This window comes from Rosa chinensis, chromosome 5, assembly GCF_002994745.2.
Source record: "Rosa chinensis cultivar Old Blush chromosome 5, RchiOBHm-V2, whole genome shotgun sequence".
NCBI lineage: Eukaryota > Viridiplantae > Streptophyta > Magnoliopsida > Rosales > Rosaceae > Rosa > Rosa chinensis.
Genome location: NC_037092.1, coordinates 14056406 through 14117353, shown reverse-complemented (window position 1 = coordinate 14117353; position 60948 = coordinate 14056406). Strand labels below are relative to the sequence as shown.

The following is a 60948-nucleotide window of genomic DNA, read 5'->3' as shown; positions in this document are numbered from 1 at the left end:
TGATATGGTCGTAAACATGATTGCTGAAAATGAAGAGAATGCAGACATTGGAAAGAAAAAGGAGGAAAAAGGTGCCCCAGGCAAGCAAAAAGAGAAGAAAAACATGGAGATCATTTCTATAGAGAAAAATGTCAAGACATACAAGCGGGGTGCGAAGAAAGCCAAAGAAGATGATTGGGAGTACGACACACCCGAAGAAGCAAAGATGAGGAAGAGAGCCCCACCTAAGAGAGCTAGGATCGTACCGCCGATCAAAAAAATGGAGAACAAGATCAAAATCAAGGGTGTCAACTGCGATAAACCTACTTGGAGGACACTGGACTCGGCAATCGGAAAGCACTTTCAAGAATTCTTCAATGCTACTGCAAAAGACACGTAAGTACACAACCTGTTTTCATTTAGTTTATGTATTTCATATGGTTTACAAACCAATAAGAATTGATTGTTTCTGTTTGTACAGTACCGACTACTGGGTCAGCAGCGACCTTTTAAGCCGTATAACCAAGCATGACCTCAGAGTGATCATCCAAGAGGGTGATGTCGAAACTGATGTAAGTTTGGTCGATTCAACATGTCTACTGGGGGCCAATAATGTGATTATTGCCACCCATTAAAATGGCAATTCTGATGGTGAGTAATATGTCACAATTGCAGGTGGTCAGCGTTTATATTGACTTGTTGAAGTCTGACGCGGGAAAGCTAAAAGCTAAAGTGGGATTTCTCCGTGTAGACGCAGCGGTAAGTAATCGAAACCTAGCAGTCGGAATTATTTGTTTATTTAATGTTAGTAGACTGTGAATTACTGAAATGTAGTCTTTGTTTGGTGGTTTACTGGGGGCCAATAGACACATTATTGCCCCCAGATAATGTTTTGATAGTGGTTTAGTAATCGTTTATTTCATGTCTCTGCAAAAGGTCTATGTTGAATGCAGCTTATTGATTGTAAATGGAGTGTTTGGTGATGGTCTATTGGGGGGTAGTAGACATATTATTGCCCCCAAACAGGGTTTATCAACCGTACATTTTCCGAAAGTAAAATTGTATTAACTTGGTTATGTTGTGTACACAGTACTATGCGATAAATCATGAGCTGAAGAAGGAAGCAGGTGAAGACACCGGACCGTTTGAGTGTGGTGTCGAAACAATTTTGATTGAACCACTTTGGTCGATCTTCCGTTTCCCAATTGTGCTAGTACCCATTCACCACAGCACAAGCATGCACTACACTTTGCTGGTAATCGACAATGAAAGAAGGTGCTTCACTCACATGAATTCATTGAGGCCACCAATCAATGAATTCACAAATGAGGAGAAGTACCACCTAAATGCATCAAGAGTGGTATGTGACAAATTCTACTGACATGTTTGTTTCCATACTGTTGAGGATGAATTTTAATAACTAATCCTTTATATCTGCCAAAAAAAGGTGAGGCACATCAAGAAGTTCATACATGTTGTGATCTTGACAAAGATCAGGTTCCCTGGTGACAGCCAAGACCTAGAGGTCATGCGAGAAAAATGCAAAGGAGAAGATGAGGGTCAAAACCTAATTATCGTTGAAGAGGAAATGACCGAGGAGGAAAAAGAAACCAGGAATTGGATCTTGCAGAACAACATTGTGGAGACAGACTATGAACTCTATGAAGACTTCGAGTGCCCGCAGCAGAACACAACATCGTAAGTACCTGTTTATTGCAACCCAATAAATCCTGAATTTATTTACTTCAATACAGTGCTGATTGCGGACCGTTTATGCTCCATTTCATGGAGAGCATAGTGAATGGCGAAGACCTAAGCAAGGAAGGCGGGGACAACATGAGAAAAAGAATACTAGAGAGAATCATGCACCTACAATTCGGAAGAAAGTGAAGACTGGAAACCGGGATAGCCTATGTAGAAATTTAACATTAGGATTTCAAAAGCAGGATAGCCTATGTAGAAATTTAACATTAGGATTTCAAAACCGGGATAGCCTATGTAAATACTTGGGCAGTTAAACTTATTTTGGAATTATGGTTAAATAACATGCAGTATTGGATGATGTAATATACCTTTGTTTCTTTCAATTTATAACAGGACCTTTCAACGAGCTTCTAGTAGAATCATGCACTAAAATAGACAGGTTTATTGCCCCCCCGATAATCTTCAAAATTTTGGTCAGAAGGTGACGGTTTTGCTTTAGGTTAGTTTATGTAGGTAAATATCTTCGAATCCAATACGTGATGAAATCAAAGTCCAACAAAAATCAGGTTTACTGGGGTGTCATAAGATAATTATTGGAACCCAATAATAGTTAGGAAGATGGTCACATGTATATTTTTTGGGTGTTAAATTAGGTTGCAAAAGTATAGTTTAGGTTTCCAATTACAAGCTGTTCTAAAGTTCTCATAATCATGCATTACTGGGGGGCAATAATCTGTCTATTGGCCACTAGTAAACCTTCTACAACCAACAACATCAACTCAAACCTGTTAATAATTTCATTTTATTTCTCTTCAAGGAATCGAAAATTAAAAAAAAGTTAAAATATGTAATTCTGAAAAGAATAATGGAACAGTGATCCTAAATATAAACAATTACTGGCCCCCAATAAACCAATTACTTCCCCCCAATAGAAAAGTGTAAAACCTATCAACCCTTTACAGAATCATGTACTACTACTGAACGAGAGGTTCTGTGCAGCTCTTCTTGTTATGAGTGCCCATTTTTCCGCAACGGCCGCAACGAATCAGCTTCTTTTCGACCTCTCCAATAGACTTGAACAGCTTCAACCTGGGCCTCCCGGGTGGCCTCTTCGCAAGGGGAGGTAATATAAAGTCAGTAGCAGATTCAGAAGAAGACATATCAACATTGGTTATTGGCCGGATAGGAGAACTGTAGCTCTTCTTGAACATATCAACACGAAAGTACTTATCAATATAATCATAGACATTTTCAGAAGCAGCTTGTATTGCAGCAAGGCCGTGAGGACAAGGAAAACAATTGATCTGCCATTTCACACATGAACATGAATGCTCAGAAATGTTAACTACGTACGAAAAGTCAGATCGAACCTCATAAACACCAGGGATAGAGTAATGGACACTGAAACGACAAGATTTCTCCATCTGCACCTTCAGCCTTTCCTCCATTTTGGGAGTCAGTTCTGTTGTCCAACGTTGTGCCTCATCCCTCCTCTTATCCATTTGCTCCATTTGCTTAATTCTAGTCTGATCCAACATACAATATACCGGCATCAAACGCTCAAGTGAAATCCAGGAGTTAAATGATTCTGCAATCCCATTGGCCATTATTCCATATCGGCCGCCTGTATAAAATGCACGGCACCAATGTTGAATTGGAATTTCAGCAAGAAATGGGTCAATAATCTCAGCCCCACCCTCTTGCCTAAGCAACCGCAAATTGAAACGGTATTCCTTCTCGATAGAGGAATATGCAACCTTAAAAAACTTCTTCTTAACTTCTTCTATCATCACAGAATTGCCTTTACCCCTATATTTACCGGCAATGTTTGCCACCAAATGCTTGTAACAAAACAGGTGAGGATGTCCAGCAAATACCTTATCGAAAGCACTCAACAGTCCGGTACTCCGATCACTAATAAATGTGATTACTCTTCCTTGAGGTTCAAGTAAACTCTTCAAATGCTTGAAAAAGAATGTCTAATTTGTTTCCGTCTCAGAATCACAAAAACATATGGCTAGAGGGTAAAAACCTGCACAAAACCAGAACACAAAAACGTCAGTCTACTGGTACCCAATAAACAAATTATTGGGGGGCAATAAACTATGAAGTTACCTTGATTTCCATTCCTGCCAGTTGTAGAAAGAATCTGACCCTTGTAAATGCTTTAACCAAACGTTCCATCAACATACAACACCGGCAAACAGAATTGGAAGCCTTCAATACAACCTCCATAAGCTACGAAAAGCCTATGAAAATGATTAGTGGATGGGTCAACTTCCAGCACAAAATAAGAGCCCGGATTACTCTCCAAAACAGTTTCCTTATACCAAGATAACTTGCTGAATGAATCTGCATCGGAACCATAAATCGCTTCCTTAGCACTTTGCTTCGCTTTCAAGGCAACCTTGTAGGAAATATCAAAACCATATGTTGACTTGAATTTACTCATAATTTCCCTTGGCTTCTGTGAAAGATTATAGCTAACATCGGCAGCAATGCAAGTCTTCACAACCTTGGATCCCAGAAGCTTGTGATTTTGAGTCTTAACTACACCCTTACAAGTGTGAATATTATTCAACTCCGTTATATAAAGGCAACCATTGGCAGATGATGAAAGCGCGCGAAGATGCCAATCACAGCCTTCAGTTCCAACATTTGAACAAACTGCATGAATACAGTCCAAATCGTTTCTAAAAAAAAACGAACTCGAAACCAACTGCAATTGCATACTTCCTAAGTTTCTCACGGAGCTCAGCTGCACCATGAAACTTCTCCCCAACGTGATGAATATAGGAACTCCACTCATCAGACAAATACAACTTGTGAACTTCAATCCTAAATGCCTCCCCCAAATAATCGTCCTCATCAACAACTTCCGAACGACTATCCACTGAACACGTGTTGCTGCAACTTCCACCAATCTTTAAAACAGAAATATCAACACATTCTAACTTATGTATTCTAGCACCGCCAAACAGCATCTGGAAATCATGTTCGGAACGAAGAAAACATGCTTCACAACCCGGTACTGAATACTGAAGCTCAATAACATCACTAGGTAAAAACTGGAACGTACGGAAAACGTCTTCATACAAGTCAGAAAAGCTCATACATTGATTCAAAGGAATCATATAACATTTTCCAGAATAAATGCACCTCGTAACCAGGGGGTCAGGCATAATCCTGAAAGAAAGTAAAAGAACAAAACTATTATTGCCCCCCAATAAAGACATTATTGCACCCCAATGATTTAAACAGAACTACCAAAAAACAACAGAAAAAGTTCCAAATTACTCTTAAACTAAACAAAAGTATCACTAGACAACAAATTGAGAGACTTCATAACAGTTAAAACACATTACTGCCCCCCACTACGCATATTACTGGGCCCCAATAATGTAATAAAAACTACCGAAACGCTTCAGAAAATGTAACAAATAGCTCTGCACAAAAATGAAAAGATCATTAACCAACAAATTTAGGATCTGAGTAACAACTAGAACACATTATTGGCACCCAGTAGAAAAATTATTGAACCCCAATAATATAGTCTAAAGTATAAAAACACCTCAGAGCCAATCTCAAAACAAACACGAAACTCAGATCAGCCGAAAACAACACGAAGATAACACCAAAATACAATGCACACAAAAAAGGCCTAGAAATTCAAATCATAACTGCAATAAAACTTCACAACCAGTTCAACCTTAACACGAAGCTCAGGTTCAGGAAAATTAGTTAGTAGTTAACAAAGCAAATCATACACAGAAAAGACCTAGAAATTCAAAACGTGCTGAATATAAAACAATTACAGATAGAAGAAGAAGCTAACCTCAATGGAGGAACCGAAAGAGGAGCTCCATCTCGCTCCATGTGATAATCGCAACAGATCTTCTCGCTCTACGAATAGCAGGTCTTCCCTCAAAAGAAATCGAAGAGCTTCTCACTCTAGAAAATGCACGGCTCCATTCTCTCTCTGAAATTTGAGAGCTTCAATCCTTGAAAACAGGCGAGCTCATCTCTCTGGAAATTAGCCGATCCTCACTCTGGGAATAAAGCCGATCCTCTCTCTCTCCAAAATCGGAGATCTTCTCTCCCTAAATCTCGTTACTATTACGAATTTGAAAGAATTCAGTTATAAAAGGGCAAAATGGTCAGAAAATTTGGGGGAAAGCAGGGCCGTTTTGAAAAGATGGGTAAATGGGGTTAAAAAGTGTAACTTATTGTTTAAGTAGTCAATCTCTTAGAGTGTTTGGGTAATTGAAGTTAATTGACCCCAAAATTGGGTAAATGATCATTTCCCCTATTAAGAAATATACATAAAAGTTTTCATAATAGTATGAACATTACTCAATATACTACATTAATTAATAGAACATGTATTTTGAGTAACCTAGTCCAAGATGGTTAAATAACCTAGTTTTATTGAAAATGGCTAAAATTTGATGTCATATATACAAAAGAAAGCTATGATTAGTAGATGAATACGAAGTTTACGGTTATAAAATTGAAAAGCGTAATTTTGTTCATTCTAATTTATATTACAAAAAATTAATTGTTCTAAAGTTGGTAATACCGAAAACCGAAATACCGAATTTGCTAGATATGATTAAAAACCAAAAATTTTGGTTGGTAATTGGTAGCTCAATTTTGAAACTGAAAGCATTGGTTTTGAAGTTGGTAATACCTATAACCGATTCGAACCGACCGAGTGACAGCCCTAGTTATTTTTCAAGAGTGAATGAACTAAGAGGATGATCGAAGAAGTAAAAGCTGAGCAACCATTTGCATATTTTTCTAAAAGTTTAACCTATACTAGACACATCAGCATACAAACAAAATAGTGTGAGGGAACATAGACCAAAACGCACATGATGAAACTAATTAATACATCAAATGGGAGAAAACAGTACATCGAGACATTTTATAATTGGGCAATAATCATAGATCAATGATCATGACCATAAGTATAAATATTTAGTTTTGTGGGACTTTAATTTCATTTTCTTTTTCTTTTTTTCTTGTCGAGTACATATAATAATAATGTATCCTCTCGGAGTTCGATCTGTCGAACTAGCTAAGCTTCTTATCAAAATACCGTCTCACTGGGGTAGAGACTAGGGAGAGAGAAACAGATATTGTTTCCGAGATCTGAGACAGAGATATGGATATGGAGGCAATTCATGATGAAGCTTCCTCTTGAATTTTCTAGTGAGTTTTTAGTCTCAAAGCAAGGGAGTGAGGAATGGAAAGCTATGAGGAACAAAGTGAGAGAGGCATGTCAGAGTTATGGTTGCTTTCTGCTGTTGGTGCGGGAAGAGACAATCCCCATCAACTTACGTGAAGAAATGGTGATGACCATGAAGGGTTTGTTCGATCTCCTTGAACAGACCAAGCAGAAGCACAAAAGTACGAACTCTTTCCGTGCCTACCAAGGCAAATCCCCCAACTTTCCATTGAGCGAAAGCTTTGGAATTGATAGTTCAGACCAGATTGATGCAGCTCAAGCCTTCACCAACCTCATGTGGCCTTAGGGCTGCCACTTGGTTTGGTAATTACCAAACCGACCGAATACCAACTAATATTTTAGGTTTGGTAAACCGACTTTTTGGTAACTGAGACCGATAAAACCGAAATCGAAAATTACCGAAAAAGTTGGTTTGGTTTTGGTAAATACCGAATCTACCAATTATCTAAATATTAGCTCTATATACTATGGCTTTCAATACACATACATGTATATTCATAAATAAACATAAAAGTTTTCATAATAGTATGAGCATTACTCAATATACTACATAATTAATAGTACATGTATTTTGAGTAACCAAGTCCAAGATGGTTAAATAACCTAGTTTTATTGAAAATAGATAAAATTTGATGTCATATATACAAAAGAAAGCTATGATTAGTAGATGAATACGAAGTTTACGGTATAAAATTGAAAAACCTAATTTTGTTCATTCTAATTTATATTACAAAGAATTAGTTGTTCTAAAGTTGGTGATACTGAAACCGAAATCCCGAATTTGGTAGATATGATTAAAAACCGAAATTTTTGGTTGGTAATTGGTAGCTCAATTTTGAAACCGAAAGCTTTGGTTTTTGATCGGTTATTTTTATGCCAACAATTTTCCTACTACCGATTTGAATGTCAATTGTAGAATAAGGAAGTAGGGTCTCCCGCAGAGGACTTATGGAACTAATTGTAAGACTTTCCGAGTTTAGGAGTTGATTGTGAAATTTGTAAAGACAATTGAAAGTAAATAACAAATAATGAAGTTGCTTAAGATTGAGAATCAATAGAGAAGCAGAAGTCAGGGAATGTATCCACCACCAAACAATCAAGTATGCAAACCATGTTTAACCTAGACTTATTTACCTAAGGATGAAGATGCTTAAGTTAACCCAACGCCTGAATCAACCTATTATTTTTCCTTACTTGTATGCTAGGTGAGAGACGCTCTACACCTAACCTATTTCCTAAAATGCAACCTAGGTTGACGCAACTCTAGATTTAACACATAGAAATCATTAAGATTAAGAAAAACGAGACATCACAAGACATCATGAGTACGACGCGTCTCAATTAATCTAGGAACCTAATCACTCGCCTTATAGACGATTTACTACTCTAGAACTTTCAACGGAACCTTCTTAAAAGGAACAGGCAATGATCATTCATAGCAATAGAATCCTAAAGATGCAATCTAAGTTGGCCACCAAAGAAAGCACATAAAGAAATCATCGATGTAAAAATAGTGATTAAGTTCTCATCCATTGAATAAACAAAAACTAATTAAATGTCATAGCATGGCATACAATCATGATTGGGGCTTCAACATGCCCTAACTACTTAGAATATAGTTGCACATGGTCTGAATTGGAAGCACAAAAGAATCCATAAGCAAAGTAAAACATAAAAACCCTGAAAATCAAGTTGGAAAAGTCGTCTGCCGACTGGTCGGTGGATGGCTGATATGCTTTCTTCTGCTCGGGTTTCTTGCTTGATTCTCGCGCGTAAGAATCTTTTTGTTAGCTTTTCTAGCCTTTTTATAGTGCTCTTGAGTCCTCCTTCATTCCTTTTTGGTTTGAGACTCCTTAAAGTGTAGAGAAAATCAACTTCTTAATTCTCTGATTGAATTAGGATTTCTCCACATCACTTTGTCCAATGAGAATTCGACATGTCATCATCAATATCTCTGCGAATATCTCCATAATTTGCTGCAATATCTCCATGGATTGGGCTTCTCGTTCCGTCAAGGTCTTCTGCTTGGGCTAGGATTTCAAGCTTTTCCTTATTTGCGCATCTTTCCTCAATATTATCTTCTTTTTGTCTATTTGCTCCGAAAAACCTAATAAACACAAAAGTAAATAAATAAAGAGAAAATAGAATAAACTAACAAAGATTAATATAGGGATTAACCATATACACGTCGCATAAAATGCTCCTATCAGTTTTGAAGTTGGTAATACCTATAACCGATTCGAACCGACCGAGTGACAGCCCTATGTGGCCTCAAGGGAACCCTGTGTTTTGGTAAATACATATTTTCTCTTGATTTAATTATTATTAGGGTCCTTGACCCAAAGCACCAAAATAACAAAAAATTATCCCACTTACCCCAGCAACAGATTTTTATTCCCACTAACCAAATTTACAGTAAAATGACTATTCTGCCCTCAACCTAATTAAATAACTACTATCCTGCCATTCTCTCTCTCACTCATCCCTCCAAGCTGCTCTCTCTCTTTCATTCTACGATTCTCCGATCTGCAATCTCTCTCTCTCTCTCTCCCCGCCATGGAAGCTCCGGAACCGGAAGACGAATTTGATCGCCTCGCCTCGTCACGCCCGACCCGGCCCTTCACCTCCCAGTATGCCAGCTCGTACCAGATCGAGCTATTCTCTCTCTCTGCCATGGCTCCTACCAGATCGAGCTACGTATGCCAGCTCGTACCTGATTGAGCTACTCAACGGAGCCCCACATGGCTTCTCCTGAACTTGGAAGAGGTCCAGAGGAGTGGGGTATGGAGTTTCCGACTTTGGAAGCATCTGACTGTAAGTTTGAACGGGGTAACATACCAGTTTTCTAATAAACTAGTGGTGGGCCCAAATGTGTCCTTTGCTTTCAGATCGACCGAATTCTTGATATAATGTCTTCAAGGTTTTAATTATACTATTATTGATGGTCTGCAACTATTTTTGGAAGTATGCATTAAAAAAATAAATTGGAAATATAAACTTGATCATCATCCTTAGACTTGGTAATATGTTACTATTGGTACTTGATAAATTATGCAAGCAAAAAGTTTTATAGGGGAGAGAATAAAGGTCTATTGGGGGGGGGGGGGCAATAGACGTTTTAAATTGACGTAATTTTCTCATTTTTTTTCTTTAATCAAATTTATTTGTCTAAATTTAGGGAGATTAGTTTTCATTTCGGTGATCGAAACGTCTATTAGGGGGCAATAGACGTTTTAAATTGACGTAATCTTTTTTTTTTTCTTTAATCAAAATTTATTTGTCTAAATTTAGAGAGATTAGTTCTCATTTCGGTAATCGAAACGTCTATTGGGGGGCACTAGACATCTACTGCCCCTTTATTGGGGGCAATTGAGGTTTTTCAAAAAAATCAGGTGGGTGGCGGCCGATGACAGGAATCCGGCGACTGGAATCAGGCGAAAGTTGGCCGGAATCCGGTGACCAGTGACGGGGCTCCGGCGAAGTCTCCTATGGTTCTCTCTCTCTTCCATTTTCTCTCTCTCTCTAAGTAACACATGGGTGAGGGTAAAATGGTATTAAAAAAAAAAAAAAACTTTATGGGGTATTAGGGAAGACTCCCTTAGAGTGTTTTGGGTAAGAGGGAATTAAAAAAACTTAATGGGGTAAGTAGGAAAAAAATCTCTAGAAATGGGGTAAATGGACAAAAACCCTTATTATTATATTCATGCCTGTAATCTATTTGGTTTTAGACTTGAGATCATTTGCATCTTAGTAAGTGGAGAGCGTATATTTACTTTGAGGCCACGTTTGATTCGCGGAAAGTAAGTTTCAAGAAAGGAAACTTGTTCATTTCTTGCGTTTGGGATGCAAAAGGAAAAGAAATCATTTCCTAAAGGAATGGAAAATAAGGGGGAAAGTTGTTTCTTCCAAACTTCAAAGGAATCACTTTCTCTCCTTCTTTCTTTGCATTTATTACTCACACTATATTATTTTATTACATTATTTACAAATTTTTTAGCAACTTTCCTAATAACTTTCCTTACATTACCAAACAACGGAATTGAAAGTTCTTGGGAAATTTCATTTCCCTTCCAATGGGAAAGACCAAGAAATTACTTTCATTTTTGTGAATCAAACGATGCCTGAGATATTAAATTAAATGAAACAAGATTTGCACATAGATCAAGGATGTAGATTGATAATAGCTTCTGTAATATAAGATGGTTTTGTTGTATATGTACATATTTTTCGAAAGGGGTTTCTAGCTAGAGACCCTTACGATTTATATGATGAATGTGTATTTTCTTTTGATAATATGCGCTAGTGAGATAATGAAATTAATGAGCTCAAAGCTGATGGATTTGAACTACTTCACCATTGTCAAAATGATTTTTGAGAGCTTTGGCATTGAGAAGCACTACAAGTAGCACGAGGAGAGCACCACTTGACTTTTGCGTTTGATGAAGTACTACAAAGTCCCCACTAGTACCCAATCTGACGACAAAAACACAGCATCATCGGCTGTCGTCGGTCAGTCGCCTCACACAGACAATCGTTTCATAACAGTTCTTGACCAGATTAACCAAGTGCAAGGTCTAGAGATTCTCACCAAACAAGGCAATTGGGTTCAAGTTACTATCCCAAAAGGAGCTGTTGTGGTCTCTGTTGGCGACGCATTCAAGGTTTGGAGCAATGGTAGACTTCATGCTTCAAGACACAGAGTGATCATGAGCAGTAGTAGTACTGTAGACAACAAATTAGAAGACAGGTACTCTTGTGCTTTGTTTGGATTGCCAGAGGAGGAGTCGATAATCCAACCGCAAAATGAGCTTGCAGACATGGAGCATCCTCTGCTGTATCGGCCATTCATACTCGCCGGATTCTTTAAGTACATTACCACCAATATTTATGCTCTTTCTGATAATCCGCTGAGAAATTATGCTGGAATTGAACTAGTACTGCAGAATTGATATGTGTTTCACTTTGCTTTTTTGTTTTTTTTGTTTTTAATAAAATAGATGAGTAGCTAGAAGCATATGGCTAAATTTTCATTTATAGTTTATTAAATAACAAAAGAAAAGTAATACAACCAATGAGGAGAGAACATAAGACCTAACTCTTCGAGAAATAAACAAGAATAGCTATACCGATCCAAATAAGCGAAATAAATGACAAACATGTAAGCCAGACTAACGAAAGTGAAAATTAGGAAGCTCCAAATAATCCCTACGCCAAGTAGATTGAATAGACTCATAGAGAACATTCCACCAAGTCAAACCATCTGTAGAACATATACAATGACAACTGACAACTATTATGAAGAACATATCCAATGAGTAATAGGAATCCAACAATAATTTGCATAGCCTTCCAACAATACTATAAATGGGGTTTAAGCGTTTCTCGCTCTAGTAAATCTAGTTTATGGTCCTAGAGAAATTAGTGCCTGTTGTTTTTTCGAGTTTCATAATCGATCAATGTGACTATTAAGGTCCCTTGTATTAGTATATTACCAAGAAGGGAAGCACCTACTCTCTCTCTCTCCTTTTTTTTTATTTTATTTTTTTGTAAAAGGAGGATGTCAAGCCAGTAATAACCAAAAGTAGGTAATTACAATTTATGACCTGCCCACAAGGGCCATGTCAATAATATCAAGGCATGCTAGGCTACCATACAACAACCTAAATGCAATTACCCTACGAATAACCGCTAGTAGTCAAAATAACCAAGACAATGTTAAGGGTATAGAAGAAGCTCGTCCTAACATATTCAAAAAGTTTTCAGGACCACCCTGCGCAAAGGTATAACAAAAATGGATCACACTCCCCCACCTAAATGTCTTAAATCATGAGAGGTTCAGCGACTTCCATCCAAAGATTGAGAAAAGTAGCTTAAGCAATAAAGGAAAAACAAAGCCTAATTCACACCTTTTAGTTTGCGAGGTCGTTACCCGACAAGAAATAGTACACAAAATGTGCATTTAATTTTTTTAATTTTTGTGGTACACAATATTTCATATTTGATGAGCATTTCTTTTGAATTACCTTTTTTTTTTTCTTTTTTTTTTTCCTCAGTTAGTTTTATACCATTTTATCTTGTTAAGGAGTCTTCGTTCATGCCGCCTCCTCCTCACTATTGTTATTTTTCCTTTAATATATTAACTGAGATGATTCGTCGGAATTTTATTTGTCATGCCCCCTAGGGAAGTTTCTCTCCAGCGGCGCTCCTCTTCGTGCTCACCCTGACGCTGCTCTCCTGTGGCGGCGACTAGTACAGCGGCTCTGACCACTTTGAAACTTCAGAACATGTCCGTCAGGTCTTACCAAGGAGTGGTGGAGACAATGATGACCCAGGCGAGTTGCGTTTGGACTTTGGGGATGCGACGCCAAATCTGCAGTACGGATCTCGGTGATTTCAGAGAAAAGGATACAGGCGTTGTCGCCTCTGCACTGGCCCGACATGGCCGTAGTACCCAATATCAATTGGCTCATCGATGGTGACGGGGTACTACCCATCATGGCCTCAGCCTCGAAATCGATTCAAACATCGGAGGTCTTCAGAGTGCTTTACGGGGAGGCGATCCACCTCTGATGGCACCGTCGGAGCTCGTTTCTGGCGTGGCTCGGTCACCATGGACGGAGAAGGTAGCAGCTATGCGCTTCATCGACTCTTTTTTCTACGGGTTTCGGATTTGGATACTTGGAGGTTGGGATGCTCTGGTGTTGCAGAGCAAAGACGGATTTCCAGTTCGGCGGCGGCTAGAGAGTCAATCTTGTTGGCATAACCGACGTGCAGTCGGTGCTGGAGATGCAGAAGCGACGGCTGCTAGTCGCGCAAGACGCTGGCGCCTCACCCAAATGGGTTTGGTGTCCAGATCAGATCTGGCCAAGGTATTGGGTTTACTGGAGGACAAATCAGAAACATTTGGTTCTGTTGGTTGATTCTACTTCCTACATGGGGCTGGATAGCTGGAAATTGGGCTCAACTGGTAAAGGAATTCTTGGAATTTTATGCGCCACAGAAGAAACACGAACGACCTTGGTCCTTGGAGTTCCCAAAACCATAATCCACGAACCATGACTACGGCTGATATTGTGTTTAAATCTCCTAGCCCTTTTGAGGGGAAAAGAAAGATGTAGTTTTTCTTTACATTTGCCTATAACTATGTTCTAGTTGTATCGTGGTTTATAGGTTTGCTTGAATAAGTGAGCACGGGTTGTATAATGAATGGTCTAGTCCCTATATACCATGCGGTACCCCCACAACCTCTTGTCTATCTTTAAATGGTAGCGGAGGAGTATGTAATGACCGTTTTAGCTTGAGATCATTAATGACAATCATTGATGGATTGATTAAAAAAAAAAAAAATGATTTGTCGAGATTTTCAATAAACTTAAAATAAATAAAAAATATTTTAAAAAAAGCCTTCGTACAAACAACAAGAGGGTGAATATCATGTCAAATTTGATGTTTAATGATATAAGTGTTAAGAAATATATTTCTGGATATAGACAGAGGAATTGGTCAAAACGCAATAATTCAGTTTTAACTTTATACCGGCATAACTAGATAATTAGTGTTGGCCTAATACAGTGTGCATGTTTCATATGCGAGTTTCTAAAATCCAGGCCACATACTAGACAAAGAAACAAGATCGAAATGCCCTCACTTGGATTCCCTTTCTTTCTGATTTCATTGTCAGAGAAGTACGTATTCTGGCTAGCTAGTTGATATGTTCTTGTTTTATTGTTTGTTTTGTGTTTGTAGTTCCTTTTAGCGAAAATTCTACTATGGATCATGGTCCAAGGTTATATTTGGCGCGTGCTGTTCACGCGCAGTTTACTGGTGAGTGGAATATGAATATGAGGTAATGGGTCCCATTGTTTCTGTTAATGCGCAGGATTTGGGTGACTTTTGTACTCTTTATCGATTTTTGACCACCTGCAGAAACATATCTGTTCAAATTCCCCCAAATTCGATTTCCGACCAGATATAGTTCCTAGCTTCTTTCTACTGCAGCGACTGCATGAGCCGGACGATTGGTTGGTCGAGTCCATGACGGCAGTGAGCGATGTGGCAACGGCGGCGGGGTGTCCTAGTTGTTGGCTCGAGAGGCCCGAGAGTTAGTGGAGATTGGTGAGGGGTTAATAGAAGAAGATAGCGAAGAGGAGGAGAGACGAGAGTGCTTAGGGGAATGAGTGGTGCGACCAGACAAAGTTGATGATGAAGTGGTCGATGAGGTGGCCTCCGCCGCTTCCGGCTCCAAGTTTCCATACAAGAACCCCAACCCTCTCAATTTGATTCCTAACTAATTAACACGTGATTTACGTGTGTTTCTAGCTCTAATTACCTTGAAATTAGCGAATACTCAAACATTATTTTGTAGTATTACTTTGTTTTCTTCATTTGTAGTAAATTATGGTCAAGAGAAGAAAAAGGCAAAAGAAGTAGCGAATTCAAGCAAAAAGTCAATTTCTAACTAAAGGACGAAAGGTCAACTGGTTGACCATTGGGTCAACCAAGTCAACTTGGCCCAATAGCAAGAAGTCCAAAAGCACACGACCTAGTTTTTCTACACCTAGGCCTTTTGGCCGAATTTGGGAGATCTCTCCCTTCTCACCTCTTCTTCTCTTCTTCATCCCCTATTCTTCACATGTAAGCTTGCATAAGGAGGAGGCACGCACATCTTTGGTATCTAAGCCACCATCTCTATACCATGGCTTCGTAAGGGTAGCAAGAGAAGCCATGAAGTTATGGCAATAGCTAGTGACATGCTTTACCTTGACTTTCATGGATTTCTCCTCTCTTTTCCTCTTCTCTCTCTCTCTCTCTATCTTATTTCTTGCTTATGGTGTAGTTTGATGTTTATTGATATATACTTGTGTGTGACCTCTCATGGTTTTAGGGTTTTGAAACCCTAGTTTAGTTTTGTATGGTCTGTTGAGGAATTAATAAAATTGATGTTTATTCGTATGATTTGTATACTCTTACTTTAATTTCTTCACTCTAGATGTGTGGTTTAGGTTTCCCCTCCTTAATTTATTTTTGGTGTGTTGGAATTGGAATACTGAATTGAGGAATTTATATTTCAATTTAAATTATAGCATAAGTATGGTGGAATTTGTCCATTGCATATCTCTATTTCCATTTGGATTTCTTTAGATTGTGGTTCTCCAATCACCCAATTTTAAATATTATTATCCTTGATTGTCAGAATAGTATTCAGAATTATTGGGTAAGATAAATTGTTATCACAAATACTATTTTCGACCTTATTATTTGTGGTAATGGTTGCTAGAGTGTGTTACAATCGATTGTCGAAATCTAAAGCATTTAGTTTTGAGCACTTATGGCCCTAACAAGGCATAAGGATTAAGACCAATATAGGGTAGCCAAAACCTTAAGTATTCTTTCTTCTTCTTCTTTTTGCTTAGGGTTTGACTAATTTAGCTTTCTTTTCGATCTTTTAATACTAAATGGAAATCCGACAAAACATTTGAAGCATCTTTTGAATTAATCATCATCATTCCATATGATTTTGGATTTGGGTGGAGGACCTTGAATTCCATGGCGACCCTTGATGCGCTGCACCTCATCCTTCTATCTATCTTATTTTCATGTCGTAGTTAATTAGTTAGTTTATTTTTCAAATAATGAAAATCCAAAAACATTGTGACTTTCCAACTACCATTCATTTGTAAATCCATGTGGGCGTGAGCATTACAAACACTTTTGTGTGTTTCACGGCCCTATCTAGGCCTTGCACTATGTGACTTTGTGTGATGCAAAGTCATGCTTGAATGAGGCTCGGTGCCTTGTTTAGCATTTTTTCTATTTTTATTTGTTTGTGCAAGTGATTTTCGGTGACCTAGAACCATAAGATTCTTAGCTAGCTCCTAATGCCCGAGGTACGATAAAATGGGACGTAAATACTTCCCATCTTTGATGACCGTGTTGATTGTTATGAGATAGGCAAATGAAAAACGCTCAAATCACTAGCTCTCCACCACGAGCGGCGATCATTATTCAATTATCTCCTGCATCACAGAAATCCAAACCCTAGAATCGATATAGATCCCAACTCCACCTGAAATTAACCAAAAACCCCCAATCTGAAACCCTAGATTCTTCTTCCACTCTTGTCAATTTCAAACCCTACAAACCCCAATTGAACGCAAACCTAGACCTACAAAGCTATTGAATACAAAATTGAAGAGATTATAGAGTGAATTAAAGTTCAAGTTCCGTTTCGATTGGAAAGACTGAGTGAGAGAAGGAGAACAATGAAAGAGGGAGAAGGAGAACGATCGATCTGAGATAAGCTTTGTTCTATATATATGCATAACCAGCCGTGGTTAAGTAACAGCGCGTGCCAATCACACGCCGAATTTCGGCTTGGTGTTGGTAGACCTTGGTCCACAGAAGACTCTTCATCCTTTTAGTTCATGAAGTTTTAAAGAGAAACTGTGCTAGATGTCAAGTGAACTCTTTCATCGGAGCTTCTTTGACTCACCTAAGTGGAAAGTTGGAAGCTCTTGGGCTTGGGCCATTTATAGGCCCAAAATAAGACTTACATAGACGGTCCAGATGAAGAGTTGCTAAGATCAATGATCTACATCGCACTGTTTCAAATTTTCTTGTTAGTAAACTAATTTAAATTGATACCATTGACGAAATGTCGGTGTCATGTGCCTTACATTCGTTGACGAACTTGCCCTTTGAAGTGTGTAGCTAATAAAAATAGGGTTGTAAAGTCTTATTCAGTTAACTAAGGAGATTGAAGTCAAAATATGAATGAAATTGCTAAATTTTTTACAAGAAGCCTAAAATAATGTAATTCTCACATCCAATGGTTGGTGTCTCAAACCTTACATTCGTTGATGGACTTGCCCTTTGAAGTGTGTAGTTAATAAAAAAATAGTTATAAAGTCTTATTCGGTTGACCAAGAAGATCGAAGTTGGAACATGGATGAAATTGGCTTAATTTTTTTTTACAAGAAGCTTAAAATAATGTAATTCTCACATCCAATGGTTGATGTGTCAAACGTTACATTTGTTGACGGACTTGCCCTTTGAAGTGTGTAGTTAATAAAAATAGGGTTATAATGCCTTATTCGGTTAGATGTGATAATTACATTATTTTAGACTTCCGTCCAAAGTTGATCAATAAAAAATTAGAAAAATTAATAAAACACTAGCCAATTTCGTCATTGTTTCGACTTTGATCTACTTAGTCAAATCGAAGTTGGTTTCGTAACCAATAGGTTGACCGATGTTGTATCCACAAACTATCATGCCAATAATTTCACACAATGTGTAACTACTCGGTGAATAAATATAAAGGGCAATCAAAATTTATCAATTTCGATTTGGTTAGTAGTAAGAAATACCAATTTGCCTAGAAGTGTTGTATAACCTGTTCATTGCATATAGGAGATGCCGACTGTTGGATGAGTGGATTACATTGTTTTATAAATGTGATAAAAAAAATTTGACAAATTTAACCATAATTTCGACTACGATCCACTTCGTAGTATGACTAAACTAAACCAAATGTCCCGTTCACATACATATCGCAATAACCTCACTAAAAACATACAAATACAACTTTTGAATAAAGAGAAGATTGAAATGTTTTATCGTTGTTGCAAAAAATTAAGTCAATTTCGTCTTCGTTTCGATTTCGGTCAACTTGATAAATCACAGTTACCTTTATAACCCTATGTGTATCTTTATGGTTGTATAACTTGGACATTGCATATAAACTGATATGGATCTTAACGCAGTGAAAAATAAATTTGAAGAAATCGACCGTTGGATATGATTATTGAAATATTTTATAGTTATTATAAAGGGATAATGACCATTTATACAATTTTGGTCTAAAATTTGCCCACTTACTCCACTAAGAGATTATTGTGCCCACTTACTCCATTTAAAAGTAAAAAGACTATTTTAGACAAACTTTCATTATAAAATTAAAATCATGCCATTCTCTCTCTTCTCTTTCACGAATTCACGCTGACGACGACCTCTGTCTCTCTCTCTTGCCTCTGCTTCCCGAGCCCGTCACCGGAGGCTTGCATACTCGCCACCGACGCTGGTCCTCCTCATCGTCCCAGTCAGCGACGACTCTCCTCCTCCGCTGCAGTCCACGGCTCGGATTCCCTAATCACGTGATCTCCTCGTGGTTCGATTGCAGTGGCTCTTGATGATCACGGAGCCGAAATTGCCGCCGTTGTCATCCTCGTCTTTGAAGTAGTTGAGGAAGGCGCCGCCGCCGAAGTCCTTGGGAGGCGTTTAAGGAGCGGAGGGAGGGAGGAGTTGTCGTCGTAGACGAAGGTGGAGTACGGGTCGGGTTCTTGGTTCGTGGAGCTCTGAAATTGCCGCGTCGCTGCTGTTTCTGGTCTTGGTGGAATTCAGAGTTAGAATCATCGTCATTGTGGACGACTACAGTGGAGTAGGGGTCGGGTTTCTGCGGGATACTTAAGGTCCGACAAGGAGTGCCTGTCAGATCCATTTCTGAGAAGAAAACACAGTGGGCCATTGAGTCATCATCGTGAGAAAGGCTTCTTGGAAATTCACAGAGAAGAAAACCCAGTGGGCCTTTGGTTTAGTAATTTTTGAAGTGCTGACTGGGACAGTGATCGGTCAAAAGAGTTGTTATATGAATACTTGTTATATGCTTCTCACTATATGAATACTTGTTATATGCTTGGTTTGGTAATTTTTTGACTTGCCCAGCAAATTTTTTCAAAATTGACTTGGCAATAATAACATTATTGAGGGGCAATAATGTTTCTACTGGGGGCAATAATCATATTACTGGGAGGCAATAATATGTTTATTGGGAGACAATAATATGATTGTTGGGTATTGTTTTGGGGAAATAAAATCATAAGCCGGAATCCGGATTCGGGATTCCGGTGATTATTGGGAGGCAATAATATGATTATTGGGGGGCAATAATATGGTTACTGGGTATTATTAGGAGGCAATAAATTCAAACGCTGGAAATCTGGTCACTAGTTCGGTAGCCTGATTTGGGATTCCGGTGACTGGTTGCCGGATTTCGATCACCAGTCGCCGGAGTTCCGTCACCGGTCACCGGAGTCCCTGGCCGGCCACTGGTCACCGGAGTCCGGCAATGTCTCCAATGACTTCTCTCACTAAGTGACAAAGAAGGAGAGGACAAAATTATCTTAAAAATAAATAAAAATGAATAAAAAAAAACTTAACTGGGTATTAGGGAAATAATCTCTTAGAGTATTTGGATAAGTGGGCAATTTTTATCCTAAAATTGTGTAAATGGTCATTATCCCTATTATAAAAACTTCAACCAATTTCATAATTATTTCGACTTCAATCCACTTGGTCAACTATAGTTAACTTTATAACGCTAAATTTATACATTAGATTCCTCAAAGAACAACCTTATCGAGATATAAAAAATTTGAGAGAAACCGACCGTTGAATATGATCATCGAAACATTTTATAGTTATTGTACAAAATTTTACCAATTCCGTCATTGTTTTTGACTTTGATCCATTTAGTTAACTAAAATTACCTATACAACCAAAAATCATCACGGTTCCATTGTTCTTATGGAACTTTTAAACAAGTACATAGAAACAACGAACGTGGCTGCTCGAACTTGAGTGGCCTATGTCAATTATATGGTCCTCCACCACTGCACCAAAAGTTACCAGTGTTTGTTGTTTCCTTCACCTCTTTTATAATGGGAAACCGATTTCCCCTGAACACCCAGATAGACATCACTCATTCTTCGACGTCCTCCAAGGGGGAAATGATTCAGAATCTTACGTTCAAACCTGATGGGATCTAACAAAGTAGTGTAAAACCAGTCTTGTTAACATCTATCCAATAAATAAACTCGGCAATCCGATCAAATCTTTAATTCAATTATCTCCCAATCGTAGCAACAAATTTTTGATTCAATTGAGTCGCTACGAAGATACAGAATAGAAGTGACTAATTTTATTAATATAATGGCACTGCCATGCAAATTAAGAATTAATATATGCGAGAATCAATTTCCGCTTATGATCCCTGACTTTCACGTTTGGATATGTAATAGCTCATAGTGGCTTAATGATGTACTATCTATAGAGGGTTAATTCCCCAAATAATAAATTATTCAGTTTCAACAACAACAAAAAAAAGCTCCGGTAAGATAATTAACCATCCTAATTATTTGGTAACTCATAAATCATAATTCATGGTGCTGCAACCTCCGATTTCAAAATTCATGAGCCTATCTGAATCCCAAAACGTCGAAAAGTCATCACTTTGGAGGAATTCAGATATGTCGAGTTGGCCTCCATTCAGATCCATTATCGAATCTTTCCAGGTTATAGCGTTATAATTGAGATCATCCCCTGTTGGTTGAATATCTTGGTTTGCCCCTCCTCCGATTTCGACTCCCACTCCGGGACTCAGTGTAGTAGTATCGGTACTAGTACGGCCAAGACAACGATGCCGGTGATCTTCTTCTACATTAACATCACTGGCAAAACAATCCAATCCTCCTCCTCCTCCAAGAACTTCATCGCATTTGGTCAAATGTGGATGACCATCGTCCTCAGCGAGGGATGGCAAGTTCTCCTTGATTATCTCGTTTCTCGACACTTCTGATTCTCTCTCTTTTTCTTCTCCCACGTTCTTCCTTAGAATGGAATTCCAGTAGTTCTTTATTTCATTGTCAGTTCGGCCCGGAATCCTTCCGGCTATCAATGACCACCTGCAAAGTACATATACCCAATAGTTAATAAGTATTTATTAGGTTTACTTTGTATTAATCTCTGAAAAGAAGTAATTAGATTTTCATTGAATTCTTGAATTTCTTTATTATAAAAAAGCCCTAATATTGATAAAATGTTCATACGTATAATTACGAATATTAAGCCTAAATTTGAAAATGTGCTCTGCAGGATATGCATGTTAACAGCTCTAGAAATTAATTAAATTGGGACCTGTTGCCTAAGAGTTTGTGCATCCTGATGATAAGGTCTTTTTCATCTTCTGTAATCTTGCCTCTCTTGATACCGGGCCTCAGGTAATTCAACCACCTCAGTCTCACACTCTTCCCACATCTCTTCAAACCTGCACATGCAGTTAAGCAGTAATTAAGCAACCAATCAATCCATTTGCCACTGGTGTAATTCTGGCTTGCAATGCATGCCTGAAATTGTCAGATCGAATTAAACGTTAGTACAACTACAGACCGTCGTTGTTAATTAACTGAAATAATTGATTAGTTCAGAAAAAGTGGCGATTACAACAATTAATTAAGCACATTGCTGATGTCGAAAGTAAAAATGAAGAAAATTATGAACTTGCCGGTCTCCCTTGATACTTTTCCCCATTTGCCTGGACCGTGCTTTTTGACGTAATCCTTGAGAACCTGGTCTTCGCAAGCAGACCACGTACCTTTCTTCAATCCCCCCTTTTCGAAACCAGCGTATCTTCCCATTTCGACGGATTACTTTCTCTTTCTCACTGTCTCTATGATCGCTATCTCTCTGCTCCGTCACTCCTGCTCTCTCTTTGAGAGTTATATATAGTAGTGCCCGAGTATATAGGAGGGTAGGAGCTGGTTCATTATTTACTAAATTTTGTAATATTATGTGGGAGGGAGTGTATTCCATGCACTGACAGTGCATGGGTATTTGCAATATGAATGGATATAATTTTGTTGATATTAAAATATATAAAGGAGTGGATTAAATGAGTGGCTGTTATTTTTTTAGAGATTAAAATAACCGTTAGTGCACTTGCACTGTCGGTGCATACAATGTGGATGATATAATGAAGAGTCCTTTTCTTTTCTTTTGTCCGAGGGATAATGCACAGTAATATATGTGTGTGGCGAGTTAATCGAGTATCTGCATCCAATAATTATTATCATATGATTTACTATTTTATGCGTCAAAGTATTTTATCATTATTATCCAAATTAAGTATGTGTCAAAAAAAAACATACGAATCATGAATCTAATATCAGATTAATATATATATGTATATATATATATATATATATATATATTTTTTTTTTTTGTCACGAACAACATCAACTTCTTCTTCTTCTTCTTCTTTTGTTGAGAAAGACACTAACAAGATCATTATTTGACAACAATAATTCCATGTGGTTGGCATGCAAACAGTTCGAACAAGGGGAAAGTTTCTAACGGTAAGTAACTTTTACATTTACTGTTTTTTGAAACCATCATATTTCTTTTATTATGAAACTTACATTTTAAGACTTAATTTGCCAGATGCAAAAAGCTTCTATGGTTATGAATATTTTTCTCTCTCCCTTTGAGAGAAAACCCTAACTCGGCGGCTCCCCAGTGCTAACCTCTCTTCTGGTGGCGGCCCGGGCAGCTCGGCTGGCCTTGGCCTCGCCGATGTCATGTGGTTTTGCTGCCGGACGGGGAATGAATGGGTTGTTCATGTAGTCCTTGGATTGGGTTGCTCAAGTTTTGGCAGGTGCAGTTTGGTTTTTGTGTTTCCGACAGGTAATCTCTGGGAGGCGGCAGATCTTGTGTCGGTAGAGTCTTGGATCGATGGTGCGATTCGAATTAAATGGCGGCGTCGATCGGGGACGGTGAAATCGAGACTGGTTCGTGGGGATGTAGCTTGTGGCGGCCTAGTCTCATCGTGTTTTCGTGTTGCGGTGGGGTTAGTCGGGTTTTGGTCGTGGCAGACTGTGGCGGACTGGGGGGCGGAGGGGGCATGATGGAGCAAGCACCGGGGAGGAGCTGCGCTGGAAGTTTGGTGGTCTGGAGGTGATGGCTGGAGCCGCGCCAAGCCAAGCCTGTTGGGCCTTGGGTGGGCCTTCTTCTTGGGCTACTTGGACTACAGTATTTTGGGCTAGGGTTTTTGCCCTAGGCTGATCTTTAAGTTTTTAGTTAGTCTAATTACAATAATTCATTGTTTTAGGAAGCTAAGCGTTTGTGCGCACTCTATGTTTATCTAGCGCCTCTAGAGTAGTACTAAAGGAGGATATCCGCTATATCTAAGTTCATGAATGTCTAATGGGTAGGTCTATTTCTATGTACCACTGTGGGTACTACCACTACCTTCTTGTCTGTCTGTAGATGGCAGCGGAATGATATGTAATGGCTTATTCTGGCTTTAGATGAATATATTGCCACCCGCCCTTTGGGTTTGGGTTTGATTAAAAAAAAAAAGACTTAATTTGCCAGTAAGTTTCACCCAAGTCTTACAACCTGACTGTAATTTTGGATGATGTCTTACTTTTTGAAGTAATTATGGGCCATTCTATAATTCTATAACAATTATTTTATATAAGGACATATAGGTAATTTAATAATTAAAAAATAAGAGAGGTCTAGTAAGTAGATTAGGAGGTCCCAGTAGAAATTTTCATTCGTATAACAGCAATCACAAGCATAAGTCTTCTGCAATCATCTCTAAGTTTGAGCATACTATAAATTAGGCAAGAACGATAGAGATTGCAAGGACTTATGTACGTATCCTTATATATAAACTAGGTTAAGCCATAAACTCATCCCATAGAACTTCAATATCACTCAACTTCATTTCCAAGAATCTTCAAAGGTATCACATCCTTCTTTATTATCTCATCACTAACCAATTAAAATGGATTTCTCTATCCCTAAAAATTGAGTTATATTTTCATATTCGTATTATTTATTTATTTTTCAATCGTTACTTACTTAGTAATAAACATGTGATAAGTTCACATTGTTGTTTTATAAATTCTAAATATATATTGGGCTAAGTAAATGTGTCACGCCACTACATTATGATAAGTTTGTCTTTTAACGTATGAGTATGTTAAATTCTTTTAGCATGCATTTACTAATATATAGAGTGTGAGGTTATTTATTAAATTTTTTGTTTACTAGTAGTGAAAATACAACGGACAAAAATTTAATCACACGTTCACTTTTGTAAGCAAGCTAGTGTTTTGTACTTCCAAATGAGTAGCTCATCGATTTTGATTGGACTGAAAAAAGAATCTTTAGGGAAAACAAATGGATGGGATTGATAATTGCCCCATAGGGGTTGAATGTAAGTGGTCCCACTGCTTCTTTTAACTATTTTCTGTTTGGACAAAGGCCAACAGGGATCACCAAATCCTCCTCCCCTGCAAGCGCATTAGGGTTTACTGGTTCGGATTTGAGAGGATGTGGAGTCTCCTATGTTAAAAACTGAGATATTGCAAAAGAGCCCGTCGTTGAATTTGTTGAGGGTGTGCTGCTCCGATTACTATATTATGGTGGTAAAGGCCACATATGTTGTATGTAATTCAAGACAAACATATATGATGGATCCAGTTCATTCGAATTTGTTTATAAGCCTAGGTTTACCATGCGAAGAGATATTTCCAAGTAAAATTCAACCCTTGGAATCCAATAAAAAATACTCAAACACAATGTTGCAACAAAAGAAAATGATGAGAGTCCCCAAAATGACTAAAAATATTTACAAAAAGTGCCTAAAACAATTCTATTGATTTTAAAACACTTTGAAATATGAGATACATCACAAGTGATACATCCGAATAATGTTGATATTAATTATCAGCAAATATAGCTCATAATTAAAGTAGGGTGTTGCTATTCACACACCCTTTTTCTCTATTCACACACCCCTTCTAATTTTTTATTACTTTAATTTAATCATTTTTATAAATTACCCTAACTACCCTCCCTTGTAAATTTTTTTCTTTTTTCTATTTGGCAATTCAATCATGAATCAAACATCATTATACAATAATTCAATTTTTTTTACCTATAAATGAAGGAAGAATAATACGTTTATTAAGTAGAAAGACCTGTATTATTAGATAAAGAATATGCTTCCTTGGTAATCACCTTCACCCAACTAAATCCAAATTGTAAAGTTTGTTCTCATACTTTGCAAAGTACTAAACTCAATGCTTGTTTGTTTATGACTCTTAATCTAGGTGCATCATCCTCAAATCGAAAAAAATATATATATATGGAATCAGCGTTTTATCCACTTCAGCCACAAGTTTCCACATTGCAGCTGATAATGTACACAAAATTTGGAGATGCTCTACATAATATTGAATGCAATGAGTTGCAATCTTCGTGTCAGGAAAAAATTATGTTCTACTAGCATAATATAGTAAAACAAATCATATTTACAATCATAAGGCCATCATTATTAGGCTATTGTAAAGTTCTATAGTTGCTCAATGGATTCGAATACACCAAATAATTTAAGTTAGAATCTTACCAGGAATAATGGATTCAAAGGGGCTCGAATGATCACTGAACTCATTTTTTTTTTCCATGACTCCATTGCAAATCAAATGTAAAATTTTTCTCAAAAGATGGGTCTAAAGTTTCTTGTTTAAACTTCAAAATATCATAATAGAGAGATAGAATGACTATATTAGAGAAGTTTTTGATGAAAAAGAAAAAAGGGAATCGAAAAGAGTTTTAATGTCCTCTGTGTTTGCGGGAAAATAAGGGTTTAAGATTTGAGAATAATTGACTTGCCAAATAGAAAAAAGAAAAAGAAACATAATTATAAGGAAGGGTAGTTAGGGTAATTTTTAAAAGAAAATTGAATTAAAGTAATAGAAAAATAAAGATGGTGTGTGAATAGAGAAAAAATGTGTGTGAATAGCACCACCTTTAGGCTATGTTTGGTTGGTGGAAAGGAAAGGAATCAATTTCCTTTCCCATGGGAAAGTGAATCCGGAGGGGGGGGGGGGGGGGGGGGGGGGGAGGGAATGAATTTCCTCCACTTTTTCCCTTCATTTGGGAAACACTTTCCCTTCCAATGGCTGTCCCAAACACAGGAAAGGAAAGTGTTTCCTTTCCCAATGCCAATTTTCCGGGAAACAAACATGGCCTTAAAGTAATATATCGCATTTGTTATTGCTTTTAACAGCTATAGTTTTGATGAATAAAATTAGTACGTATATGGTTCGAATTTTTGATTCATTTTGCCCTAACAAGGACCACTTGTTATTCTTTAACAAAGCCCCCATGTGAAGGACAATGTCATGGAGGTTGAATTATTGTTCGTACAATTTGTCTGTATTTTCTCCTAACTTAGAGGAGGGAAGGATCTCGATCCGCTGTGCAATTCAACCATGCGCTTCAAATACAAATATCTCTCGTTATTTTCTCTATCGATTTTAACAAACTTTTCGAGATCTAGCTAGCTAACTCTTTAGATTCTCTAAAACTTGAAAGTCTGTTGGGACACTTTTTGTCTATCTAGCTGCTAGCTCTATAAACGGTGCGGTTCTCTTTCAAATTGCATAGTGCGCTGCCAATAATTTAATTAGTACCAAGTCAAAATCCAATTAATTTCGGGTCGAAATCCAATCGATTTAGAACTGACCTCTTCGACAACAGTTTAAATTTGGAATTCATTTTGACTTTCAAGGATTAAGTTTGAAGTACAGTTCGAATCCAAGAATTTGGAGGGTATGTTTAACCGAAACTTAACTGGAATGAATTGGCCCGCTCTCGTACCGACAGTCCGACATCATCTTCAATTTAACCAGTACTTCTACTTGCTGTGGAGTTCTATCCAAAAAACATCTACATTATAGCCTACAAAGTAGCTAGTGAGAATAAAGAAAAAGTAGAAAAAAAACTAATGAATACGACGACGATGACAATGACCTCTCCGTACGTTAACATCTCCCTCTTCAACATGCTAAAAACGCAATGGATAAACGATCTCTTTAGAAATTCTAGTGCCAAAGAGCCAGAGTACAGATAACAAGTTGCTGCCACGTCTAGCATAAAAGGAAAGTAAGGTCTACATTAGAAATATAAGTTCTTATACTCGGTAGTTGATCGACGAGAAACTCGGGCTCTTTCAAGGCTTCACTCATTTTTAATGAAATTAAAAAAAAAAAAAAAAAGTATTTTATTCACGTGCTATGACTTTTATTTTAATTTTATTTTTTTGGTTACAAAAATTTTAGAGAGAGGAATGATATCTTATACCTCCGTTCTAGGACAGACATACACCTCCACAGTCCATTCCGTAGTAGATTTACTGATTGCATGACCCAAAACAGGACTGCTAAGTGCTAACAGTGGAAATCGAACTTCAATTGAGGTTGAACCACAAACACGTCCATACAAACTTAATCAACATGTGTTGGTTCCCGCGCTACGACTTTTAGATGCACAAATTAGAAAAAAAAATAGTTGAATTTCACAAATTCTTTTTGTGTGGAAGTTCAAGTAGTGAAGTGTCCAACATTGAGGTGATGAGATCAGTGGCGGATCCAGGATTGGAACCTTGGACGGGCTGGATTTCTTAAAAAATATATATATATATATATATATATTATGGAGAATCTCGACGGTGCGAGAGAATTTTATTAATTTTAAAAAAATGTACACCTAGTCGGGGGGGGGGGGGGGGGGGGGACGTAGTGAGCCTTACCCCTCAAATGCATATCTATACAAAACTAAAAAACAAAATCAACAACAAAATAAACGTGCAATGCAATACAAAAGCCTAAACTAACTAAATCTAACCCTACGAGTTCCACAAGCTTCAAAGTCTTTGATCACCGATTCATTGTCAATAGATTCAGCATATTCCTTCTCAATGTGAAGGACCATACAATCACCAAGAAACTCATCTTCCATCTTATTTCTAAGTTTATTCTTAATGATGTTTATAGCTGAAAATGCTCTTTCAGTGGTCGCCGTAGAAACAGGAATAGTCAAAACCAGACAAATCAATCTATAAAGCATAGGGAAAAATTCTGATTTCCTTGTTTGAACCAACATTCTACACAAATCAAAAATGGATTCCAAATTCTGGAACTTTGGATCACTACGCATATCTTTCTCATAATATGCACACTCTAATTCTAGAGCAAACATTTCACTATCAACAAAATCTTCAGGATAAAACTTCTTTGCAAGATTTGACATTTTACTCTAAGTCTCTAACACCTATAAATTAAGAAATTAACTTTGAATTAACTACTTTTCATAATAACTAATTTAACAAAAACAAAAGCCACAATATAAGCCACAATTTTATATGCACAATGAAAAGAAAAGAAAAAAGTACCTTGGAAAGCATTAGATTGTAGCTACTCTAATAATGGAGTCCAGAAGTACTTCCATCCTACACAAGATCATACATAGATGCACACATGAACAAGAAATTAAAACAAAGAAACCCTAAGAAAGCAGCGAATCTTGAAGTAGAAAAGGTGCAAATCTTCAAGTCACCGAATCAACCCACAAATCTAACTCAAATTCCAAGAAATTGAAACCGAAGACGAATCACAAGACGAATCATCCTGCCTACAGCCTACCTGATTTCCAGTCTGCAACCTTCATTCTTCAATCCACAAAAGCTTCAATCCAAAATTCCAAATATCCAATACAACCTACGAAATTAAATTTCACATCAATCCTTAACCCTATAAATTGCCCCAAATTGGATTGATTTAATTAAACAAAATTGAACTTACAAAATTGAACTTGATCAATTCATCAGTTGATCTCTGACTCTCTGAGAGAAGTGGAGAAGGGAGAACTGGCTGAGCCACAGGCGACGAGAGGAGGAGGAAGTGGGAGAGAGTGAGACTGTGAGAGACGATTGCCGTAGACCCGTAGTCGATGAGTGGACTAGTGGAGTCGGGAGAGCCGGCTGAGCGGCAGGCGACGAGAGGAGAGGAAGTGGGAGAGAGTGACTGAGTGAGACTGTGAAGTGGGAGAGAGTGACGAGAGGAGGAGGAAGTGGGAGAGAGTGACTGAGTGAGACTGTGACTCTGTGAGAGACGATAGACGATTTACTGGAGAATTGGAGATGACCCGTAGTCGACGAGTGGATTGGGGAGTTAGTTCGGGTCAGCTACTGCGGGCTTCTATTGTCTGGACAAACCCCAATTAAAAAAAAAATGCATACATCTAATTTTTTTTTGGGCTTCAAAATCTCGGACCGGCTCTAGCCCGTCCTAGTCTGTGAGTGGATCCGCCAGTGGATGAGATGGCATTGGAACGTTGCATGTGAAAAGACCGATGCATGAAAATGATGAACGCTGCTCATTCAAAACGTGCAGTTTATAATTGTGGGCTTTACAAACAAACCTACCCTAACCCCTTCTTTCAGGACAGTACCCTTTGCGTCAATAGCTGGCTCATCCGTAAGGGGTCTTTCTCGATCACTTGATCATATATATATATATATATATATATATATATATATATAGGGTTAATTACAGTTTACCCCCCTGAGGTTTGGGGGTGTCATCATTTCACCCCCTCTACTTTTAATTTTGACTTTTTACCCCCTAAATTTTCCAATTTCTCCTATTCCGTCCAAATTGGACGTTAAGTCTGACCCTTGAGGGCTAAAATGGTCATTGCAACATAAAAAAATAATTTTTTTTTCTTTTATGTTTTTTAGTTTTTTTTTTTTTTGGTCTTCAATCTATACACCACAAGTTATAATAAGTTTATAAAAACAAAAAAAAATACTCTAGGTGGTTGAAAGCCGCTCGCTGGTCTACGATATTTGTAATATATCTCTGATAAAGTGAAGAACTTAGGATATATCCCTAATAAAGTGAAGAAATATCTGTAAAAAATAATTTTACACTTTATCTGTAAATAAATATCTATAAAAAATGATTTTACACAGATATTTCTTCACTTTATTGGGGATGTACAAATATTTCTTCACTTTGTTAGGGATATATCCTAAAAGTCTTCAATTTATTGGAGATATATCACAAATATGTAGACCAAAAATGATTTTACACAGATATTTCTTCACTTTATTGAGGATATACAGATATTTATTTACAGATAAAGTGTAAAATTATTTTTTACAAATATTTCTTCACTTTATTGGGGATATATCCTAAAATTTCTTCACTTTATCGGAGATATATCACAAATATCGTAGACCAGCGAGCGGCTTTCAATCACCTAGAGTATTTTTTTGTTTTTATAAACCTATTATAACTTGTGGTGTATATGTTGAAGACCAAAAAAAAAAAAAACTCTGTAAAAAAAAAAAAGAAGAAACAGAAGAAAAAAAAAAAAAACTAAAAAACTAAAAAATAGAAAGAAAAAAAATTTAATTTTTTTAATTTTTATTTTATTTTTTTATTTATGTTGAAATGACCATTTTAGCCCTCAAGGGTCAGACTTAACATCCAATTTGGACCAAATAGGAGAAATTGGACACGGCTGATTGAAATTGGAAAGTTTAGGGGGGTAAAAAGTCAAAATTAAAAGTAGAGGGGGTGAAATGATGACACCCCTAAACCCCAGGGGGGTAAACTGTAATTAACCCATATATATATATATATATAGAGGCCCGATCAGGAGCGGACGTCCGCACTTTCGCTAAAGTGCGGACGTCGATGCAGCAGCGGCTTCCAGGCGGCGGCGGCGGCACAGGGATGGCCGGAGGGAGGCCGGAGGCGTCCCAGACCTCTTCTGGGCGGCGTTCAAGGTCGGAGGAGGTCGGGCTTGCCGGTTTCTGGGCAGCCACCTCACCTGCAGTTGCAGGTTTTGTGCAGCACCGCAGAACCGTCGCCGGCGACTCCACCGGACCGCAGACCCCTCCGCACGACCCCCAGCGTCCCTCCGGCAAGCCGCGCCGCGCCGTCGCCGCTCGATTGAGGCCGGAGGAGCGACGTCCGCACTTTTTCTGAGTTGCGGACGTCCGCTCTCGAACGGCTTTCTATATATATATATATATATATATATATATATATATATATATATATATATATATATATATATATATATATATACAGATCCTATCCAAAGCGAGGCCTCGCTTTGAAATTTCAGAGCGAGGCCTCTCTTTGAAATTTCAGAGCGAGGTTAGGGTATAGGGTCACTTTTCGGTCGCATATCCACATCTTAACTGTTCAGTTTCTAGGTACTAATGTATAGATCATCTCTGCAAAATTTCAGCCAAATTGATGATCGTTAAATCATTGATAACTGCCTTAAAGCTAGTACGGTTCAGGTTGAACAAATTTAGTTCGTCAATTGGTTTAAGCGAGTTAGATACTTGCTCTAGTGGTAATAGGGTTAAATTAGAAGGATCTAGATTCCTATTCAATGTACGATTACTTTCCTTGTATGATTGAGATTCTATGCATTGTAATCCTCTATATAAAGAGGCCCTTATTATCAATGAGAATAAATAGCAAATTCCTCTCAATTTCAGTTTCTCTACAACATATATCTGTTTATCCAATTATCTGTTTAAGGAGCATAAATACTTACAAATACAGAACATCAAAATAACGAGCAAAAAAACAAAAACAAAACAATCTTGAGCAAAACATATCAGAGCACAAAGCAACCAGCTGTTTCAGGGTTTGGAAAAGTGAATGGGTTGGTATGGTAGTTGAGGACGCAAGGAGGCATGAATTGGAGTGTGAAACATCTTCCTTGCCCTTGTCCACCTTGGTCATATCAACTTCAAATTGAAATGGTATGGCAACTCCCCATGTCTTATGAGTTCCAGGCTTATACTGTCGGTCTTGATTGGGTAAACCCTATTGGGTTACAACAAGGCAGGCTTTCTGACCTCCTATGTGGACGAATGTTGCGTTTTGCGTACCCCAACTCAAGAGGCAACGGTGGCAGCCTCACATTACCAACTCGTGTGATGGATTCCGCATTTTCTACCAATGACATAAGATAAACTCCTAGCCGCTAATAACGATCATGACTATAGGCAAACATTATCTTCTTCTTGTCATCCAGCAGGTCAAGGACTAAAGATCTGTCAACAAAAGGAAAAGGGCCGCCTAGGCACATAGTAGGGACTGGTCTCCATTCTCTGTGTGGGTGTGCTACATCGAAGCAGAAGACGGGACATTTGTCATGGGAGACAAACATCTTGGTGCTAGCAAGTGCATAAGAGAAGCTAGCAAAACGATGATAAGGAGAGAAACGTATGAAAAATGGAGGTTGGGGCAGAGCCGCCCAACTCCCCACTTTGAGATCAAACACCTCAAAGGCGGGAGGGATCGGCAACCATCTTATAAGAGAGAGCATATAGCTTCCCTTACACCTACACAATGTAAGGGCTAAATTTGGCTTGCAGTAGACTAAAATTAGCATCCATCTTCCTGATTAAATTGTCCTCGTCCTCTGGCTGCTGCTGCTGCTGTGTTTCGAAGCAATAAACATCCGTGTGCCAAACAATTGGGCCTAATCTGGATGCCCCTATGCCGTAAGGGACGCTGGGTTTCAAGCCGCCGACGAAAACAATTTGGGAGCCCCAAACACCACACCCCACAGAACCGGGGAGATCCGAGCCTGTCTTGTAAGCCACTTGCTGTAATTGCAACGGATGATCGAAAGAGGAGGACGACGATAACAAATCGGACAACTTAATGGCGCAGACATCATAAGACATCTGTTGTCCGACGTTGAAATCGTGGGAACATATGTACATGGACTTGTTAGCCTCCTCCTCCTCCAACTTCATCCCAACCGTCTTCCTCTTCTTCATCTTCTTCTCCATTCTATTAGGCCTCTACCGCTTATGACCCTCATGCCACCGATGATGCCTTTCTTCTTCGCCGTCAATGGTGGCTAGGTTACTTCGAGATATTTTGGGGGACATTTTTCTGGGTTCGGAAGAAGAGATGACTCGTTCGGTGTTCTGTGTATCTTAAAGCAAAGAAGATAACTGGCCCAGTTAGTACTTGGCTAAAAAAATTTTGGTTCATCTTCCTTCACCACATGAATTTCATGGCATGTCAAAGTTATCCGTTAAGCACTCAAGCCCATCTATTGGAATAGAAGATATAAGATTGATGATAATCAATTGTTGGTTTAAAATTTAAAAGATTATTGATCATCAAAACTTGGTTTAGAAGACAATATATTGCTCATATAACATTTGAATTCATTTTCTAATATACAATCGAGATTGTGGTTGTTGCTCTCATGATACAAACAAAGTTAATGTGAGACACGATAAAATGTAGAGAAAAGTCATTAATATATTAAAAACATTACTACACAATAAAAAAAAGTTCAATTGAATTCGAATTGAATTTGAAATTTGATGAGGCAAAAATGGAGAGAGGGAGAGAGTACGAACGACATCAGCTCTAAGGAAGAAGTGCTTGTCTGAGGAGGAGAAGAGTTCGGATTGGAGGGCGGTGAGCTTATTCTGAGAATGGCAGTAGCCGATTACGATGTGGCCCCTTTTGGGCATCTCTACGGCGAGCGCTCGGCCTAGCTCTTTGCTCACCCCCATTATCAAAACGGTTCGACTGCCATTGGCTCCTTCGCTTGCCACCCTGTTCATCCCTTCAAACCACACGTCTCACTATTGCCCACTCTCTTCTCTTCTTTCTAGGCTAGCCTAGGCTTACTCTCCTCTCTTCTCTCTTCTCAAATATACCAAGTGGAGGACGACACTTCTAGAGTTTAGACAGACAGGGACGCCAAGTTTTTATATACCGAGAAAAATGAAGAATATAGGTCATTCGGTAAAAAAATATGGAAACGGTGGTCTATCACGTGAGGGCTTAAGCCCCAAGTTTGTTAGTAACATCTTCTCATAAGAAAAAAAAAAAAAATTTCTTGAGAAGAAAAGAACTTTGTCAATAACTTAATACAAGTGAATATTTTTTTTAAGAGTGCAGATAACAATTCTCATTAAAAACTCGACTATCCATATATCTAACTTGCAAGTTGGTTAAGAGTATCTTTAGCAGACTCTATTTTGGCTCTTTAGCTATTTTAGAGAGCATGTTTAGCTTATTGTCTATTTTAGCAGATGCACCAGACTCCCAAGTGACTCTCCATTATAACTTTCAGCTATCTCGCTCCTAAATATAGACAGCGAGATGAGGCTATCTATAATTAAAAAAATTTCTTTTGAGTTATTTTATGTAATTTATAAATACATTTAAACTATTTAATCTTCATTTAAAAAAATTATATAAATTTAAAATTAGTTAAAATATAGAGCACTGATACAGACGTATTTCTAAAGTGGCTAGCCAAAATAACTTTTTAGTTACTTTGGCTAAAATTTGACTCTGCTAGAGCATTGCTAAAAATGCTCTAACTAGTGTAAAATGACATGTTTGTTCAAGTATATCTTGATTATGTGTCTGGCCCAAACTCTAACTGACTTATCCAAGTCAGTTTCCTTGTAAGACTTATATTCTCTGCTTGTAATCTTCTATATAAAGAGGCCCCTATTATCAATGAAAGCACATCTTATTCTCTCCCAATTTCTGATATCCTAAAATACATTATCAGCACAAAGCCCTAACCTTGAAACCCTACGTTATACCATGAACCAAAATCTTTAACTTATAACTAGTTACAGTTAGTAAAAGACGATTTTCACTTCGTGGTTTCTGCTTGACCAATTAGGGGACAAAGAGTTGACTCTTTTTTTGACCCGATAATTTAGAAAAAATTCTTGTGGAAGTCGTAGAATACATTAAACCAAGTTCGTGGACACATAGTTTGCCTAAATCGAAGTTCGTATGGAAGACAGCCTACTGAGGTCGTGCGTTCAAGAATCCGAGGCTTAAGAGCCACCACTTCCGTTTTGATTGTAAGTTATTACTTAACCTACCTATGTAAGACATCGGCTTAATTTTCGTAGAATTGCTTTGATAACCAAAACTTAAGCTAGAGGAGCGTCTAACATTTGGGAATTTGGATAGTATGGCTGTGCTAAGATGAATTTCTATCCAGAGTGTAAAATATACCTGGAATGTAGATATTTGGAATGTATAATTGGTTGTGATGTTAGTTTAAGCTTCATGTCCAGGTTTTGTTAAATTTGGGTAGTCCATTTTTAGGGGAAGTTCTGTCAAATTTTTGACAAACTTTACCTAAGGTGGGCAGGCCCTGTTCGGGTTCAGGGTGAAATCCGGTTCAGGTTCTGTTACCCCAAAATCGTAACCTCCGCCGCACACCTTAAAGCCCTCGATCCTAGGAGTCCAGAACCGGCGGTGAAACTACCAGAACCGGCCACATGAAGCTCCGAACCGGTCTGGTTAGCCTCGCTTCAGCTTCCTGGCGACACCTGTGCGCTCTCCCACTCTTATTAGCCTCCCCAGCACAAGTAGATAGCCTCGCTTGCCTTAGGTGTGCCTTGCCTCGCCCAGACGTCGTTAGCTTCTCTTCACTTGATAGCAGATAGCCTCGCTTCGACAAATTGGTAGCCTTGCCTTGACAACGCAGCATGCACAAGCCTCATCCAAAGCACGCACAGCTTCATAGCCTCGCCTGCACGTGGTTAGCCTCGCTACCAGCAAAGCTCCACCCAATTTTTCCGGCCAAATTTTGGCCACTTTTCCTGCGAACCCTATTTCGATGTATTTTTTACTAAAAGTTCCCATTTTTGAGTTTTTTCAATTTCTCGGGGACTTGCAACCTCCTTTCTCCTACCCTCCACTTCTTCTTTTGTGGGGGAGACCTAAGCCTAACTGTGGGGGTTCGTGCTATCTCCAAGCTTGGAGCTTGTTGAGATCTCCAAACTTAGAGTTTGTTGAGAATATACGATCGACCACAAGCACATCATTGTTTCGATCTAATCCAATACCTCTTGAAATTGAATTTATTGGGAGCGATTACGCTCAGAAATTTCTTTTGTTTTCGTGGTAGCTTTTTGCTCTGAAACTAACCATTTTTCTTGTTTTTTTTTTTCAGGATGAGTAACCTAAACAAATTGGAATTTGCTCCATTGGGAACAACTGGACCTGGATATCATAAGTGGGTTCACGATGTCCGCCAGCATCTCAAGGCCCAAGGAATCCTAGAAACGATTCTTGCGCCTAGCCAGGTCGTGCTAATTGTTGAGCAAGCTCAAGCTTTGGAATCAAATAGAGCAGCCTTAGAGGCAAATAAGGCAAAAGTTGTCATCCTAATGACTCGCCATATAGATGATTCACTCCACTACGAGTATCTGAATAAAGAAGACCCCAGAAAGCTGTGAGTCTCACTCGAAGAACTCTTTGACAAAGTTCGTGACTCATTGCTTCTTGACTTAAAAGTGAGATGGCACAATCTCTGCTTCTGTGACTTCAAGACAGTTCTTGACTACAACTCGAAAGCACTTCGCATTAAATCCTTCATGGAATTCTGTGGAAAAAAAATCACAGATGAGATGTTGATTGAGATGACTCTCTCTACTTGTAGATACCTCTCACTATACATGGATAGTTTGCTACCTCACCAAGCATAAACAACACCCTCATGGGATCCAACCGCTACTTGCATCTTGTAGCCCTATATTCAAGCTACGCTACGGTATCCGGAAGCGGCAAATATGTCGCCGGGAAGCCACCTTCCCGACCTTGCCAAGTTGCCCTCACAACATAGCTTTTCTATACTAGAATAGTGGTATTTGAGTCCCAAATTGGAAACCATGTAAAGGAGATGGCTTCCTTCACCTATAAAAGGAATGCCTCCTCCCACTTAAGCATCACTCCATTACACACTTTGTAATCCCCTTTCGGCCGCAAGGCCCAAAACACACATAGTACAATATTCAAGTGGACATAGTCTCCCGCTAAGGCGGAGATGAACCACTATATTTCTCGTGTGTGTGTGTGTGTCTCTCTCTCTCTAAAGCTAACTAGAGACCCATCGGATCTCTAACGTTAACACTACCTTCCCCGTCTTTGCTTTGATGGTTGCTAAGAACTATCGAAACAATGTTACTGCAGGAAGGATGAAAAGGTTTCATGAGCTCACTGGAGCCATGAATATTGCTAAAAAACATGACAACATCCTCGTGAAGAATTATGATTCGAGACCCGTGGGAACAGAGCTTATTCCGGAGTCCAATTATAGTCACGCCGCTAAGGGAGTTGATTATACTCATTTATATGTGTGTAATTATATCTACAACACTATAAATAAGCTAATTCTCAAGTCAATTATAATGTAATTAATCCCTTTTTATTTATTTTGTAGTAAATAAGCGGAGTTGTGGATTATGGAAGAAATTATGCGAAATTTGAGCAAAATGGAATTTCCGACAAAAGGACGAAATTGTCGACACGGTAAACCGTAGTCAATGCCATCATGAGAGCGGGATCTAATTGCCTCCGATAATACATGCGGAAGTGCATGGAGAAGAGTGAGAAGAAACAGAAAGAATTGAGAAGTTTACTAAAGAATTGCATCTTAATTAATTAAGTGATTAATTGCTTAATTAATCACTTGATTAATTAAGCCTAATCAACCAAAGAAGGGAAGCAGCCATGCAACGTGATTTGTTTGATTGGTTAGAAACCAATCAGGTTTTGACACGTGGCAGAGCACATTTCTTTTCTTTCTTTCAAGCTCCCACGTGCATTCTTCTTTTCTCTTTGCTGACAGCCACACACACAGAGGTTAATTAACCTAGGCCATATATATATACCCCTTTCTCTTTTCAACGAGAAGAAAAGAGAACAACAGTAGCCGCAAGCTGAAAAAAAAATCCCATCAGACATAACCTACCTCTCACAGCGCCGCACCCATCCCCTTTCTCTCTCTCACCGAACCACCCACCTCCAACCATTTCTCTATATTTTCTTCACTATTCCACCACAAGACTTCATCAATTCCACAAGATTCACAGAGGAGCCCAAACATCAAGAGCTTCATAAACATCAAATTTGGGTAAAAGTGGGAGCCATAAATCAAGGCTAGCCATAATTGCTCTATAGCAATTTGTGGCTTGTTCTTGTTACTCTCTACTTCTCTTCACTTTTTTCTCTTTCAATTATGTATTTTGATGTTAGTTTGGTGATGGGTAGTGAGTAGTTTTGTTGTTGGGGGCTAGGGTTGTGTGCCCTAGTCCAAATTTTATGTAAAGAATGCCTATTTTAATGTCATGATGCAATTTAATTTGTTGGATGCTTATGTCAATTTTTGTTGGGTTAAAATGCATGTCTAGGAGCCTAGTCAACTCTAGGGTGTGTATTTTGAGCATGTCTAGGATGGAGTTAGAGGCTTGACCCCCTCTAATTCTTAAGCTAGAAACCTTCAATTTCGTATTCGAGGGGTTATAAGCATGGTGATTTACACCCGTTGCGTGAATGCACGGGCGAGTCGCTTAGTAGTCTAATTCCTCAATCTTTAGGCCTCTTGATGTGAATTAAAGACCCTTGAACCGGCTCTAATTCATACCAAGTGAGTTCCTACGACCCTTGAACCGGAGTAGGAATACCATGAAAGGGAATTTCGGTCCTTGAGCCTTGAACCGCCTTGGATACGACTACCGCCAAAGTAGGAAATTTGCATCTACATTAGATTAGCTTCCGACACATGAGATTTGGGTGAAGGAACCTCCCTAGCACCCGACATTCCCATTATATTGTTCACACCTTTCTAGTTTAATTTCCTTGCATTTTTATTAATCGCTTTACATTTTATTACTTTTTGTTAAGTTCAAATCCACTCTAAAACATTAAATCCATCGACTCATTTGTGTATACCCATCTTGAGGCTACAAGTTAGTGGCTTTGAATAGGCTTGGTGTGAGCTAAGCCGAGCATTGCCAAGGCTTGGTGCCTTGATTGTTTATCGTCTTATTTTACTTTTTATTTTTCTTGTGTGCTTTTAGTATCCTACCGCCAATTATCTTGGTTAGGTCCAACACCTAATCCCCGAGGTACGATAAACTAAGGTCCAATTACTTCCCTTACTTGACAACGATTCGTACGCTTGCGAAGAGTTTATGAACCAAGTCAGGAGTGAACCGAATAAGTCAATGTAGAAAAAGATAGGGAGGCAAAACCTCTGGCTATTTTGGTGGCGCCACCAACACTAAGTATCATCCTAATGACGCTTTCAAAGCACCTCAATCATGGAGTCTGATCATAAAAATGTATGTTCTCGATGTGGAGCATCCAGTCATTGGGCACACATTTGTAGAGCTCGTGAAAATATCGTCACCGCCTACAAAGCATATTGTGAAGCAAGAGAATGTCACTATGTGGAACAAGAAGATCAAGAAGGTGATCTCGAACTAAGGGTTGAAGACTTTAGATAAGGTCAAGATCAAGAGACTGGCGATTTTATTTAAGTCTCTATTTTTCCAAGAGATGTAATATGGCAATTGCCACAGTATTATTAGGCTCATCCAAAATGAGTATGATATCTAAGAAGGCTTTGAGATGAGTGGTACTTAAGCGAGTTTTGCTCCACCTACATCTCTCTACTCACCTGATCATATTTATTTTGGAGTTACTGAAAGAAGTTAAACGACTACCTTTGTTTTATATTAGCTAGTATTTGGATTATATTTTCTTTTGGTCAAAGAAACAATAAGGTACACCGTTGGCTGATGAATAAAATTTCAAGTTCTTTTCATTATGACTCCATTTGAAATTCCGAGCATATTACTTTGTGACTACGATGGTTAGGCCATTAGGATTAGTTCAAGGACATGGAATAGCTCAAATTCCTCTTGCCAAATGGCACCTTAATTACTGTCACATAAACTCTCTACTCCTAGGCAAATCAAACTCTATTGAGCTATTCGAGCCAATAGATTCCATGCGGGAACGTATACTGAGAACAGAAAAGAGTTCCTTTGTATTATCTCTAATGATTAAGAACAAAGGCGCATCTTAGAGAAACTTATGTGTCTCTCTAGTGGATTTTATGTTACCACTATTCTAGCTATTAAATCCAATAAAGTTGTAGGAGAAGATCTTTTGGATTTAGACACATATTGGTTCTGTCACGACAAGATAGTTCATCCTAGTCATGATATCATGATCCATCAATTAAAGGCTTCACACAGACATCTATTCTTTCGAGCGAAACGAAACAAGAATCAAAGGTTGATTTCTGAACTAAGTATGACCGTCATTGCCGCCGTCCACCACCAGCCCATATCCATGATGCCATGGATGGCGTCCATCATGGTGATGGCACCTCAGGTGATGTTACAATCACCAACTTTGCTTCCAATAGCGTTTCAGACGCTCAGACCCAACTAAAATCCTCATTAGTTGTTTCTAAAGCCTCTCGCTCGTTCGACAAAACATGTTCCTTATGAAAATTAGGACTGAGACCTTCCTACACAAAGGATACAAAAATACTCATTCTATTCCTGTGGACCGATTCAACCAACTTGCGGACGTTTAAATATTTCATGATATTGGTTTACATGCAAACACGCTGGTCATGTGTTGTGCCATTGTCCACTTGTAATGCTGCTTATACTACACTCTTAGCATATATTATATGGTGACGGGCTCACTCCCCAGATCATTTGATTCAGTTAATTGGACTTGACAATGCTAAAGAGTTTACATCGCAGACTTTCGATGATTATTTCACATCGCTGGTCACGTGTTGTGCCATTGTCCGCTTGTAATGCTGCTTATACTACACTCCTAGCACATATTATATGGTGATGGGCTCACTCCCCGGATCATCCCATTCAGTCAATTGGACTTGACAATGCTAGAGAGTTTACATCTCAGACTTTCGATGATTATTTCATATCACTGGGACTGATGTTGGACACCATATTCCCAAATACACACCTAAATGGTCTCGCCGAAACGAGTACGATGGTAACCAGACATTGGTAATGCGCATCAATCTCCCTATATCCATTTGGGGTGATGCAATATCGCATGCAGCTATGCTAATTTGTCTACGACTCACTGCCACTCAAACAATCTTTGCATTACAGCTAGTGACTGGGTATAAGTATCTCGTAATTACGCATATTTGAGTGTGCCTATTGCGCCTCCACAATGCACTAATATGGGTTCTCACATCCGAATGGGCAAATACGTTGGATATGGGACTCTATAAATCGTCTGCCACTACTATCCTTGCTAGGCGATCTCTTTACCCCATCCTTTGCAGATTGTCACTTTGATAAGATAGTCTTTCCGTCGTTAGGGGGAGATAAGAACACGGAAGTTCAACAGAAATGACATGAATTGTCGTGGTCTGTCCCTACTATGTCTCATCTCAATCCCCTAAAGTGACGAGATCACACATATCTGCTGCAAACATGTATGCAAGGATGGACGTTCCTATGAGAGGATGTAGCGCCACCCTACACCGAGATAGGCATAGTATCAACGCCATAGAGAGTGACACTCTAGCGTCACAAGCCATGGCCTCAACTAGGATGCGTGAAAGGCTCATGGGTTCAAAGGATACTTTGGCACTACCCAATCCTTTGATCATCGACACTCAAAATCTATCTCATGAGAATGTTTCGAATTATGGTTATCATTGAGGGACGCCTCAACGTGAGAACCTACTCCTGAGAATATAGAGTTCTCTGAAAATTACACTAGTGTACATGAGACGTGGGACAAAAACTCCATCATGATTGATGATGTATTTGCGCATTTCATTGCACATGAGTTCGTTGAGTCTGATAATATCAAACCACGCTTCGTTGATGAATAAATGTCAATGTAGAGAAAATTGGCCTAAATGGAAAGATACGATCCAGGTTAAGTTGGATTCTCTAATTGAGAGGAAGGTTTTTCGAGCCAGTGATGCTAACTCCTCCTAACATAAAACCTGTTATCTAATGGGTCTTCGTTAGAAAGCGTGATGAGAAAAAGATATGGTAATCTTGCCTTAAGGAGAAAGGATTCTCACAAAATACCTTGGAATCAACTACAATGAGACATATTATCCCGTAATGGATGTCATTGCACTCCACTACCTTGTCAGTTTGGTAGTTCCCTAATAACTGAACATGCAGCTTACAAATGTGATCACTACGTATCTCTATGGGGATCTAGATAGGAATATATATGAAGGTTCCTGATTGACTTCATTTACCTGAGTCAATTGGTTTTAGACCACGGAGCGCATTTGCAATGTGGTTGAAACGCTCACTAAGTGAACACTTGATTGGGAAGAGATATGCCCGCGTGTCTCCATGACAAGTTCCAAATTTTATCGCGGTTTATGTTGGTGACATGCTCTTTATTGGAAGCCCTTAAAGAGTTAAAGGAAACCGCTAAACACTTGAAATCTGAGTTTGAGATAAATGATCTTGGGAGAACACTATTATGTCTTAGTTTAGAACTTGAGCATTGTGTTGATGGATGCTTAGATGTTTTGACAAGGTCAAGCCTTTAAGCACGCCTATGATCGTCCGTAGTCTTGATCCTAAAAAGAGTCCTCTTCATCCGAAAGATGATGATGATGAAGATGTGCTAGAGGCAGAAGTACCCTACTTGAGACCAATAGGCGCATTATTGTACTTAGCTCAATGCACAAGATCGAACATCTATTTACAGTGAACTAGTTAGCTAAAAATAGCTCTGCACCAACGCGACGTCATTGGACTGGTGTAAAAGATATCTTTCGATACTTGAGATGTACGATTGATATGGGCTTGTTCTATCCCTACATAGATGATGGATTCGAACCCATCGCACACTAGGAACGTCGTCAACACTTACATGAGTCTTCTATCCCCTTCCCAAAACAACCTTAGTGTTTTGGAAGGTTTTGATGATGCTGGGTACCTCTATGACCCACACAAATGTCATTCCCAAACTGGTTATGTAATCGTCATGGGTAAGACCACGATATCTTGGTGGTCTACAAAACAGACCCTAGTCGCTATATCTTCGAACCATGTAGAGATTATTTCTCTTCACGGCGATTGGATCCATAATTACGCATGTTTGAAACAATTGTGGTTTGAAGTCTATCACAGATGAGCCTACGAGCATTTATGTGGATAATGTTGCTTGCTTTAAACAAATAAAGCAAGGCTACGTCAAAAGCGACAACACCAAGCATAATCAGCAACAACAGACTCTCTTCAAGATCAAAGTGAACTAGGTTCAATCTGAGGACAATGTGGCAGACTTATTCTTTAAGTCATTACCTGAATCCACTTTCGAGAAACATGTTGGTAGCATCATTTGCGGAAGTTATCCGATCACCCATGACCGTAGTCATCTGGGGGAGATATCTACATGTATGGTCTCAAAACGTGAAGGGTGTGTTGTAATCTTTTTCTCCTTCGACCGAGGTTATTTTTATCCTACTGAGTTTTTGTTACTCGGCAATGTTTTTGACGAGGCAACGAGAGGAACACCACGTTTGGGCAACACAAGGGAGATGTTCAAGTATATATGGATTATGTGTCTGGCCCAAACTCTAAGTGACTTGTCCAAGTTGTAATAGGGTTAGTCTTACAATTATCTTTGAATATGTCATGTCCTGTATCTCAATTTACCTGTTTACTAGTTCTTTGGATGGTATACGACAATTAATTTTCATTTTTACTTTGTTTTGATACTTTTAGTAGACCAAAAAGTAGACTTTTTGGTTGGGTCAGTTTTTGAGAAAATTTTTCTTCATGAAAGTTGTAAAGGATGTTAAACCGAGTCAGTGCATATATGGTACGCTTAAATCAGAGTTCGTAATCGAAAGTTATGATAAAAAAAACTAAAGTTACTGTTCATGGTAATTTTATTTAAATAGGGAAAGTTACTGTGGTAGGTTTCCATTTCCGGAAACCCACCCCAGTAAAATTTCTCTCTCTCTATCTCTCTATCTCTCTCTCTCTCTCTCTCTCTCTCTCTCTCTCTCTCTCTCTCTCTCTCTCTCTCTCCCCTCTCCCCCGCGCGCTCTCTCACTCTCTCTTCGACCTTCTCGGTTTTTCTAGCAAAACTCTGTAGTCCGACCATCTGACGGCGCACCACCGGTCCGGTTGGGACCACCTCCTCCTCCTCTTGAAGTCTGTGGCGGTAGCTCACGGCGATTTGGCCGGAAAAAAGAAGATCGAAGCAAAAACCGGTACTGTAGTAGTTTGGAATTCCCATCGATTCCTTCAGACTCCGACTACCATCTTCGACGAAACCGGTCATTTTGGAAAGCCCATTCTTCGCTGATAAATCCCTCCAAGTCTCTTGCAGCAATTCAAAGTGTGGAGGACGGATCGAAGATTTGAAAATTTTATGTTCAAATCAGCCCTTCTCATTTCAAGCTCGATTTCCGGCCAACCAAGGTATTTTTGGGTTTTGTTGTAATTGAGAAAGTTGTTTGGATTGTTGAGTTGATCGTGTGGATGAAATTTGGTGTCCCGGATCGGAGTTGGACGGCGGCGCGTGGGCCCAAGTTCTGCCACTATAGGCGGCGGGTAGGAGAGGTTTTGGTTTTATGTTTTTAGTTAGATAATTTACTTGTGAGTCGTAGAACTTGTAAATATGATTTTTGTGGAAATTCAATAAGTTTAATATCGATTGTGAATTTCCGAAGTTTGGAGTTTCGGATGTCGATTTATGAGAATCCGACCTTCGGATTTCCCTTGTTTCCACTATGGAATATTTAAATCGACGGATTGATATTAGTGGTGAAGTTTGCTGAGAATAAATGGAGATGTTGGTTTATAAGGGGTTTTCGAGTTTTGTTTTAAAATCGTACTTAACTTTCGACTCGTTGTTTACAAATTATAATTTTGTACAGGACGAGGTACCGACCCATCACTCGACGAGGATCCTTACGTTTGGGTTCCACATTAGCCGTATACTGTGAGTGGACTTTTGTTTTAAGTAATGATGCATGCGTTTATTTCTCGAATCAATGCTTTACTTTTATCATAATGTTTGTATACTAATTTGGTTTCGGATATGAGTTTGTTATGCTCGGATTTGGATTTATGATTTATGTTGATTTTCGACGAATTATTTTCTGAGGTGATTTCCAGAATTAAACATTATATTTTTATTCGTCAGTTTTGAGATTTTTGAAAGGTTTTTAAAAATGGGATTTTCAAGGAAATTATATTCATCTATTAATTCTCGCTTATCTATTAGTGGTTTTGAGAATATTCTTTTGGCATATGGGGCACTCGTTGATTTATTTGATTATCATGAGATTTACCGAGTACGGTTGGGAACTGTACTCGTGCTTTTATTTGCGAGATATTTGGGAAGTCTTATTGTTTTTCGGTTTTCATATGATTTTACTCCACTATACCTGGGTAGTTTTATTTTATTGCTAGCTAGCATATTAGTACTCCTCCTTGCTTACTATGTGTTTGTGGGTAAGTTGATCAAAGAGCATGAGATGCTCAAGAGCGTAGGAGGCTCTGACCCGAGCCTGGGAGGTTCCCTTATACGGATGGTGATAACTTCTTCCCCATACTTTACTGTTACTTGACTAGCGGGGCTAGTCCGATATCTCTTTAACCAGCGGGGCTGATATGTTTTCATGAGTTTTCGAGCTTAAAGAAATGTGTTTTATAATCATTGCATGCATCGAGTTTTTAAAGGAATAAACGTGGGAAAGTATAAAATCTCTTTTCTTTATAATTACTTATTTTTGTCCACTCACGCTAATGTTTTTATATGCTTTTCTCCTAGGCCCTTTGGTTTCAAATACCCAATCTATGGAGTAGCTGATTTGGCATAGTAGGATTCGAGGCATAACATCTGCTGTTGTTGTATTCCTTATTGTAGGTTATTTATTGAACCTACTTGTATCTTGTTTTCTTTTTCGTCTTTTAGATTGCTCTGATAACTTGTGGGACTATCGTTTTAAAGTTTGGAAATTACATTCGTGTATTTGGAACATGTTGTATTTCGGATTTCAGTTTCTTATTGTGATTTGGGGAGCAGGGTGGCTCCAGGAGAATAAGGATGATTTATTAGAAGTGTGAATTTGTTTATATAGGTTTTAGGTAGTCTATTTTTAGAGGTAACTCTGCTGAATTTTTGGTAGAGTTATTCCTAAGGTGGGCTCCACAGGGCCACCTCAGATTTCAGGGTGGAATTCGGAGCAAGTCCTGTCAGGAGATATCCTAATCATTGTACGATTCAGTTTCCTTGTAAGACTTATATTCTCTGCTTGTAATCTTCTATATAAAGATGCCCATATTATCAATGAAAGCACAGCTTATTCTCTCCTAATTTCTGATTTTTTAAAACAATGTTATCATTATCTCGGCTACCGCTCCAAAAGTCCAAATCAAGCTCAATACCATTTAGTCTAATGATATAAGTCTCTCCTTTATAAGTGAAAGATCGTGAATTTGACTCACAGTAAACTAGTTGTTGTATATAAGTTGTTTATTTGATAAAATTAAAAAAATAATAATAAAAAAATCCAAATCAAATTTCCAAAAGCAAGCTTCCTTTCTAATCCGAACTGAAAAAAGCAACTAGATTTGATGAATTACTATAAATTGATGCGGTTGGGTAACACAAAACCAGCTTCTATTCAGTTCCTCTGAAAATCTTCGAAGAGCTATAAAGCAATAGTACGCCACAAAGGGCCCAAACAAGCTAAACTAATTAAAAGAAATGGGAATTCAGTGGCTTCTTAAACAGATCTTGATGACAAAACTAGAGCTTCGAGTAAGGGCTCGTTTTCTTTGTCAAAGAAAAACATTCAAACGCAGCATTTAGGTCCTACTAGTACTTCATTTTTACCCTTTTCCCAAGCAACAAACAAGGAAATTGGTATAGATATATGCTCGATAAACCACACACACAGAGATTAGGATATGACCCACCACAACAATCAAATAAGGTACCAAACTGGTTCATTCCTTGATTGTGTTAGAACTTAGAATCGAAGTAACACAGTGAGGCCTGAGCACATCTTTTCCTTTGCTGTACCATATCCTTCAGTTTAGGAAAGTAAAACAGTTCCATGCACAGAGACTCGGAGAACCAGAAAGGTCAGAACTACCCCTGTATTATCATCTGTTACTGAAATGAAGTCGAAAGATATAGGCTCGATTTACTATGAGTCCTAACTCATATATTACAGGTAATTAAAGAGTCAAATACAGGGGAGTTGAACTGAGATGGAAATTTTGATACCTGTTAGTATCTAGCCATCTTTTTGGATGGCATCATCTTGATGCAGTGATTCTAATTAACTTTTAGAAACTTAAGGAAATATCCGATGTTTTCACCCCATCTGATAAATTTTCAAATGGACAAACAGGAAGAACTTAAAAACTTTTGGAGAAAGTTTGCATGAAGTGATTGCTGCCACTTTTGTTGATTTTATTGGAGCATAACCCAAGTATTTGAATAAGAGATATTCTGCAGATTCACCTTATACGTATAGGCACTTGTATGTCAACCGTCCGATTGAAATCGGACGGTAAGTGAGCAAATGATCCCTGGTCAGCAACTGACCAGGTGATCGGGATTATGCTCCAAGTATTTGATTAAGAGATATTCTGCAGATTCACCTTATACGTATAGGCACTTGTATGTCAACCGTCTGATTGAAATCGGACGGTAAGTGAGCAAATGATCCCTGGTCAGCAACTGACCAGGTGATCGGGATCGGGAATAGTCCCGATCACCTGGTCAGTTGCTAACCAGGGATCATTTGCTCACTTACCGTCCGATTGAAATCAGACAGTTGACAGATCTCCTCCCCCAAAATCCAGATATCTGTCAACCATCGGACGGTAAGTGAGCAAATGATCCCTGGTCAGCAACTGACCAGGTGATCGGGATCGTAACAAGGAAATACGAACAATTCACAATAGGTGTGATTTTCGAATAAACCAAAGGAAGATATTCTTTTATCTTATTTGTATTTTAATTCTCATACATTAGAGCTGTCAATTCCGACACGACCTGATAACACGACTCGAAACCCGCACGAAATAAAGCGGGTTGAACCCGCACGATTAAAAAGCGGGTCGGCCGCCGGTCAACCCGCCATGACCCATTTAATAAACGGGTTGGCCACGGGTCAACCCGCCAACACGAAGTGAACCCATATAACCCGATTATGTTATACTTCTTCTTGAAATTTTGGAAGTTGGGAGTATTTGATCCTACGATTGGACAATTTGAAATATTTTACTTCATCATTATTTGATTTAATTATTTATGAATTATATATAATTATTTATATTTTTCGTCATGTGGATTTTTTAGTGAATTTAATGAATTTATGAAATTTTTTTTTAGTTTATGGGTCGCAATGTATCCTTAAATGAGTCATTTGATCTAACATGACACGACCTATTTATTAAATGGGTTAAGCGGGTTGGAAATGGGTAACCCGTTTAGTAAATAGGTTGGGTGTGAGTTTAAATTTTCGACACGATTATTAAATAGGTTGGGTTTGGGTTTGTCTCTTGTGACACGACAAATACATTAACCCGACACGAACCCAACCCGACACGACCCATTGACAGCCCTATCATACATATACATATACATATATAGTCTTTTTTTTTTTTTTTAACTTTTGTGTTTTGAAACATGGAAAAATTTCAGAACATTTTCTTTCACTAATTTCTGCAAACAAAAGAGGAATTGTGTGACTTCCCTGCCGTAGTAGTTTAGAATTTTTGTAACATGACGTTCAACTACAAAGAATTACATAAGAATGGATCAGTTTGGAACCTAAGAAACACCAAATTCAACTACAAAGAATTCCATAAGAATGAACTGATGACCATATAGAAACTTAGTACAATGATGATCCTGTTCATCAAGTTGATTTGGTTCATAATTGCATTACACATTTCGATCAGTGTGTAATGGAATATGTAACTGCTCCTCAATTACTTGTGAAAATTAATTAGTTTTCTCCAATATCTTAAAGGCAAACGTTACTATCAAACATATAGTCTGTAAATAGTTCTTAAACAAAACCAGGTTGAGATGTCACAAAATTATTATTTCCATCTATATGTGGCCAGCAACTATATTATTGTGATTGATGTATGCATCCAAAATACATGCTCTTAATAATATACATGCTCTTGAATAGTTACACATGTTTCATAGTGGATAAAACATAGTTGTACCGTGACTTCAATGAAATTCACATGTTGAGGATTAGAAACTAGAGGAAATTGGTTGGATGGTTTGAAATTTGAGGATTAGAAACCTGCCTGTAATTTGTTCTCCCAAATACACTGGCACCACATTAAAAATCCAATCCAATTGACTGACTTGATACAATTTGGACCAATGTGCTCATATCTGGACCAATGTGAAAGTCATTTTACATTTTTGTATGTTCTAATTTTGTTATTAACTTATTATATTGCAGCAATGATTTTAAGAGTTCAAATAACAATTCTCATTAAAGACCCGACTTTAATAACAATCCTTACTTGCAAGTTTAACTGGTATAAAATGGCAGGTTTCTCATTAAGTCGGTTAACTCTCCAAATCAAATTTCCAGAAGCAAGAGTTACTAAACCGAACTGAAAAAGGCAACTAAGAATAGATTACTAACCATACATTGCTCCAGTGGTGGTGCAGTTGGGTAATACAAAAACACTAGCTTCGGTGCAGTTCCTCTGAAAAATTTCGAAGTCGACTTATAAAGCAACAATGCATCCCAAATGGCTCAAACAAGCTAAAGACTTGATTAACCAAAAGAAATGGGAATTCATTGGCTTCTTAAACAGATCTTAATGACAAAATTAAAGCTTTGAGTACTAGTTAAGTCTCCTTTTCTCTGTCAAAGAAAAACATCCAAACCCAGCATTCAGGTCCTACTAGTACTTTAATTTTACACTTTCCCCAAGCAACAAACAAGGAAACAGGATGGCCCAGATGCTCAATCAATCAAGCAAATACTCAGATCTATGATATGACCCACCACAAGAATCAAGATGAGGTACCAAACTGGTTCCTTCCTTGATTGTGTTAGAAGTAACGAAGTGAGGAATGAGCACACCTTTTCCTTTGTTGTACCCTATCTTCATTTTGGTCATCTGTACCATATCCTAATTAAGGAAAGAAAAACAGTAGCACAGAGACTCAGAAAAGCAGAAAGGGTCAGAAATAGCTGAGGATAATCAACCTGGAAAACCACATTTACTTGGTCACATTTTAGGTCGGACTTCGAAAGATTCAAAGTTACTATGTATTTCTGTAATCAAAAAAATGGAAATGAATTTCGAAAGATTCAAAGTCACATGAATGAAAACGTACTGTGATAAATTTGGTAAATAATTGCTATTTTCGACATTCTCTGCTATTAATTATCTCTATCAACCAAAAATTCTGTGAAACTATACCAACAAATCTGCGCCGGAGGGATGGAATGATTTAGAACACAAAAACTGGTGGAGCCTCAAAACCATCAACATGAAATTTGGTTAGAGCCATAGCTAATTTCTTTAAGACTTGAGCCAGACATGTTTGTCATCCATTTTTGAGGCCCTTTTGATCCCCCTAATATGTTGTATGCATAAGTAGGCCACCTCACATCTACACCACATGAGCTCTTGACACCCATTTTGATCGGCTACTGGGTTCTGTCAAGAGCAATGAGGCTAGAAAATGTAGAGAAACTGTTTCCAACAAACACATCGGCTCTCAATTAGCACACTTAATAGTCAATCGCAGACTGAATGAGATAGGGGAACTTCTTGTAACGTGCATCAAAACCCAGTTTCTTCTTCTCAAAAGGAATCATTCTTTCCCGCCATCCATTCAAAATTGATGGATCTTGAAGAAGACTATCAGCCACAGCTAAATAAACAACAGCTGGAGTCTTGAGGCCAACAATGTTGCCGACTCTCTCCATGATCTCCCCCTTTCTGCTACAAATATCGGTTATGTTCAATCTACGCTCGAGATTCTTACAGTGTATCATCCAATCTAACTCTATCCTCATATGAACAGCTACATAAGGCACTGACTTGAGCAACAAAGAGTTCTCCGCAGACTCTCTTTTGCTTCTCACTTGTTCTGCTCCTATCTCTCTAATCCTTGACATAACTCTATCGGCTTCTCTCATGATCTCATCAGCCAGAACCAAGCACTCAAACACCTCTGAATGGTCCTTCACAGGCCAATGATCAAACGAAATGGGCCTCAAGAGCTCAACTTCTTTGTAGAACAAGGAAGCACTCAAGCTAGGCATCAAAAGAGTCCTGTTCATAAGCCTTGCGGTTAGACAAGCTCTTGCAAATGCAATTTTCTGATTGTTTAATCCCCATCAATGTATTAAAAAACGCGCCTCAGGCACGCCTTGAGGCTCAAAAAGCGTGAGGCGGTGAAGAAAGTGAGTGTGTTTTGCTGCTGAGGCGTAGAGGCGTAAAAGGCGCTAATTCAGGCGTGAAAAGCGTGAAAGGCGCTGAGCAAGGCGTGAAAGGCGAACGCCCAGGCTTTTTTTTTTTTTTTTTTTTGGTGCAGCTTCTGCTCACGGTTTGAAGTTGTTCTGCATTTCTGCTCTGCTCACGGTTTGTAGCTTCCTTTCGATCCCTCCTGGCTGTATTCATTTGTTTTAATTAAACTTCTGTATATTCATTCTCGGTCTCGGCCGACTTGCACAGTTTGAAGGTGAATCGAAGAAAAAGAAGGTGGGTGTTGCGGTGTTACTTGGAACTGGTTGGGCTGGCGTCAGTTTCCTGAAGAATTTGCTTGTGCTGGCGTCAGTTTTGTTCACTCCTCTGCTATCGGGTATTACTTGTGGGGATTATTTTGAACACAGTTTGTAGTTGTTCTGCTCAGTTATAGTTTATTATTATGTTCTCTGCAATCTGCATCATATGAATAGGATATAGCACAGCCAGTTGTATGAATGAGGATGGATGGCATCACCAATAAATAACTTGAATCATACACGTAGCAATTTCTTTATTTATTTATAATTAACTTGCTTGAATCATACACGTAGCAATAAGAACATATAATTAACTTGAATCATACATTATCATTGGCATTGTGTATCTAGTTGTCCTGCTCTTACTTTAAATTGATATAAGTTTTGAATTTGTGTACGTAGTGTAGGGTAAATTACTTGGATAGCATTGTGGAAGAGGTGGGGGAGGAGAATGTTGTCCAATTTATAATGTATTTTTAGTTACAATACTTATATATAGAACATGACTAATTCTATGCATAAATACAGCTAATTTATACGTAAGGCTTACGCCTTACGCCTCAAGGCAAGCGCCTTGCTAAGGCTCTCCCGGCTACGCCTTAGCCTTTTAAAACATTGATCCCCATACAATTTGAGGAACCTCGAGAAACTCATCTTTTCGGATTCCGAGTGGATCAGCGAGTCACTACTCTTCAACCCTTTTTTTTTTCGTTTTTTGCGGTTAACGATTCCAGTCTCCATTGAGCGCGTCGATGTAACATTTGTAGATTTAAGCTGAAATGACGTGGGTCCCGCTTGTGGCCCACAGCTTCATAATGGCTTCCGGACTTAAAACTCGATCCACAGCTTCATAATGGACCACAGCTTCATCGGGTTTTGAGACTAGACTCAAAACAAAATCGAGTGGGGTTGGAGAGGGATTTTTTGGGCCACAAGACTCTTTTTGACTTTTGGGTCTGTTACATCTATCTCAAGCCCAAGATCATTTTGCCCGTTTTCATATTTTGAGTCAGTTTCCTCTTTCCCCCTAATTCACGATTCCAATGCCCCTAAGACTTGAGTTTACCCCAACACAGAAACCCAAGAATCCAAAACCCTAACTCAGTATTCTGTTCAACTCTGTAACGATGGCAAAGCAGAAGCATGACGGAAGCGTTAAGTTAGTTAGTTTTTTCAAGGACATGCTGATACAATGCTAACTATTTCATGAATCTTAAAATACAATTGGATCAGAGAGCACTACTTATCCAGAATGTTATCTCAAGCCACTGCATCTCCATACATTATTATCATTACTGAGAGATTATTAGCGACAAAATAAAGCCATTGACAATTCTAATGTTTGATTCAAGATGTAATGGAGCAAATATCAACAGAAAAAGTCAAATCTCTATGAAACACAGGTTTAGTGATAAACCTAACAACCATTTCTTCATTGTCTCTATGCAATAATACATCACAATTCACCAAAAAGAACAGACAAAAAAAAAAGCTGCAATCTTTGAGTGAGAACTTGTTCATATAGCGCAAGAATCTCATAGTAAATCACCAGAAAGAACAAGCAAAAACACAAAACCACAAAATCTACAATCTTTACATCTGATGCAATAATCCCATCGTAGATCACCAAAAAATCAAACCACAATATCAATTTTCTAAATCGGAGCTAACAATATGAGGATCTATTTTAGCTTATTGTTTTTATCAAGGCACACCTAGACACATGACACGTCAATGATGTAGAACTAATAACCTCCTCTACTTGAATTGATAAAATAAAAAATAAAATAAAAATCTCCTCTACTTGAAAATTAGTTTTCTTCAATATCTTACGATCACTGCTATCAAACATAGTTGAAATAGTCATTGAGCAAAGAAAAGTCGAGATAACACATTTATATCAAAAAATCACAAAATTGTTATTTGCATCTATATATGGCTGGCAACTATGTTATTGTGATTGATGCATGCATCCCAAATTGAATAGTCACGCATGTCTCATTGTGTGTTAATATATTGCAACATAAATACACAATGATATTTTCAGAGTGCGAATAACATTTCTAATTAAAGATCTAATTATTCATGAATCCATGATCCTAACTTGTAAGTTGTTTTAACTGGTATTAAATGACAGGTTTTCATTAAGTCGGTTACCTCTTCGAATCCAATTTCCAAAAACAACCTTCGTAACTAAACCGAACTGAAAAAGGCCCCAAAGATTTGATAAAGAAGTGTAAATTGCACCAGTGGTCGTATAGTTGGGTAGTGCCATAATACAAGGTTAATTACCAGCTTCGGTTCAGTTCCTTTGAAATATTTCGAAGTGGACCTATAAAGCAATAGTACACACCAAAAATGGGAATTCATTGGCTCCTTAAACAGATCATGATGACAAAATTAAAGCTGTCGAGTACTAGTTAAGGCTCCTTAAACATGTCCTACTAGTACTTCACATTTACCCTTTCCCCAAGCAACAAACAAGGAAACAGAATGGCCCAGATGCTCAATCAATCGAGCAAATACTCAGATCTATAATATGACCCACCACAAGAATCAAGATGAGGTACCAAACTTGTTCATTCCTTGATTGTGTTAGAACTTAGAAGTAACAGACTGAGGAATGTGCACACCTTTTCCATTGCTGTACCATATCCTCATTTTGGTCATCTGTACCATATCCAAGGAAAGAAAAACAGTTGCACTGAGACTCAGAAAAGAAAAAAGGGTCAGAAATAGCACAGGATAATCAACCTGGAAAACCACATTTCTTAGTCACATTTTATGTTGGAATTCAAAAGATTCAAATTACTTTGTATTTCTGTAATCAAAAGAATGGAAATGAATTTCGAAAGATTCAAATTTACATGAATGAAAACTGTTAACAAATTTGGTAAAGAATTGCTATTTTCAACATTTTCTGCTATTAATTTTTCCTATCAACAACAAATTCTGTAAAACTGTACCAACAAATCTGCGCCGGAGGAGTGGGATCATTTAGAATACAGAAACTGGTTGAGCCTCAAAACCATCAACATGAAATTTGGTTAGAGCCATAGCTAATTTCTTTAAGACTTGAGCCAGACATGTTTGTCATCCATTTTTGAGGCCCTTTTGATCCCCCTAATATGTTGTACGCATAAGCAGGCCACCTCACATCTTCACCACATGAGCTATTGACACCCATTTTAATCAGCTTCTGGGTTCTCTCAAGAGCAATGAGGCTAGAAAATGTAGAGAAACTGTTTCCAACAAACACATCGGCTCTCAAGCACACTTCATAGTCAATCGCAGACTGAATGAGATAGGGGAACTTCTTGTAACGTGCATCAAAACCCAGTTTCTTCTTCTCAAAAGGAACCAACCCTTCTTTCCATCCGTTCAAAATTGATGGATCTTGAAGAAGACTATCAGCCACAGCTAAATATACAACAGCTGGAGTCTTAAGGCCAACAATGTTGCCAACTCTCTCCATGATCTCCTCTTTGCTGCTACAAATTTCGGTTATGTTCAGTCTACGCTCAAGATTCTTACAGTGTATCATCCAATCTAACTCTATCCTCATATGAACAGCTACATAAGGCACTGACTTGAGCAACAAAGTGTTCTCAGCAGACTTGCTTTTGCTTCTCACTTGTTCTGCTCCTATCTCTCTAATCCTTGACACAACTTTGTCAGCTTCTCTCATGATCTCGTCAACCAAAACCAAGCACTCAAACACCTTTGCATAGTCCTTCACAGGCCAATGATCATGCCACAAAAATGGGTTCTTCCCAACTATACGAATCGTCTCATGTTCGTCATATGCTTCCTTACTATGCTGCTTCAACTGATCCAAATCTCTCTCGGGTGTCCACCTCCTTCCACTTCCTTTCTGAAGCTCAAACGCGCCTGTTTGGTTTTTAAGATCGGAGTATTTCCCCAACTGAACATAGCCATTGCAGAGCGAATTGAACTTGTCAAACTTGAAGACCTTATGAAACGAAATGGGCTTCAAGAGCTCAACGTCTTTGTAGAACAAGGAAGCACTCAAGCTAGGCATCAACAGAGTCCGGTTCATAAGCCTCGCGGTTAGACAAGCTCTTGCAAATGCAATTTTCTGATTATTTAATCCCCATACAATTTGAGGAACCTCGAGAAACTTATCTTTTCGGATTCCGAAATTAGTACTGGCTGACAAAGATGAGAAGGAGAGGTTGCTGACCAACACCAAATGGCTCTGCTCAGTCCCATAAAAGCTAGAGTATGTAGGGAGCAGAACAACTCTAATAACCAGAGCAATGATAACTAAAACCACACATTTGCAGGCTACTGAATTCATGTTGCAACCAAGTAATCTGAAATGCTTGCAACAAGGAGACCGGTCCATCTAGGATTCAATCCCAAAACCCAGAATTTACAATCCCAAGCCCATGAAAGCTTGAGAAATCACCAGAGAAGACTACTTCCACAAAACCAGAACTCAAATCATCCTAACATGGGAAAATCCAAGATTTCCTATCCCTATTACTGACCAGTTCAATCCTGAGATGTTATCTACATGATCAAACAAACATATAGCAATTTAAAAAAATAAAAAATAAAAAATAAAAATCATCCAAGCCAAATTCAACAGAGATTGCATTACTTTGGGATGAGAACTTACCAATTTTCTTTTTCCCAGAATTAGTCCTCAATTGGGTGAAATAAGCATGCATCAAAACCAGGCCAAGATGCCGAATTCAAAAGCACTCATGTGATAATGTTCCTACTGTAATCCAAAACCAATCACAAAAAACCATTAAAGCCAGTCCCTTTCAGACCCCATAATTCAATTGGGAAAACCAACATATAATTCCAAGGCATGCAGATGATGACATGCACAAAACAAAGAAGACACAGAGACAGAGAGAAAGAGTTTCAAAAATGAGCCAAAAATTGCCTGAAAGCCTCACCTTTTGAAAATTGAAGTGTGATTATCAGGAATCTATCTGAATTCTGAATTCTGAGCAAAACCCAGAAAGCATTAGACACCTCAGAGGAAGAAGAAGAAGAAGACGATGACCACGTGTCAAAGAGAAATCCAGAAAAGCCAGAATTGCTACAGTCAGAAACCAAGCCAGCCCATCACTATCATGACAACAAAGAACACCGTATTCTAATCATATATATTAATAAACAAAATAAAATAATGAGCATTTGGGCAGAATCAAAAATTAAAATATGACTATGATGATTCAATTAAAAACGCAGGAAAAGAAAATTGGGCAAGAATCTCGTGTATGAGTGAATATGACGTAAATAGGGTATTAGCAAAACAGACCAAAAGGGAAGTTAGACCGAGAACTGAGTCGTGTACAGAGCCATAACTGCTTCATCGGGCAAGACAAAAAGGACATAAACAAAATCTAATTCGCCTGCCATAACTGTACAATTGAGAAAAAAAGCTCCATAATAGGTATGGTACATCACTACATCGTATGCCATAGCCGACTTAGGGTAAAGACTGTAATTTCCGAGCGATTGCCTGTATCTGAATTTATCTCATTAAGAATTACGAGTAATAAGATAATTAAACAATTTCTAAGTTATTGTATGTATATGAAGTATGAACTTACCTGTATGCATTACCATATAAAATGTAGTAATGTATTCGGTTCATATTTGATTTGTTTAAAATGTCAAACCAAGTATGTTTAAAGAAAAAAGTTGGTTTTTTTTTTTTTTTACCATTAAAAATATGGTTTTCTAGTTGGGACCTGGGAAAGGTATATATGTTTGCATTGTGAAATGTGAGCATGACTTGTTTAAATTGTTTATCCATACAATTGAACAAGTTGGAAGAAAAAGGCCATACGGTACTTTTCCAAATCTCAAGCTAGCTAAGTCGTTGGTAATGATGTATTTGAGCTCTTTTGGTGGCAACTTGCTATTAAAATATAACGTAGTTAGCTGTGTCAAATGCAATTCTCATATTGCTATTGGTGTGTTTAGTGTAATCATGGATTAAGATCATGATTAGCTATAATAAAAGCAACCATGCAGTTAGAAGAGCTTAAGTGGAGAGGCATCAAAATGTGTTATTTTGATTGAAATAGATAATAATCACCGCTTGCTATCAAATTAAACACCCACATAAATATTGAAATTTTTTTTAAGATAATCTCAACTCTTGATATTTATAATTTTTTTTTTAATAATCTAAAAATACATTTAATGTCATCCAACCATCCATTCATGTTAGTACAAGTGCACGTCAGTATTTTAAATTTTTCTCTCATAAATTTCCTTTGTTTATAATATTCCTAGTGTTATGTAGTAACATACCAATACTACTTCCACAACTACGCCTTGTTAATATTTCATTGGTTCATCGAACCAATCACATATTCACATGACACAACGGCCTAACATAAGAGGTTTTCATCGGCTTACACTTTGCTTGCACGTAAAACTACTCCATACTCGCAATCATTACCATGATAACTATAAGCAGTCATGCATATAAGTACTCAGTGAGCAAAACACAGCTCCTTATCACCTCCTTTAATTTCTTAACTGCTATCGCATTCCAAACCTCTAGGAATTAATCAAGTCTTGCCCAACAAATTGGCTCTTCTTTCTTCTACTTTCTTTTCAACTGTTTTTCCTTCATTTTCATGAGTGGACAATGAAAGGTTGAATGGACGGAACTCACGGAAGATGCATTAGTCATACAGCTGCAGAATTAAATGGTATGAAAGGTAAAGGTAATCAATTAAAATCCCATATGCACCGAACGTGGGATCTTATATATCCAGCTTCAAAAATGTCAAAGAATTTTATAAACATAAACAATTGTACTTATATTCTGAATTGGTTGACCCTCAAAATTTTCACTCTTCACGGAGCATTCCATTATTGATTATTCTATAAATTCATTACATGCTAAGGGAATTTTATAAGACGACTTAGGACATGGATTGTTTTGCTTAAAATTATTTTGTGATCACTAATTTTCAGATTATTTGTACTCGGAATATTGTGATATACTCTTTCAACAAAGACAATGGTTTTTATAGACACCTAAATTCATAGCTCAAGTCGTTTCAGCCTCTTTTAATTGCTCACCATCGTCTATTTTAGTAACATGAATTTCTGATGGAATGATCTTGAATTCGACTAAGAGGAAATAAGTCGCTCTACAATAACGAAACACAAAAGATTGTTTGTGTGGACAAAAGTGGGAAAGAGAATGTCAGTGTGGTTGCGCTCCAATGGTGGGCTGTCACATCTGTACATGTGTATGGTGTAATTTCGATATGGTCACATGAGAGTATATATGAGACCCACCGCAGCACCTCCATTATTTAGGGTTCACATGCATGCCTCTATCAGCCTAGAAGAGTAGTGATTGAGGCTCTCTACGCGTTGGCACGGGTGGCGGCGTGACTGGTGGTCCACCATGAGAGCTCCGCCACCGCTGCTAAATGTGGGGCTCGGACTCTGCTTGGTTTTGGCGCTCTAACTGTTATTCTGTCTGTTCATGGCACCACTTGCGTGTCTCTATCTACTCACTATTCAATCTAATGCTACCCACGCACATTTGAACAAGAGAAAACCTCCTCCCACAACTTGACAAAACCAACGCACTTGTGTTGTGAAAGCACCAGAGGAAACTAGGCCTACCGATGGTTTTGTTGCATCTGCCCCTTGTACAGTATGGACCATGGTGAACAATATAGATCACGATGAGGGATACGCAGAGGAACGGAATAGTCATGGTCTCATTGAGTCTGATGGACTTTTAAAGTTTAGCATGATACCATAAACAGATATGATATTAGATAAAATTTGAATGTGTTGTTATTTCACTTGTGAGAGTTATCAATATAGATCATTACAATAGTTGTAAAGGTACCAATGAGACAGATAAGTTTCCTAAGTTGATAAATATAAGAAACAGAAGATCAGTTGCATTTATGCTCATGTAGAATATGCAGCACTTAACAACAAAACTTATCAAGATTGTGATGGAGAAGAAACAGCTTATACAAACACGTCTAATACAGGGGACTTGGATAATATATTGTGAAGATGGCTTGAGTAATTGTTCATTAAACTATTAGATTTTTTTTTCTTTCAAAAAATAATTAAATGGGGGTGTTGCAACGTATCCCAGTACGTACCTTCTTAGTTTCGTGCTTGAATACACATGTTAAGTATGGATATGATGGATGACGATGGATGGAGTAGCCTAGGAGTATGAGCATTATCTTGTTTCAATTCCTTATATGCATAAAGATTAAATTTTTATTTTTTATTGTTTAACTTCTAGCGATTTTTGAACTATTGCATTGCACGAACAAGTCACTGTGTTCCTACGCATTAATCTCTTGAATTTTAGGTGGAAACAAAATGTCCTTACTAGAGATTTTGGGTTGGCAACTTTTAAAAATGTTCAGGTGAAAATTAATTTTCTCCAATATCTTACAACCAAGACTATCAACCATGTAAGAGTAAATAGTCATTGAGCCAAACAAAGTCTGAGATAACACATATATTAAAAAGTCACAAAATTGTTATTTGCACCTATGACTATGTTATTGTGATTGCATCCAAAATACAAGGCTATAATAATATATATGCTCTTAAATAGAATCACACACCTCTCATTGTATATAGAGTACCCTTGTATGTAAGACACAGTGGTATTGGGGCTTCAATGA

At 38.2% G+C, this 60948-nt stretch overlaps 6 protein-coding genes and 1 long non-coding RNA gene across 10 annotated transcripts; 2 read left to right on the top strand and 5 right to left on the bottom strand.

Moving 5' to 3' along the window:
* The first annotated feature begins 512 nt into the window (after positions 1-512).
* LOC121049102 lies at positions 513-1172 on the top strand. The gene is made up of 3 exons (XR_005799323.1): positions 513-551; positions 655-738; positions 1070-1172. It is a non-coding gene; the product is annotated as an uncharacterized LOC121049102 (long non-coding RNA).
* A 1485-nt stretch (positions 1173-2657) lies between these two features.
* LOC112203211 lies at positions 2658-3473 on the bottom strand. Its single transcript, XM_024344206.1, has one exon. It carries the CDS (start codon positions 3471-3473, stop codon positions 2658-2660), a length of 816 nt encoding a protein of 271 aa, XP_024199974.1.
* A 7900-nt stretch (positions 3474-11373) lies between these two features.
* LOC112203210 (probable 2-oxoglutarate-dependent dioxygenase AOP1) lies at positions 11374-11883 on the top strand. The gene has a single exon (XM_024344205.1). It carries the CDS (start codon positions 11374-11376, stop codon positions 11881-11883), a length of 510 nt encoding a protein of 169 aa, XP_024199973.1.
* A 9254-nt stretch (positions 11884-21137) lies between these two features.
* LOC112167662 (transcription factor MYB123) lies at positions 21138-22407 on the bottom strand. Its single transcript, XM_024304711.2, has 3 exons — positions 22275-22407; positions 21908-22037; positions 21138-21675 (listed from the first exon to the last, which is right to left on the bottom strand). Exons 1-3 carry the CDS (start codon positions 22405-22407, stop codon positions 21138-21140), a joined length of 801 nt encoding a protein of 266 aa, XP_024160479.1.
* Positions 22408-28456: 6049 nt separating this feature from the next.
* On the bottom strand, positions 28457-28876 carry LOC112203209 (zinc finger protein 862-like). The gene has a single exon (XM_024344204.1). The coding sequence runs from the start codon at positions 28874-28876 to the stop codon at positions 28457-28459; it is 420 nt and encodes a 139-aa protein (XP_024199972.1).
* Positions 28877-50818: 21942 nt separating this feature from the next.
* Positions 50819-51873, bottom strand: LOC112203204 (O-fucosyltransferase 23-like). The gene has a single exon (XM_040507405.1). The coding sequence runs from the start codon at positions 51815-51817 to the stop codon at positions 51263-51265; it is 555 nt and encodes a 184-aa protein (XP_040363339.1). The 5' UTR covers positions 51818-51873; the 3' UTR covers positions 50819-51262.
* Positions 51874-54341: 2468 nt separating this feature from the next.
* On the bottom strand, positions 54342-57783 carry LOC112166006 (O-fucosyltransferase 23). Of its 4 annotated transcripts, none has more exons than XR_002923076.2 (4): positions 57196-57783; positions 56907-57011; positions 55228-56797; positions 54342-54965 (listed from the first exon to the last, which is right to left on the bottom strand). XR_002923076.2 is itself a non-coding variant. In XM_024302753.2 (4 exons), the coding sequence occupies exon 4, from the start codon at positions 56628-56630 to the stop codon at positions 55293-55295; it is 1338 nt and encodes a 445-aa protein (XP_024158521.1). In that variant the 5' UTR covers positions 56631-56797; positions 56907-57011; positions 57196-57370; positions 57564-57783; the 3' UTR covers positions 55062-55292. The 4 variants fall into 4 exon arrangements, 2 of the variants coding, with proteins under 2 accessions (XP_024158521.1, XP_024158522.1); XR_002923077.2 differs by having other exon boundaries at positions 54343-54931; XM_024302753.2 differs by lacking the exon at positions 54342-54965 and having other exon boundaries at positions 55062-56797; positions 57196-57370; positions 57564-57783.
* Between the last annotated feature and the right edge of the window lie 3165 nt (positions 57784-60948).

What these genes read in the sequence shown, in the direction of transcription:
- LOC112203210 (XM_024344205.1), top strand. Translation starts at nt 11,374, where the DNA reads ATGAAGTACTACAAAGTCCCCACTAGTACCCAATCTGACGACAAAAAC.
- LOC112203209 (XM_024344204.1), bottom strand. Translation starts at nt 28,876, where the DNA reads ATGTCAAATCTTGCAAAGAAGTTTTATCCTGAAGATTTTGTTGATAGT.
- LOC112203204 (XM_040507405.1), bottom strand. Translation starts at nt 51,817, where the DNA reads ATGAACAGGACTCTTTTGATGCCTAGCTTGAGTGCTTCCTTGTTCTAC.
- LOC112167662 (XM_024304711.2), bottom strand. Translation starts at nt 22,407, where the DNA reads ATGGGAAGATACGCTGGTTTCGAAAAGGGGGGATTGAAGAAAGGTACG. An exon ending in AAAAGTATCAAGGGAGACCG is followed by an intron (nt 22,038 to 22,274) that starts GCAAGTTCATAA and finishes CTGCATGTGCAG; the next exon opens with GTTTGAAGAGATGTGGGAAG. An exon ending in CACAAACTCTTAGGCAACAG is followed by an intron (nt 21,676 to 21,907) that starts GTCCCAATTTAA and finishes TGTACTTTGCAG; the next exon opens with GTGGTCATTGATAGCCGGAA.
- LOC112166006 (XM_024302753.2), bottom strand. Translation starts at nt 56,630, where the DNA reads ATGGACCGGTCTCCTTGTTGCAAGCATTTCAGATTACTTGGTTGCAAC.
- LOC112203211 (XM_024344206.1), bottom strand. Translation starts at nt 3,473, where the DNA reads ATGATAGAAGAAGTTAAGAAGAAGTTTTTTAAGGTTGCATATTCCTCT.